Here is a 72,089-nt window from a genome sequence, read left to right on the forward strand (position 1 = left end):
CCCTCCACCATCACATTCCACTTCCTCCACCAAGACAGTGTTAGTGTCTGAAGAAGGGTCCCGACCCGAAACTTCACGTCTTCATGTTCTCCAGAGATGCTGCCTCACTCGCCGAGTTACTCCAGCACTTGGTGTCTTTCCTGGGTGAACCAGCATCTGCAGTTTCTCATTCCAACGCAGCCAATGTTTCAGGATGCCCACAGTTCAGGCATGCTTTCCAAGACACTCATCGGATTAGCTGTTTCTTTTTTTAGTAAATTCTAGCGTTCTCATGTAGGCGGCTGTTTGAGTCACGGAATGCACTGCTGTCTTGTTTTCCAGAAAACGTGACTCACCTTCATACCAATTACTCCACTCGCGGAACGCTTTCTGGAGCTGTGAACAGGTGAGACGCAGCATGCTATGGCATGGAATTCAGGAACAGAGCCACAGAGGGAAATTGTAACCCAGGAGTGAAGGCACGTTGTGGAGTTTTTGGCTGTTAATTTTTCTTAAACCTGTTCGATTTTTTCTCTTTCTGGCACACGACGAAATCTAATATTGCCCATAATTTGTTTCAGAGGAAATTCAAACCAGGAATTTAATTATTTTGGCAATTATTTTTCTGTATCTCATACTGATGCTAAGAGGATTGCTGCCACATAGAGTATTTAGTTTAGTTTAGTTTAATTTGAAACTACAGCATAGAAACTGGGTCTACCGAGTCCGCAGCAACTAGCAACCCCCACACACAAACGCTATCATACACACTAGGGATAATTTACAAACTTTATTGAAGCCTATTAACCTACAAAGCTGTACGTCCTTAGAGTGTGGGAGGAAACCGGAGCACCTGGAGAAAACCCAAACGGTCGCAGGGAGATTGTACAAACACCATACAGTCAGCATCTGTAGTCAGGATTGGACTCGGGTCTCTTGCGGTGAGAGACAGTAACTCTACCTCTGCGCCAACATGCCGCCCTTCATAGAGTCATACAGCATGGAAACAGGCCCTTCGGCCCAACTTGCCCATGCCAACCAACATAGCCCCATCTAAACTAGATAGGCGTTTGACCTATATACATCTAAACCTATCCTATCGATGTACCTGTCCAAATGTATTTGTTAAACAGTGTGATAATATCTGCCTCGGCTACCTCGTTTGACAGCTCATTCCATCTACCCACCACCATTTGTGTAAAAATCTTGCCCCTCAGGTTCTTATTAAATCTTTCTCCCCTCACCATCAACATTTGTCCTCTGGTTCTTGATTCTCCTACTCCGGGTAAAAGACTGTGCATTCACCCTATCTATTCCCTTCATGAGTCATAGTCAAACAGCATGTCACCTATCCACATTCATCACCTATTCATTTGAAACAGTTCCTTTGGCCCACTGAGTCCATGTCAACCATCAGTCAACAATATTTCTCTTAAGCATAGCCACAGCAAATGTCTGCTCTATAAAGGATCTTTGTGTGAGCTTCAGCTTATATTCATAACTAATAATCATCGGTAACCATAATCATCAGTAAACAATAATAAATGCAATTTTTTTCGATGGCGCAGAAGGACAGCAGGGGAGCTGCTGCCTCACACCGCCAGAGACCCGGGATCGATCCTGACCTCGGGTGCTATCTGTGTGGAGTTTGCATGTTCCCCCCTGTGACTGTGTAAGTTTCCTCCGGGTGATCTGGTTTCCTGGCACGTCCAAAAGACGTAGGTTAATTGGGTTTGTAGGTGAATTGGCCATCTGTAAATTGCCCCTAATATGTAGGAGTAATAGCGTGAATGGGTGATCATTGGTCAGCGCGGACCTGGTGGGCCGAAGGGCCTGTTTCTAAGCTGAATCTCTAAAAACCCATTTGGAACAGTTACTTCGATGAGCATCAGAACGTCAGTCTCAAGAAATGACTGTTCAAAGCAAGTGGACATTTACTCTGTCTCCCCTAGTTACTGCGCATAGCGTTGATTCTGTCAAAACGATTAAGGGAATACTTATATAAAATAGGCAACAGTACATATACAGTGAGAGGATGTTAGACATTGTGCAAGATTATTAAATATTTATTAATGGGGATTTCTGATTGGCCAGGCACGGTTTCTATGGCAACAACCATAGAGCCCATTGCAATTGGCTGTCACTATGGAAAATATTGAACTAACGAATGAGAAAACACTGATAACACAAAAATTTTGGATGTAAAATCTGTAGCTACACAATACATTAATACCTTATACAGAAATGCTGCCTCAGGGTTAAGGTTCAGCAGGAGGAATGATTGATTGGATTTAGACCAAAGAATTCCTGTTAGCCTACGTGATATTACTCCCATAGAACGGCGTTTTTCTTAAAATTGTTAAAGTTTCAAATTATTGTTAGTTTGCTTTGGTTTATTTTACCCTTTTCCCTCGCGTACAATCATTTTAAGTTAAGTCCAATGCAGAGCCGTGCGGCCTGATCTTAACTCTGGGTGTAATTGGGGGGCTGATTTTGTGCCAAGCCAGCCAACAAACTATTTTGATCCATGGACTATTAGCCATGAAAGTACGGAACTGCAGCGAGCAGGAGTGCAAACCCGCACATCTTTGGGATGTGGGAGGAAACCGAAGAACCCAAAGGAATCCCACGTGGTCACAGGGAAAACGTGCAAACTCCGCACTCACAGAGCACCCGAGGTCAGGATCGAACCAGGGTCCAGCGGCGCCGTGAGGCAGTGGGTCGACTAGCCGCCCTCACATGAAGTGCCTTTGAAATCTTCACCATTTTGAAGGTGGTGTCTAACTGCAGGTGTCACTTTCATGTCATAGAGTCATACAGTGTGGAAACAGGCATTTCAGCACAACTTAACGATAGCGGAGTCAGGGGATATAGGGAGAGGGCAGGAATGGTGTACTGATTGGGGATGATCAGCCATGATCGCATTGAATGGCGGTGTTGGCTCGAAGGACCAAATGGCCTACTCCTGCACCTATTGTCTATTGTCTATTATCTCTTTAAACCTGTCCTATCCATGTACCTGTCCAAATTGTTCTTAAACATTGTGATAGTACCTGCTGCTCTGGCTGATAGAACTCAGGAGGCTGGAGATTTACTGGAATAGTGTTGTTGGTTTCTTCACTAAACTACAGATGTTAGTTTACACAAAAAAAAAAAAATGCAGGAGCAACTCGGCGGGTCAGGCAACATCCCTGGAGAACATGGCAGGATAATGTTTTGGGTTGGGACTTTTCTCAAGGATTAATTAAGAAACCCTTTTCAAGCAGAACAGGTCTTGGTTATCATTGTGTTTTATTTGTAATAGTCAGGACACAATTTATTAGATCATTTAAAGGGGCTGTCCCACTTGGGCGACCTAATTAGCGAGTTTAGAAGAGTTTGAAAAAATGGCATGTTGAAGACCTCCTTCGACTAAGTTGAAGACCAGCTTCGACTAGCTACGACTAACTTCAGGAAAATTGGACACCGAATAGTGGAGAGTGAAGACGACCTCCTTCGATCTCCTTCGACTATGATGAAGACTATCAACGACTACCTTCGACTACCCTCGATTACCTACGACTAACATGTTGACCTACTTCGACTAAACCTATGAGTAAAAAAAATAACGATTTTTTTCATGGCGACCTTTTTTTACTCACGGGCATTTTGTAACATATTGAAGAAACGTCGCAACCTGGCTGAGGCCTCGAGTACGTGGAGACCACTCTCGAGCATGAAGGAGAGTTACGAAGACCTCCTACGATCTCGTGTCGACCATGCTGCGAATATGAGTCGAGGGCAAACTCACCAGAACTCGCGGATTAGGTCGCCCAAGTGGGACAGGCCCTTAACATTATGGCTGAAGTTCTTGAATTTATGTTAGGCCTTTTTGCTTATTTTTTATCCTCTAAAGGAAGAAAGTAGTTTTGATATAATCACTTTTCAATCATTATGATATGCAGAAAATGCTACGAAGCCCATTAGCTACATATTGAAGTAAAGTCCAGAGATGCTGCCTGACCCGCTGAGTTACTCCATCATTTTGCGTCTATCTTCAGTGAAAACCAACATCTGCAGTTCCTTCCCTCACTATAGAAATCTATGAAAAAATGTAATACCGTGGTCCATAAGTACGCATAAAACTCTCAAGGGGTGGCACGGCAGCACAGTGGTAGAGTTGCTGCCTTACTACGCCAGACACTTGGGTTTGATTCTGACTATGGATGTTGTCTGTATGGAGTTTGTACGATCTCTCTGTGATCGAGTGGGGTTTCGCTGGGTGCTCCGGTTTCCTCCCACACTCTAAATTGGCTTCATTAAAATTGTAACTTGTCCCGTGTGTGGGATAGTGCTAGTGTACGGGGTGATCGCTGGTCAGCGCAGACTCAGTGGGCCGAAGGGCCTGTTGCCACACTGCAGCTCTGAAGTCTAAAGCTGAAACCATCAAATCACACAGCACAGAAGGAGAGTATTCAATCTGTCACCCCGACTCATGTTAAGCAGCAGATAATTGTGAAGGTGACTGGAGCTGGTGAATGGGCAACTGGAGAACTCTCTTGCTTTGCTTCGATTGTTTCCAAGAGCCCTCGTATGTCTTCTGGAGAGGCTAGAGCTCTGATTTAATGTTGTGTGTGGAGGAATTAGATTCTGATGCTCAATATACTTCACCCTCAGTAAAATGCTTGTCTCTCCACGGTGACAATTTAAACCCATGACGAAATGATTCAGAAATGTGAGCATTGCTTCTGAGAAAACCAGCACCTTTTTTTTCATGGATAATATACATTTCTTATGAAAAGACTGCAGTACGGATGGAGAATACCCCAGAATCCTCTTCAAATAAGAGCATTTGGGTAAATCTATGGAACAAAAAAGAGAGAATGTTGCCAGGACTCGCGGGGCTGGGCTACAGGGAGAGGCTGGGCAGATTAGGACTTCATTCCTTGGAGCGCAGGAGGCTGAGGGGTGATCTTATAGAGGCGTATAAAATCATGAGGGGAATTGATAGGGTGAATATGCAGTCTTTTACCCAGGATAGTGGAAACAAGAACCAGAGGACATAGGTTTAAGTTGAGAGGGGCAAGATTTAATAGGACCTGATGGGCAACTTTTTCACTCAGTGGGTGGTGGGTGTACAGAACGAGTTGCCAGAGGAAGTAGTTGAGTAGTTTACAGAGTACTACTGTTGTGCTGTTGCAAGTCAGAATTTAAGTGTTACGTTTCAGAACATATGACAATAAAACACTCTTGACTTTGGAGGCAGGCATGACAACAACATTTTAAAGATACTTGGACAGGTACATGGATAGGAAAGATTCATAGGGATATTGGCCAAATGCAGGCAAATGGGACTAGCTTAGATGGGGCACCTTAGTTGACATGGACAATTTGGGCAATAGGGCTATATGTCTATGAGTGGATCTCTTTGTTGCAGGTATACCACAAGCTTGCTCACAGACAGCAAGTGATAGCGGAACAGATATGTAGACAAAAAGTTAAAAGTTAATGGGATCGAGGTAGGCTGTAAAATTGGATCCAAAATTAGCTTTGTCGTAGGAGGCATGAGTGCTGTTGGAAACCCCCCCCACAAAATGCTGGAGTAACTCAGAGGATCAAGCAGCATCTCTGGAGGCAACACTTCTGGTCAGGACTTTTCTTCAGTGTGAAGAAGGGTCCCGACCCGAAATGTTACCAATCCATGTTGCAGTCTGAAGAACAATCTTGACCCGAAACATCACCCATTCATGTTTCAGTCTGAAGAAGGGTCCCAAACCAAAATGCCACCTTTAGTTTTAGGTGTTTTTTTAGAGATACAGCGAGGAAACAGGCCCTTCAGCCCACCGAGTCCGCACTGTTCTGCGATCCCCGCACATTAACACTATCCTGCACACACTAGGGACAATTTTACATTTAAACCAAGCTAATTAACCTACAAACCTGTACGTCTTTGGAGTGTGGGGGAATCTCGGAGAAAATCCACGCGGTCACGGGGAGAACGTACGAACACCATGCAGACAGCACCCGTGGTCGAGATGGAACCGGGACTCTGGTGCTGCAAGTGTTGTAACGGCAGCACCTCTACCGCTGCGCTACTATGCCGCTCATGTCACCTATCCATGTTTCAGTCTGAAGAAAGGTTCCTGACTTGAAACATCACCTATCCATGTTCTCTAACGATGCTGCCTGACCCCCTGAGTTACTCCCGTACTTTGTGTCTTTTTTTTTGTTGTAAACCAGCATCTGCAATTCTTTGTGTCTCCAGTGAGGTTGGAAGGTTGTGTTTGTGACTAAGCCTGCGTCTAGTAGTTCACCACAGGGATTGGTACAGTGTCTCTTACTGTTTGTGATATATGGTAATATTTGTAATTAAGGTAGAATTGTAGGAAGAATGACTAATAAGTCAGCAGAAGACATGAAAATTGATTCATTGTGATGAGGTCAGTTGTAAGCTCAGAGTTAGACTGATCAATTGTTAACTTTAGCTTTAGACTTTGGAGAAACAGTGGGGAAACAGTCCCTTCTGCCTACCGAGTCTGCACCGACCAGCAAATACCCCTTAGTCTAGCACTATCCTACACATAAGGAACAGTTTACAATTAACAGAAGCCAATGAACCTACAGACCTGTACGTCTTTGGAGTGTGGGAGGAAACCGGAGCACCTGGAGGAAACCCACATGATCACAGGGAGAATGTACAAACTCTGTACAGATAGCACCTGTAGTCAGGATCCAACCGGCCCTTTGGTGCTGCAAGGCAGCAACTCCACTGCTGCACCACTGTGCCACCCATTACAATGGGCACAACAATAGCAAATGGAATTTAAACGTGATATAATAACTGGAAATGGTGCAGAGAAGATTTATGATGGTGCCAGGGGTGGAAGGCCTGAACTATAGGGTGAGGTTGAATAGCCTAGAAATGTATTCCTTGGTGCGCAGGAGGATGTGGGGTGATCTTATAGAAGTGTATAAGATCATGAGAGGGATAGCACAAATGCATATAGTCTTTTACCCAGAGAAGGGGAATCAAAAACCAGAGGACATAGGGTAAAAGTGAGGGGAAAGATTTAATAGGAACATGAGGGACAACTATTTTGCCCAAAGGGACGAGCTGCCAGAGGAGACGGTTGAGGCAGTTACTATTACAATGTTTAAGAAACATTTGGACAAGAGCATGGATAGGAAAGGTTTAGAGGGATGTGGGCCAAACATAGGCAGGTAGGACTAATGTTGTTGGGGCATGATGTTCGATGTGGGCTAGTTGTGCTGAATGGCCTGTTTCTGCACCGAATGACTCTATGACACTAATGCGGGGTGATGTACTTTGGAAGGACTAATATGGATAGGATGTAAAAATGAATGGGAGGACCAAGGGGGGTGTTGGGGAACAGAGGGACCTTGGTGTAAATGTCCAAGGGACCCTTGAAGATGGCAGCACAGGTTAATAAAGCAGTGAAGAAGACATATGACTTGGGAACAGTATGACCAATGAATTCCCCATTTTAGATAACTCGCATACAAACAAACCTCCCACCCGCCTTCCGGCCCCTCCTTTTCTCCCCCCTCTCTTCCTTGTGCCCACCTGGATTTGTGGCCATTTCTCCACCTTCTTCCTCCCTTCCCCCGTCCCCTTCCACCTCGATTCCTTCCTCTGGCTTCACAATTCATGCCTCTTCTATCTGACACTTTTTGTCCTTTCATTCTCTAGCCTTTATCCAACCATCTACCAATCAGCCACCCCCCTCATCTTTATCCACCTATCACTCACCAGACTTTGTTCCACCCCCACCTCTCTTTCTGCTTTCTCCACCCCCCAACCAACCACCAATCAGGCTGAAGAAGGGTCTCGACCTGAAACGTCACCTATCCATGTCCTCCAAAGATGCTGCCTAACCAATTGAGTTACTCCAGCATTTTGTGGCTTTTTAAAGACATATGGGATACTTGCCTCCATTAGCTGGCGGTTATATAAAAGAGCAGGGACATTATCTTATGACTTTACAAAATAGGCTACAAAGGAGATTGTTTAGAATGGAGAAACAAGGAACTGCAGATGCTGGTTTATAAAAAAAGACAGAAAGTGCTGGAGTAACTCAGTGGGCCAGGCAGCATCTCTGGCGATCATGGATAGGTGAGGTTTCAGGTTGGGACCCTTCTTCAGATTCACCAGGATGATGTTGCCTGTGGGGAAATATTTCACATGGGAGGAGATTAGATTGGTTGCTTTTCTTGAAATGGAGGAAACTGAGGGAGATCCAGGTGCACAAAATTACGAGTGGCATAGATAAAAGGAATCTCTTCCCCATGGCAGAGGCTTCGAAACCTGGAGCGGCACAGTAGCACAACGCTAGTTGCTGCCTCACTGCGCCAGAGACCTGGGTTCAATCCTGACCTTGGGTGCTGTCCATACGGAGTTTGTACATTCTCTCTGTGAATGCATGGGTTTCCTCCAGGTGGTTCTATATACCAAAGAAGTGCCATGTACCAAAGGAGAGGCTTTTAGGTTAATTGGTTTCTGTAAATTTCCGCAAGTGTGTAGGATGGAACTAGTGCACGGGTGACCGCTGGTCGATGCGGACTCAGTGGGCCAAAGGTCCTGTTTCCACGCTGTATTTCTAAACAAGACCAAATTAAACTAAACTAGAGGCCTATATTTAAGATAAGGTGCACGCGTCTAGTTTAGTTCAGAGATACAATGCAGAAACAGGCCCTTCAGCCCACCGAGTACATGCCGATCAACGATCTCCCCCGCACACTAGCACCATTCTGCACACTAGAAATAATTTACAATCTTTATCAAACCCAATTAACCTACAAACCTGCATGACTTTGGAGTGTGTGAGGAAACAGAGCATGCAGAGAAACCCCACGCGGTCATGGGGAGAACGTACAAACTCTGTACAGACAGCACCCGTGGTCAGGATTGAACCTGGGTCTCTGACGCTGTGAGGCAGCAACTCTACCAATCCAGACCAATCGAGATAACTTGTCCCCTAACATTTAATTAATATCAAACATTTAAGTATGTGAATCACCAAGGCACAGAGGCTTCAGACTTAATGCTGACAAATTGGATCTGTGTACATGGGTATACTCAATGGGCCAAACTGGCCAATTAATCTAAAGTGTCTTGCAGCACTGTGTCTTAATGGCAGCACCAATGTTCATGTGTTTAGCACCTCTGATTCAGTCAAATGTGCCAAGGTTGCTCACAGAATTGATATTTGACACCAACCTTGATGAGGAACCAGAAAGACGCAAGGGACTACAGATCCTTGTTTACAAATAAAGATACAAAGTGCCAGCGTAACGCAACAGATCAGGCAGCATCTCTGGAAGACATGACATAAGTTGTAAGCGATAGGAGTAGAATTAGGCCTTTCGGCCCATCAAGTCTACTACGCCATTCAATCATAGCTGATCTATCTCTACCTCCCAACCCCATTCTCCTGCTGCCTTCTCCCCATAACCTCTGACACCGGTACTAATCTAAACTCTATCTATCTCTGCCTTAAAAATATCCACTGACTTGGCCTCCACAGCCTTCTGTGGCAAAGAATTCCACAGATTCACCACCCTCTGACTAAAGACATTTCCCCTCATCTCCTTCCTAAAAGAACATCCTTTAATTCTGAGGCTATGACCTCTAGTCCTAGACTCTCCCACTAGTGGAAACATCTTCTCCACACCCACTCTATCCAAGCCTTTCACTATTCTGTATGTTTCAATGAGGTCCCCCCTCATTCTTCTCAACTCCAGCGAATCCAGGACCAGTGCCGACAAACGTTAACCTACTCATTCCTGGGATCATTCTTGTAAACCTCTTCTGGACCCTCTCCAGAGCCACCACATCCTTCCTCAGATATGGTGCCCAAAATTGCTCACAATATTACTCATATTACTCACATGGCTCACATGCGTTGATATTTTTAAAGTGGAGGTCAATAGGCTAGCAGGGGCCTCCAAACCTTTGAGCTTGGGGGGCACATTACATATTTGGCACATCTTGGCGGGCCATAGGATAAAATAAATATGTCATTTTTATAAATTTAATGAAAGATATATATATATATATATATATATATATATAGAGAGAGAGAGGAGGCAGAGAGAGGGCAGCGAGAGAAGGGGCAAAGAGGGCAGAGAGAGAGAGAAGAGAGAGGGCAGAGAGAGAGGGCACAGAGAAAGAGGGCAGAGAGAGAGAGGGCACAGAGAGAGGCAACTTGCTCATGCCAACAAAGATACCCCATCTCCATCTGCCTGCTTTTGGATCTTGCAATACAGTGGCTGTTATGTGTTTATCCAAAAGTCTCTAAAATGCCTCTATCCCACCACACCCACCCCTGGCAGCGCTTTCCCATTCACCTGTGTAAATACATATTCGCACATCTCCTTTAAACTTTGCCCCTCTCACCTTCAAGCTATGCCCTGTAGTATTTGATGTTTCCACCCTGGGGGATAAAAAGGGTTCTGACTGTCAACCCTATGCATGCCTCACGTAATCTTATATACAGCACTTCTACCCGGTCTCCCCCACACTATAGATGGCAAGAATATAGAAGATTGGAAGAGTTGATACAAGGGTGGGATGTTCTCTCGGGAGTGCCTTTGAGTTTTCCCTGTGTGTGGGTGTAGAGAGAGAGAGAGAGAGAGGGGGGGGGGGTGGGGGTGAGTAGGCGTTTGAGGATTTCCCTTATTTGGCGACCCATTTGATGACTGGTTAGGGCAGCCCGCCCACCGAGAAGCTCCTAATTCGGGTGTCTGAGGATTTCGTCAGTTGCGTGCTGACATGACCCAACTGTATCCAGGGTGAAGCAGCCAATTGCTGCAACGCGGCATCCCAATTGTTCAACACGGGCTGATGATGTGTTGGGAGTTTCCAATCAGAGGGGGTCGATAGCAACCTCTCGGAAGGGAACAGACGGAAGAAACTGTGTGTCGTGATATTGGTGGATGGCTAATTATATTTGTACCGAATTTCACGTCTCTGTCAGGTGGGGAGAACTCTAAAGTCTGTTTACACCACGCTTCTCCGCTCAATGCATTTGTACCTGTTGTCAAATTAATTTTAACCCGCAGTGATTTTTTTTTTTTTAATTTATCTGTATGATATTTGTAAATGCTAGCTGCAAAATGCAAGGCAGGACGTTGCATTGTTTTTACATTTCCATTTGATGCCCTTTTATTGCCCCATCTTAAAATAATGCAATTTCAGATCGCAAGGTAAGATTTAAGAATAAGATAAAAATGCAATTTGTACTTGCTCGTCCCTTGCCTGGTTGTTGGCGTTGCGTGTTGCGTCTGTGAACAATCCGAGACCCGCTTTGATAATCGTTCTGCTTCCTTGCGAACGCGCGGTCGACCGGGCTGAGTGGCAGAGCTTGGAGGGACATCCAGAACATTACCGCTAACCACGGCCGCTGCAAATTGAATCATTTACGCGATGCTTTCTTTGCAGGGAATGTATGTTCAATACTGGGCATTCTTCAATGGGAATGGAAATGCACCTTTCTTATCTTGCTTTGCATAAAAAGTAATTCGTTATGTTTTAGAAGCGACCCAAGATTATCAGATGCATAGTGTATGGTTTGTGTTTTTAAAAAAAACATACATATAACGCTGGCCATTGTGGAGTGTTATTAAAGGGAAGGAAGGGGTATTTTAAAATATGCAATCTGTTCCCCGCGTCTATTTTTTTGGCTGACGTGCTTGAAACCCCGCATAAAGATGATGGGAGACACCAGGAACTGCAGATGCTTCATGATAAGGGGGCGACACATGCGGATTTGAGGCGTCGGTTACATAGTGTAAACGGCTGGTGGCAAGAGCCGAGGCAGCGGGCTCACCAGAGAACAAGGGCGGAGATGGTCAAACAAACGCATTGAAGCGCCTGCTCTCATTGTCAACAGAGCAAGGAGAGTGTGGGGAGAGAGAGAGAGAGAGAGATCAGCGTACCACGACTTGCTACGGCTCAGACAGAGCAGGCTGTTGTTGCAAAAAGAAATCCCGTCATTCAGGGTTTATTGCACATTGTCGAGTTTGCTTCCAGAGGCAACTAACTGCAAGACGCCAGCGATGCTTGGCGTTCAAATTCACATTCCGGTCACACACGATCGCCGATTGTCTGACCAGGAATTGGTCGGGTGTTCTCTGTAACCCCTAGTGACTGACCGCTGCTGCCAGATCCCACTGTTTTAATTGTGTATGTGCACAAAATACAATCACTGGCCCAGAGCCGACAAATGTTCGAGCTGTACCTCGATGTACTACAAGCTAACACGGACCAACATGCCCCATCCACACTAATCCCACCTGGCCCCACTTGGCCCATATCCCTCTCACGAAGGGTCTCAACTCAAAACATCACCCATTCCTTCTCTCCAGAGATGCTGCCTGTCTCCCTGAGTTACTCCTTTTGTGTCTATCTTCCATTTCCCTTTAAACCTTTCCTATCCATGTACCTGTCCAATTGTCTCTTAAATGTTATGATAGAACCTGCCTCAAGTACCTCCTCGGGCAGTTCGTTCTATGAACCTACCACCCTATTGTGTAAAAAAAAAAAAAGTTACACCAAAGTTCCTATTAAATCTTATCACCCCTTCACCTTAAACCTATATCCTCTTGTTCTCAATTCCCCTACTCTGGGCAAAAGGCTCCATGCATTTACCCCAATCTACTCCTCCTGTGGCCTTGTACATAGAAACATAGAAATTAGGTGCAGAAGTAGGCCATTCGGCCCTTTGAGCCTGCACCGCCATTCAATATGATCATGGCTGATCATCCAACTCAGTATCCCGTACCTGCCTTCTCTCCATACCCCCTGATCCCCTTAGCCACAAGGGCCACATCTAACTCCCTCTTAAATATAGCCAATGAACTGGCCTCAACTACCCTCTGCGGCAGATAGTTCCAGAGATTCACCACTCTCTGTGTGAAAAAAGATTTTCTCATCTCGGTTTTAAAGGATTTCCCCCTTATCCTTAAGCTGTGACCCCTTGTCCTGGACTTCCCCAACATCGGGAACAATCTTCCTGCATCTAGCCTGTCCAACCCCTTAAGAATTTTGTAAGTTTCTATAAGATCCTCTCTCAATCTCTTAAATTCTAGAGAGTATAAACCAAGTCTATCCAGTCTTTCTTCATAAGACAGTCCTGACATCCCAGGAATCAGTCTGGTGAACCTTCTCTGCACTCCCTCTATGGCAATAATGTCCTTCCTCAGATTTGGAGACCAAAACTGTACACAATACTCCAGGTGTGGTCTCACCAAGACCCTGTACAACTGCAGTAGAACCTCCCTGCTCCTATACTCAAATCCTTTGGCCAGACAAAAGTGAAATGAACCCATTCAAAAGGAGATCAAAGGATGTTTAAGGGTTATTATTATCACAGGCAGTGTTACTCCATGCATGAATGCAATTGTTCCGTTTTGGTACATTTGACAATATGGCTTGGGCTCTGGGCCAGTACTCGCTGGAGTTTAGAAGGATGAGGGAGATCTCTTTGAAAACTACTGAATAATGAAAGGCCTAGATAGGGTGGATGTGGAGAGGATGTTTCCAGTAGTGGGAGAGTCTAGGACCAGAGGACACTCACTGCCTCAGAATAAAAGGATGTGCCTCTAGAATGGAGATGCGGAGGAATTTCTTTAGCCGGAGGGTGGAGAGTCTGTGCAATTCATTGGCACAGACAGTAGTGGAGGCCAAGTCATTGGATATTTTAAAAGTGCAGGTTGAAAAGTTCCTGATTTGCAAAGCCATCAAAGGTTATGGAGAGAAGGCAAGAGAATGGGGTTGAGAGGGAAAAATAGATCAGCTATGATTGAAAGGTGGAGCAGACATCATGGGCTGAATGGCCTAATTCAGCTCCTATGTCTTATGATGTTATGAAAACACTCTTGTCACTCTCTTGACTCTTGTGTCCTGTTACAGTGGAAAGCTTCAGTTCACATGCTAACCAATCAAGTAGATAATACGATACATGAATCCAATGGAGCTAAACAGAAGTATAAAAGGTAGAGCGATGAAAAAGATGCCAGAGTGGTATCTATACTCTAATAGGTTTAGGGGGTTATGGGCAGGTGGGACTAGTGTAGATGGGGCATGTTGGCCGGCATGGGCAAATTGGGCCTGAACGGACTGTTTCCACACTGGATGATTCTATGGCCTCCAATATAATTGTAGCTCTTAGGGATAGCGGAGTAAAGGGATATGGGGAGAAGGCAGGAACAGGGTACTGATTGTGGCTGATCAACCATGAATACATTGAATGGCGGTGCTAGCTCGAAGGGCCGAACGGTTGAATGTTGAGGTGTTGTTTGAAGATAGTTCAGGCAATGGTGGGGTCCTTAAATGGAGTCATAGCCCCATCAGCCTAACTTGCCCATGCCGACCAAGTTTAGTTAATTATTGTCACGTGTACCATGGTACAGTGAAGAGCTTTTTTATTGCATGCTGTCCAGTCAGTAAAAAGACTATACATGATTACAATCAAGCCGTCCACAATGTACGGATACAAGATGAAGGGAATAACGTGTGGCGGAATGCTAGTGTTAGAATATAGATTTAAAAGAGTGGGGCAATTGTAATGAATGATAGCAGAACAACATGGGCACTGAACAAGAATATGCATTAGGACAGAGCTGCTACATAAATAATTACTCAAAAGCTTGAAACCATAACATAAAACAATTATAATTCTTGATCCAATCTCTGAAATTCCATTCTATACTTGAATGTATAATTTCAACAAATATAGTTTTTTAATTATAAGGTTTGGTACACAATGATGATGCTTGGTATTCAATATAATGATGTCGTTATTATTGTATCCAATTAAAAGAGGTGATTTTTTTTTCAGGTTGTGGTGGTGGTTGTTAGTATGAATATATATTTAAATCAGCAGATAGTTAACTCTTAAGACAGATACAAAGTGCTGGAGTAACTGGGCGGATCAGGCATTGTCTCTGGAGTACATGGATCGGTGATGTTTTGGGTCGCGTCCCTTCTTCAGATTTCAGACCCGGATCTTTGGTGCTGTGAGTCCGAAGAAGGATCCCGACCCGAAACGTCACCATCTTTTCTCCCCAGAGACGCTGCCTGACCCGCTGAGTTACTCCAGCAATTTGTGTCTATCTTCGGTACAAACCAGCAGCTGAAGTTCCTTTCTACACATTTTGTTCACGGTTCTTTGTTTCCACTGAAAATTGCATTACTTCTATCTTTAAAATGTGATGTGCATTTTCTTTTTAGTGAATCGGAAGTAAAATATTGGAGCAAATTAAACACCCACTATTTTGGGTTGAACATTGTGACAACTGTACGTAAATGGCTGGTTAGTCAGGCTACTGTTGTGGGCACAGATGTTGTGGACACAGATTGTGTAGCTGCTGGATTGTTGCTGAAGTGGCGTGTACTCGGTGTGTTCAACTTGCCTGCAGTCCCACTTGGATGCTGACAGCCCTCCACTTTCCTGGAAGTGTCTGTTGTAAATGTAATGGGGAGATGAAGGAGATTTTCGAATATTAAAGTTAATGGGTAGACTCAAGATATAATGACCAGGAGAAATCAGGCATTGCACCCAAGCCATATGGTTCATTGGTTCAAGTATTTAGAGATACAGCACGGCACCACACCCTTCGGCTCACCAAGTCCACGCCGACCATCGATCACCCGTTCTGTTCACACTAGTTCTGTTATCCAACTTTCGCATCCCCTCCCAAGTCACGAGGGGGGCAATTTACAGAGGCCGATTAACTACACATTGGAGGAAACCCAAATAGGCAGTGCTACCCAATTCAAGGATATCTCAACAATTATCATGTATTGTCCAGTGTTGTGCCAAATCTACGAAATATTCAGCTAATGTCTCAGCAACCAGCAGATGGAATTCTAGCTGGTACTTTGGGAGATTGATGTCTAGGTACTAACCCCAACATCGAAGGGTTCTAAAGGAGGCTCCCCTCAAAAAGTGCAGCCAGCATCATCAGAGACCCACACCACCCTGGCCAGGGGCTCATTACGCTCCTGCTATCGGGAAGCAGGTACAGGAGTCTGAAAGGTGTTATGTTCAGGAACATCATCTTCCCAACAGCCATCAGGCACTTGAACACGACAAACACTGACTAAACTATGAACTGTGGACTGTGTTTGGTTGCACCTTAGGGCAGCACAGTGGTGCAATGGTAGAGTTGCTGCCTCACAGTGTCAGAGACCCAGGTTTCATCCTGAATATGGGAGCTGTATGGAGTTTATACGTTCTCCCGTGACCGCGTGGGTTTTCTCCTGGTGCTCTGGTCTGCTCCCGCGTTCCAAAGACACGCAGGTTTGTAGGTTAATTGGCTTCCGTAAATTGTCCATAGTGTGTAGGATATAACCAGTGTACCAGCTGATCGCTGGTCGGCAAGGACTTGGTGGACTGAAGGGCATGTTTCCGTGCTGTATCTCTTAAAGAAAAATGGACTTTGGGATTTTTTGTAGTAGTATTGGAGGTTATTAATTGATTTAATTTTGTTTTGTGTATTATATGTTATCTATGAGTATTGTGTTTACAAACCTGGTATGTCATGGAAAGGAGGAACTTCATAGTTCTATTGGCTGTAACAGAATAAGTAATTTCTCATGCTTTAATGGGACATTAAAACTTACTGAATAGTGAAAGGCCTGGGATAGAATGGATATTGAGAGTATGTTTCCACCAGTGGGTGATTCTAGGACCTGAGGCCATAGCCTCAGAATAAAAGGATGTACCATTAGAAAGGAGATGAGTACGAGCTTCTTTGGTCAGAGGGTGGTGAATCTGTGGAATTCATTGCCACAGAGGGCTGTGGAGGCCAAGTCATTGTGTATTTTTAAGGTGGAGATTCTTGATTAGTACCGCTGTCAAGGGTTATGGGGAGAAGGCAGGAGAATGGGGTTGAGAGGGAATGATGGATCAGCCATGATTGAACGGAGTAGTCTTGATGGGCCGAATGGCCTAATTCAGCTCCTAGAACTTATGGACCTATGAACGTTGTTGACTCTTGATGTTTGGTCATCCAGATGTTTTTGTGCCATTATCAAAAGGTCATCATCGCGTAGGGTTTTCTGGGTGAGGAACAGAGAAGTTGAACTTGGGTAGTTCAGGCACATCTTTGCCACAGTTGTGAATCAATCGCTGACGTTTGTTCTCCTTGTGAACTTTCAGGAGGTCTAAAACATGGAACCAGTGGAGAAATGGAACAAAGACTTGCTCGTTCTCAAGCTTCTGAACAACAAGTTGAACTCAAAGGGAAATGGGACCAAAGGTAGGGATGTTTGGCACTATAACCATGAAAAGATTGTGTACTGTCAGGATAATCTTCATTTGAATTTAAAATATCTTAATATACAATATTTTGGATGAATTGTTTCAGGGTTCTATGCCAGAACCTCTGTCATTTGCGATAAGTATATAATTACTTGGATGCAAATGTAGATGGATTGGTTAGTAAGTTTGCAGATGGCACCAAGTTTTCTGCGGTCATGAAATGTGAAGAAGGCTTCAAAGTATACAGCGGGATATAGATCAATGGATGGGGAAGTGGCAGATGGAGTTTAGTCCAAGCAAATGGGAGGTGGGAGATTGAATACAAGGAGAAAATATACAATTAATGGCAAAACCTTTAGCAACATTGATGTACAGAGGGAGGTTGGGGTCCAAGTCGATAACCCCCTGAACCTGGCAGCACTGGTAGATAGAGTGATAACGAAAGCATGCAGTGGGCATTGAGTATAAGAGTCAGGAAGTCACGATGCTAATTTGTAGGGTTTTAATTTGGCTGCTTTTGGTGTATTATGTGCAGTTCTGGTCGCCCCATTACAGGAGGCTGTTGGAGAGGATGAAGAGGAGGTTTACCAGAATGATTCCTGGATTAGGGAATATAAACTACGGGGAGAGGTTAGAGCGACTTGGATCGTTTTCCCTGGAATGACAGAAGCTGAGAGGATACCTAAATGATATATAACATATGAGAGGCATAGTTAGGGTAGACAGTCAAAACCTTTTACCCAAATACTAAAATGAATATAAAATACTACAGGGCATTGCCTTAAGGTGAGAGGGACAAAGTTTAAAGGAGATGTGCAGGGCATGTTTGTTTACACAGAAGGTGGTTGGGGCCCAGAACTTGCTGCTGAAATTGATTGAAAGGTGGTGGTGGTGGAGGCAGATTTAATTGGAGATTTGAGAGCGTTTTGTACAGTTACATGTACAGGTACATGGAGGGATATGGATTATGAGTAGGCAGATACGAATTAGACTTAGTAGCATGTTCGGCATGGACATTGTGGGCCTGTTCCTGTGTTGTACTGAGCTATGATGTCAGACTGAGGAGGGGTCCCGACCCGAAACGTCACCCGTCCTTTTCTTCCAGAGATGCTGCCTGGCCCGCTGAGTTGCTCCAGCACTTTGTCTCTATCTTTGCTGTGCTGCTAATGAGACCAGCATAGCAGTTGTTACGTAACCCCATCAGGCTCCAAAGAATGGGTTACAGACTCAAACTGAGTCGGGTGCAGAGTGAAAGATTGGATTATGGTGCCTTTAGTGTAAAGTTAATGATGCATCTAATATTTTCATTGATTGAAAAATACAGTATAGAAATAGGCCCTTCGGCCCTTTGCATCCGCGCTGACCATTGATCAGGGGGCAGAATGCTAGAAAAGAGGGGGCTGCAGGACAAAGCCTGATGAGTGATAGGTGGATACAGGGGAGGGGAGTTTTGATGGATAGACAGAGGTGAAAGAGAGACAGAAGGGTCAGATAAGGAGAGAAGAGGAGTGAATTGAAATTGATTGAAAGATACAGCATGAAAACAGGCCCTTCAGCCCACCGAGTCCGTGCTGACCAACGATCACCCGTTCTCACCTGCTCTATGTGATCCCGCTTTCACATCCGCTCCCTACACACTAAGGGGAAATGTTACAGGGGGCCGATTAACCTACAAACCCGCACATCTTTGGGACGTGGGAGGAAGCAGAGCACCCGGAGGTAACGCATGCGGTCTCAGGGAGAACGTGCAAACTCCACACACAGACAGCACCCGAGGTCAGGATTGAGCCCGGGTCTCTGGCGCTGTGAGGCAGCAGCGCTACCCGCTGCGTCACTGTACTGCCGCCCGGATAGGCTTTTCCCCAATTTTTCTCTGCCATATTATATTCTAAAGAAAAGGCCAATTTTCCCCAAAACTTCCCCAGCCCCTTTGATGGAGGCCGGTTTGGTGTGGGACCAGCATGGGGGATGCGTGCGGTTAAAATATTGTGTTTCTCACAAAATGGAAGCATAGGGCACTCAATAAAGAACAGTGTTCCTCTTTCTAGCTTGTGAGGTAATAGCTGCATTTCACCTGCAGCACCCGCTGGCTACTAGTCATCATATGAACAAAAGATCCAACTCCAATTATGGTGCTTTCAATATTAAATTATTAGTACCTTTAATACTTCGACCCATCAACTCCATGCCGACCGTCAATCACCCATTCGCACTAGTTCTGTGTTATGCCACTTTCCCATCCACTCCCTACACCTCGGGGCAATTTACGCAATTGAATCTACAAACCGATGTGTCGTTAGTATATGGGAGAATTCCTAGCTCCCATCTCTTTTCCAGCTTTCTCCCCCCTTCTGCAATCAGTCTAAAGAAGGATCCAAAATGTCCCCTATCCATGTCCTCCAGAGACACTGCCTGCCCCACTGAGTTACTCCTGCACTTTTGCATTTTTTCCCCTTGTAAACCAGCATCTGCTGTGAGGTTCAAGTTTATTATTGTCATGTGTACCAAGCTACAGTGAAAAGCTTTGCTTTGCTTGTCCTTCAATCAAATAATACTATGCCTGAATACAATTAAGTCACACTCGCATACAATTGGTAGAGCACAGTGGAGAAACAGTGCAGAATATAGTTCTCAGCATTGCAGCGCATCAGTTCCAGAGACCGAGTCCAATGTCCTCAATGGGGTCGAGCTGAATGGGACAGTACCCTGGCTTATGGAAGAACTGTTCAGAAGGCTGATCACAGAGGGGAAGAAACAGTTCCTGACTCTGATGATGCGCACTTTCAAGCTTTTGTACCTCCTGCCAAATGTTAGCGGGGAGAAGAAGGAATAACCGGGTGGGCCAAGTCTTTGATTGTGTTGGCTGCTTTTCTGAGGCAACGTGAAGTGTAATGGGAATCAATGGTGGGAAGTCTGGTTTGTGTGATCAACTGGGCTACATCCACAACTCTCTGCAATTACTTATGGTCTTGGGCAGAGCTGTTCCCAAACCGAGCTTGATGCAACCCGGCAGTATAATGTCTATGGTGGGTACACAAAAATGCTGGAGAAACTCAGCGGGTGCAGCAGCATCTATAGAGCGAAGGAAATAGTCAACGTTTCGGGCCAAAACCCTTCTTCAGACTGCTCCAGACCTAAATAATTTCTATGGTGTATTTGTAGAAGTTTATGAATTATTGGAGACAGTCCAAATTTCCTCGGTCACCCAAAGCTAGTAGAGGGTTCCTTCTTGGCTGTTGGTTTGATGTGTCTGGTCCACGATAGTTCATTGGCAATATTAACACCAAGGAACTGGAAATCTCAACTATTTCTTCCTGGTTTCTCCATGTAGGAATGCGAAATGGGTGATGTTTTTGACCCCCATTGTGAAATGTATGAAGGTTTTGAGCCACAATTGGCTCCTTTTTAACCCAAATAATTGCAACTACAAACTGGACATCCCACAGATAGTAATGATGTCCCGAAGTATGTAATTTTGAGGGTCAGATTTTATACAGTTGGTTCAGGAGCAAAAAAGGGCTCACAGTTGCGTTTCATCATGTTGCCCCTTTCAGGACATCGCAAGCGCTTACTGTCAATTAGATACCTATGCAGCATAGTTACTGTTGATTTGTAGGAAAAGCCACACCATCTTAGCGAGACCCGGGTTCGATCCCGACAACGGCTGCTGTCTGTAGGGATTTTGTACGTTCTCCCCGTGACCACGTGTGTTTTCTCCGAGATCTTCGGTTTCCTCCCACACTCTAAAGACGTACAGGTAATATAGGTTAATTGGCTTGGTGTATGTGTAAATTGTCACTCGTGTGTGCAGGATAGTGTTAATGTGCGGGGATCGCTGGTCGGTGTTGACTCGGTGGGTCGAAGGACCTGTTTCCGCACTGTATCTATAAACTAAACTAAATCTTCACATGGCAAACTCACAGAGGAGTATGTTGATGATTAGAAATAACAGTTTTTAGAATATTGAGCAATGCTTTGACAGACATTAATGTAAATAGTGCTGGGAATTGCTGTTATCTTTGAATGATGGATGGCAATTTCATAATAATTGATCCATGCAGTGTAACGATACAGCAGCCATTCATTGACTGCTCACATTGTAATGATTACCCTTGTGTAGACTGCTCTTGCAGGAGGTATCTTTTATTTGTCTTCATCTCTGGCAGGTTGACAAAGTATCTTAGCATTATGTATATTAAAATAAAAACCTACCAGATTTCCACAATAAAAACAGAAAATGTTGAAAACATTGAGAAGATCGGACAGCATTTGTGGACACTGTTTACTTCATCTACACTTCACACTGCCTCAGAAAAGCAGCCAACATAATCAAAGGCTTGTCCCACCCCGGTCATTCCTTCGTCTCCCCACTCCTCTTGGGCAAAAGCTACACAACCCTTTATCTTACTGTACGTACAGAAAGCGAGCACCGCCAGCTTCCTCCCCTCTGTTATTGAGTTTGTACATTGTCCCTGTGAACGTGTACGTTTTCCCCGGGTGCTCCGATTTCCTCCCACACTCCAAAGACAGGCAGGTTTGTAGGTTAATTGGCTTCTGCAAAGATTGTAAATTGCCGCTGGTATGTAGGGTAGCACTAGTGTACGGGGATCGCCAGTCGGCGCCGTCTCGGTGAACCAAAGGGCCTGTTTCCGCACTGTATCTCTAAACGAAACTAAATGTACCTAGGTACAGTGAAATTCTTTGTGTGGGCATTCGATGCACAAAGTACGCAAAGAGTCGCCACAAGTCCACTGCCGTCGAAGTTACAAACTTATTCATTCCAGTTCGGATAGTCCCTCATTGCGTCTTGTGGTCTTGGCATCATGTTCAGCACGGACATTGTGGGCCAAAGGGCCTGTTCCTGTTCTCTACCATTCTACTTACTATGACTGAATTTAAAGTGAGAAATATAAATGATCACAAACTTGGTTAGACACAAAATGCTCGAGTAACTCAGCGGGAGAGACAGCATCTCTGGAGAGAAGGAATGGGTGACGTTTTGTGTCTATCTTTGGTTTAAACCAGCATCTGCAGTTCCTTTTTACACATCACAAACTTATTGACTTTTGTGCTTTTTTTCTACAGGAATGATAGCTAAGAACCTCCTACAAATATTGAAGATCCGTGACTGTTTACCGCTCTCCACTCCTCATTCAGATTGTGGTGCAGGTTTGTACTCTCTCCCGCATTGCTTTGGGAATCATTTGTTTTGGAGGGTGTCAGCTGTACCGAGATTATCGGGCAGATCTGTGTTACTTAACGCAAGATTGGCTGGAGTGTAGATATGGATGTACAGTATGTTACCCCAATCACAATGCTCCTGCTTTCATACAGGCCCTAGGTTTCACCTTCACTCTGCAGATGCTCCAAGGATGACCATCTATTGCCCAAAATACATCATGATCTTAACTTAATGTGACCCTTGTTATGTTGTCAAGAGTAACAGTCATATAGCGCAGCGAAGCAGGCCCTTCAGCCCAACTCATCCATGCCGACCAAAATGCCCCATCTACCCAAGTCCCACCTGCTTGTGTTTGACCTATATCCCTTTAAACCTTTATTCTATCCCTGCCTCTGTCTTTTTCTGTGTCCGTGTCTGTGTGTGTCTCTCTGTCTCTCTTTCTCCATCTGTATATGTGTGCGTGTGTCTATTACTCTCTGTCTGTCCATGTGTGTCTGTCCATGTGTGTCTGTCCATGTGTGTCTGTCCATGTGTGTCTGTCCATGTGTGTCTGTCCATGTGTGTCTGTCCATGTGTGTCTGTCCATGTGTGTCTGTCCATGTGTGTCTGTCCATGTGTGTCTGTGTGTCTGTCCATGTGTGTCTGTCCATGTGTGTCTGTCCATGTGTGTCTGTCTCTCTGTCTCTCTGTCTCTCTGTCTCTCTGTCTCTCTGTCTCTCTGTCTCTCTGTCTCTCTGTCTCTCTGTCTCTCTGTCTCTCTGTCTCTCTGTCTCTCTGTCTCTCTCTCTCTGTCTCTCTCTGTCTCTGTCTCTCTCTCTCTCTCTCTGTCTCTCTCTCTCTCTCTCTCTCTGTCTCTCTCTCTCTCTCTCTCTCTCTCTCTCTCCCTCTCTCTCTCTCTCTCTCTCTCTCTCTCTCTCTCTCTCTCTCTCTCTCTCTCTCTCTCTCTCTCTCTCTCTCTCTCTCTCTCTCTCTCTCTCTCTCTCTCTCTCTCTCTCTCTCTCTCTCTCTCTCTCTCTCTCTCTCTCTCTCTCTCTCTCTCTCTCTCTCTCTCTCTCTCTCTCTCTCTCTCTCTCTCTCTCTCTCTCTCTCTCTCTCTCTCTCTCTCTCTCTCTCTCTCTCTCTCTCTCTCTCTCTCTCTCTCTCTCTCTCTCTCTCTCTCTCTCTCTCTCTCTCTCTCTCTCTCTCTCTCTCTGTCTCTCTCTCTCTCTCTCTCTGTCTCTCTCTCTGTCTCTCTCTCTCTCTCTCTCTCTCTCTCTCTCTCTCCTCCATCTCTCTCTCTCTCTCCATCTCCCCCTCCCATGTTTCTCCCTATCACTGACTGCTTCCCATTCCTCTTCCATTGACATCTGCAATTCCCTGGCATGTCTCTCCCTCCTCCTCCCACCCATTCATCCCACATTTTGCCACGGAGAGTGCGTGCTTCACTCCCTCCCACTCAGCTTGCACCCTCTGTGAATCTCTTCAACGCCTGGCTTTGCTTGCAATAACAAACGCTTTTAATTGCAAAAAGCAAATGGGAACCTGAGCAATATGTTTGCTAGATTCGGAGGTTCGGCCAATCTAGTGTCGGGCTGGAGAAGGCCACTGTTTACCCTGGTGACGGACATAAAAAGACAAGATCACCAGAGTAAGCGGCCACATTTCAGGCTGATCACTTTGGTGCTTTTGTCTCGAGACACACACGCACACACACACACGCACTACTCTTTGTGTTAATGTTTAGCCAGTAACTTTGTTATCGTGCTAAGCACGTGGTACATGCTTTGTAAAGTAAAAGGAACTACCCCGAGTCACCGTTCTCATAGGGTTTGTAGCAGTGGGTTTGAATTGACCATAGTTTTATTACCAAGAATGAAGATATGTATATTATTCACAAGACCTGGGGTTGGACAAAAGATTCCACAAGCAAAAACGACAGTGGCTGTTGCCATAGGAAGCCAGTTGATTACTATCCGTTGGTAAGAACAAGATTTTTTGTATATTTTGTGGAGAATCCCCCTCCCTACCTTCACACCTAAGACTCTAAAAAAGATGGCTCACTGTCTGATTGACAACCTTCCCTAGAATCTCTTGAATTTTATTTCTACATCAGCCTGAAGTCTTTCTTGCAACAGTGGCGCAGCGGGTAGAACTGCTGTCTAACCGCGCAGGAGACTCGGGTCCGATCCTGACCTCGGGCGGTATCTGTGTGTGGAGTTTGCACGTTCTCCCTGCGACCACGTGGGTTTCCTCCGGGTGCTCCAGGTTTCCTCCCACATCTCAAAGATGTGCGGGTTTGTTGGTTAACTAGCCTCTGAAAATTACCCATAGTGTGTAGGAACTGGGTGAGAAAGTGAGATAACATAGAACGATGGTCAGTGGTGATCAATGGTCGATGGGCCGAAGGGCCTGTTTCCATGCTGTATCTTTCAATTAATTTTAATTCACCCATCTCTATATCTGACATCCTTAGGTCTCTTTTTCATCTCTAGCCTTTGTCTACCCATCTGCCTTTCAAAACCCCTCTGCCCTATATCCACCTATCACTTATCAGTCTTGGTCCTGCCCCCACCTCTCTTTTCCAGCTTCCCCACTCCTGCCCCCACCCCCGGACTGAACAAGGGTCCCGATGTGAAACGTTGCCTGTCCACTCCCTCCACAGATGCTGCCTGACCCGCCGAGTTCCAGCAGCACTTTGTGTTTTAACACAGAGATTTACAGATTCCTGATTAGTAAGCGTGTGGGGGGTTGTGGGGAGAAGGCAGGAGATTGGGGTTGAGAGGAAAAGAGCGATCAGCCACCATTGAATTGCGGAGTAGACTTGATGGGTCGAATGGTCGAATTCTGCTCCGAGAACTTATGAACTTACTCAAGATTCCAGCTTCTGCATTTCCATCTGTCTACAACGCCTCCTTTCCTTCTGAAATGTAAATGCATTTGAGCATATTTTGCTCGTAGTGTGCTTTCTAAATATTGTGGCAGAAATATCAGGTTTGCTTCTCTGAAGTGGCTCGTATGATTGAGGCTGGGAATAGACACACTGCAGCAGCCTGCCCTCTCCTGGAAAGTGGGCACAAGAGGCATTAGCCTGGAGCACTTGGTGAAAATTAAATTTCTGCACGGATGTTGACCTGGTGACTAGTTCGTGCTCAACTCCATTATTGATTCTTCAATAAAGAACAAAAGCCCACAGACACGGTGCGGTTATTTTTATCAGTCAAGGCTCGGGTCCTAATCTGAAATGAGATTGCAATGGGACGCCTCCAGGTGTGACAGGCAAAGATAGAAGGAGAAGTACAGGACATGGGGAGTGTTGGGGGCCTGGAGCCTCAGGAAGTGAACTGCTGATACTGGTTCACTAAAATATTCCTGCATTCCATCCGCTCCCTTCCTCTCTCTCTCCCCCTCCCCCATCCTAGTTATCCTATGAGTTCCACTGTTCGTATCTTTGTATCCCTCTTGCTATCACAACAATGGGCCATTCTAGGTCATCTGTTGTCAGACCTGATTTGTCCTGGCCTTTTGTTCCCCCCCCCCCCCCCCCCCCCCCCCCCCCCCCCCCCCCCCTTCAGTCTGAAGAAGGGTTCCAACCCGAAACATTACCTACTCCTTTCCTCCAGAGATGCCGCCTGACCTGCTGAGTCGCTCCAGTGTCTATCTTGGATATGATAGTGAGTTTAAGAGGCTTTTTGGCGGGAGGGGAATGGAAGGATATGATTCACGTGGAGACAGAGGAGATTAGTTTAATTTGGCTTCATGTTTGGCACAATGACTTTAGTTTAGTTTAGAGATGCTGTGTGGAAACAGGCCCTTCGGCTCACAGAGTCCGCGCCAACCAGCGATCACCCCGTACACGAGTTCTATCCTACAAAATAGGGCCAATTTACAGAAGCCAATTAACTTAAACCCGCATGTCTTCTGAACGTGGGAGGAACTAGAGCACCTGGAAAAAACCCACATGGTCGGGAGGAGAACGTACAAACTCCATAAAGACAGCACCTGTGGTCATGATCTAACCCGGGTCTCTAGCGCTGTAAGGCAGCAACTCTACCGCTGTGTCACCGTGCCATAATTTCCCACACGAGCCACTTGATCTCTGCTTGCCTTCAGTCGTTATGAGCTACACATTTATGGGACGTAAATGTTATTCCCATTAACGTTTATCTGTGCACTGTGGACGGTTTGATTGTATTCATGTATATATAGACTGGATAGCACGCAAACAAAAACTTTTCACTGTACCTCGGTACATGTGACAATAAGAAAAACTAGAACTAAACTATCTACTTTGTTAGAGGATGGACACAAAATGCTGGAGTCGGGGCCTGTCCCACGTGGGTGTCATTTGTGCGTCACGCAGGTGACGCGCGAAGATTTTGTGAATCCCAAAATCCCGTGGCGGTGCGCGGAACCGTGCGTCACTGCCTACATCACCACGCACCATGCGCACGTAATGCACGCCATGCACGCATCACATGCGCGTCACAACACGTAAATGATGTCGCGTAAATGACGCGCAAATTACGCCCACGTGGGACTGGCCCTTAACTCTGCGGGACAGGCTGCATCTCTGGAGAGAAGGAATGGGTGACGTTTCGGGTTGAGAGGAGTATTGTGTGCAATTTGCGTTGCCCTATTATAGGAAGGGTATTGAGGTTTTGGGGACCCGAATCGTCATCCATTCCTTCTCTCCAGACATGATACCTGCACCCGCTGAGTTTCTCCAGCTTTTTTTGTGTACCTATGATACATGTCCCGCTGAGCTACTGTAGCATGTTGCAGGATTTTGTGTCTTATCATCGGTGAAAACCAGCTTCTGCAGTTGCTTCCGACATGTTTCGCAATTTTCTCTTTTATTCCACAGGTTCATGCCCAGATTTGGGAATGAGTAGAAGCGAGAGACCAGGTTACAAACACATAACCATGACCTCCACCCCCAAGCTCCCGGTCCGGTCACACCGACCCCTCTGTCTATCGGTCTCCTCGGACGGAAACGGGCGATACGCAGCTTTGGAATCTCAGGATTTTAAAAGCAGCCTGAAATCCCAGGTAAACGCAGTGATGTTGTGCATGGGATATTGGTATCATTATGGGATATGTTATGCATGGAATATCGTTCACTCCGGGTACAGCCGGGTATTCATTGTAAAGAAACATGGCCACGTGTGGTTGGGTTGAGGAGTTGGCTAAGAAATGCAGTGGAAACTCTGAAGAGGATTAGATACTGTATTTGACCACATAGATCGGGGATCAAGACAATAACCGCTTGTAAATAAAGTTCTACAGAAATCCGTGGCCTGGAATGAAGAGGAAGAAGGAATTAAGATGCTCCAGCACTTTGTCTTTTTTTTTGAAAGCCAGCAGCTGCAATTTCTGTGTCTCCAAACAATTGAAAGAACCTGAAGAAGGGTCCCAGGGTCTCTCTCTTGGGTATCGAAGTGAATCGGACAGTACCCTAGCTTAAAAGGGAGGGAGAGAGAAAACGGGGAATTACAGACCAGTTAGTCTAACATCGATAGTGGGGAAACTGCTCGAATCAGTTATTAAAGATGGGATAGCAGCACATTTGGAAAGTGGTGAAATCATTGGACAAAGTCAGCATGGATTTATGAAAGGTAAATCATGTCTGACGAATCTTATAGAATTTTTCGAGGATGTAACTAGTAGAGTGGATAAGGGAGAACCAGTAGATGTGTTATATCTGGACTTCCAGAAGGCTTTCGACAAGGTCCCACATAAGAGATTACTATACAAACTTAAAGCACATGGTATTGGGGGTTCAGTAATGATGTGGATAGAGAACTGGCTGGCAGACAGGAAGCAAAGAGTAGGAGTAAACGGGTCCTTTTCACAATGGCAGGCAGTGACTAGTGGGGTACCGCAAGGCTCAGTACTGGGACCCCAGCTATTTACGATATATATTAATGTTTTGGACGAGGGAATTGAATGCAACATCTCCAAGTTTGCGGATGACACGAAGCTGGGGGGCAGTGTTAGCTGTGAGGAAGATGCTAGGAGGCTGCAAGGTGACTTGGATAGGCTGGGTGAGTGGGCAAATGCATGGCAGATGCAGTATAATGTGGATAAATGTGAGGTTATCCACTTTGGTGGCAAAAACAGGAAAGTAGATTATTATCTGAATGGTGGCCGATTAGGAAAGGGGAAGATGCAACGAGACCTGGGTGTCATGGTACATCAGTCATCAAAAGTAGGCATGCAGGTGCAGCAGGCAGTGAATAAGGCGAATGGTATGTTAGCATTCATAGCAAAAGGATTTGAGTATAGGAGCAGGGAGGTTCTACTGCAGTTGTACAGGGTCTTGGTGAGACCACACCTGGAGTATTGCGTACTGTTTTGGTCTCCTAATCTGAGGAAAGACATTCTTGCCATAGAGGGAGTACAGAGAAGGTTCACCAGACTGATTCCTGGGATGTCAGGACTTTCATATGAAGAAAGACTGGATAGAGTCGGTTTGTATTCGCTAGAATTTAGAAGATTGAGGGGGGATCTTATATAAACTTACAAAATTCTTAAGCGGTTGGACAGGCTAGATGCAGGAAGATTGTTCCCGATGTTGGGGAAGTCCAGAACAAGGGGTCACAGTTTAAGGATAAGGGGGAAATCTTTTAGGACCGAGATGAGGAAAACCTTTTTCACACAGAGAGTGGTGAATCTCTGGAATTCTCTCCTGCAGAAGGTAGTTGAGGCCAGTTCATTGGCTATATTTAAAAGGGAGTTAGATGTGGCCCTTGTGGCTAAAGGGATCAGGGGGTATGGAGAGAAGGCAGGTACAGGATACTGAGTTGGATGGTCAGCCATGATCATATTGAATGGCGGTGCAGGCTCAAAGGGCCGAATGGCCTACTCCTGCACCTATTTTCTATGTTTCTATGTTAAGGAAGGACTGTTCAGAAGCCTGATAACAGAGGGAAGAAACTGTTCCTGAGCATGGTGGTGCTCGCTTTCAAGCTTCTGTATCTTCTGACCAATGGGAGTGGGGAGAAGAAGGAATGGCCGGGGTGGGACAAGTCCTTGATTTAGTTGGCTGCTTTTCCCAGGCAGCGTGAAATGTAGATGGATTCGATGGTGGTGAATCTGGTCTGTGTGATGGACTGGGCTACATCTACAAGTCTCTGCAATTTCTTGTGGCCTTGGGCAGAGCTTTTCCCAAACCAAACTGCGATGCTTACCATGGTTTAGTTCAGAGATACAGCATGGAAACAGGCCCTTCGGCCCATTGGGTCCACTATGTTACCCCTCTTTTACATCCACTCCCTACGCTCCAGGGGCAATCTTACAGAGGCCAATTAACTTACAAACCTGCACATCTGTGGAATGTGGGAGGAATCCAGAGCACCCGGAGAAAACCCACGTGGTCAAAGGGAGAACATGCAAACTTCACACATACACAGCACCCACGGTCAAGATTGAACCCAGGTGTCTGGCGCTGAGAGGCAACGATTCTACCTGATACGTCACTGTGCCACCCTTAAAGTATCAGAACTCGGTTTACAAAAACTATCCAATTCTTAAATAACTTACTTCCAATGCATTATTTTATTTTAGTGTAATTATATTTTCTCATGATATTTTCCCTTACACTTTTGCCATCCTTTTTTTGTTTCAGATGGACAAGGCTACTGGAGCCTCTAGCAGCACGGGATCTTTGGAGAGAGCTTCGCTCTTTTGTGCTTCTGGGTCAACCTCAACGACATCAAATTTAACGGGTTCCAACGAAGCCCTGGCCAAGACCAAGTCTTCCAGCAGATTCTCTCGGTTCTCAGCGCCTTGGAACAGCAGCTCGGAGTCTGACTCCAACCCGCCCTCGAGGACCGGCTCCAAGAGACTCAAGAACCACAGCCGCAAGACGGCGAACAAAACGGACAGTCCAAAGGACAGCAAGCGCGGCATCCCCGAGCAGCTACAGTACTCTGAGCCCGTCATCGCCAAGGTGACGGAGTACATTTACGTGGGGAATGTGAACGCCGCCTACAGTGGACGCGTCCTGTGCAGAAACAACATCGATAGCATCATCGACATGAGCAACCTACCCGAGGAGTCCAACATGTCCCTCATCCCATGCACCTGCACAAAGAACGTAAAGCACAGCTGGTCTCGACTCAAGGTCAACATCAGAGACTTCTCCAACGATGACGTGTTCCCTCTGAAGGAACATTGCTTCGAGGACATTAACGGCTGCATCAGCGCATCAGCAGAGAAACAGAAGCGAGTCCTGGTTCACTGCCGGGATGGGTACTCCTTGGCGCCGACTTGTATCATACAGTTCCTCATGTTGAAACAAAACATGCATCTCTTGACAGCGTACGAATTTGTGAGATCCAAGTATCCTCTCAACATCAAGGAACACCATCAGAATCTCTTGGTGACGCTGGAAAAGTCTCTCAGACCAGGCAAAACGGACCCCGAGTGTTTTAAACAAGCTCTGTCTCGAAAGATAGCTTGGACTTAATCCCAAATGCTTGTATCTTCACAGCCTGGTCCAAATAAATGCCTTAAAGTTTCCCCTCACAGAGTCAATTAATCAAAAGTTAGAAACTGGAAACAATTGCCTGCAACTTTGCTTGGCTTGAATATTTTGTTTCGGGTACAAAACTTGGACATATGTGTCCCTTCCTGGGGCATTTACATACACTTTTATAAATTGTCCCTTCGTTTCTTTCTGCATTGAATTGTTCCCTTAATTTATTTGTTTAATTTTCCAAATGGAATAAATAAAAGAGTGATGAATTATTGGATTGAACACATTTTGATGCAATGAATGATTATTCCGAGCCCCACTGACAAGTTTGTCTATCATAAAAACAATGACGATAGTTTAGTTTAGTTTATTGTTGTCACGTGCACCGAGATACAGTGAAAAGATTTTTTTGCTGGGTGCTATTCAGTCAGCAGAAAGACTACATTATTACAATCAAGCTGTCCAAAGTATACAGATACAGCGTGGAAATAGGCCCTTTGGCCCACCGTGTCCGCGATGACCAGCGATCCCCGTACATTACACACACTAGTGTGAAAAAATAACATTTGTACCAAGCCAATTAACCTACAAACCTGTACGTCTTTGGAGTGTGGAGGAAACCAAAGAACTCGGAGAAAACCCACGCAGATCATGGGGAGAACGTACAAACTTCGTACACGCAACACCCGTAGTCAGGATTGAACCCGAGTCTCTGGTTACGTAAGGCAGCAACTCGACCGCTGCGCCAATGTGTTAGATAAAGTTCAGTAAAGTCCAATTCAAGATAGTCTGAGGGTCTCCAATGAGGTAGATTGTAGCTCAGGACCACTCTCTGGTTAGTGATAGGATGGTTCAGTTGCCTGATAATAGCTGGGAAGAAACTCTGTGAATCTGGTGGTTTGTGTTTTGTGACCAGGTGTGGCCTCGAGGATTGGTGCTGGTCCCATTACTGTTTGTGGTTTATATCACCAATTTGGATGAGAATGTAGATGGCATGATTAGTGAGTTTGCGGATGACATGGAAGTGGATGGTATCGCAGATAGCGAATATGGTTACCAAAAATTACAGCAGGATCTTGATCAGTTGGGGAGAAGGCAGGCACGGGTTATTGATTGGGGACGATCAGCCATGATCACAATGAATAGCGGTGCAGGCTCGAAGGGCCGAATGGTCTCCTCCTGCACCTATTTTCTATGTTTCTAGTTACGCAAATGGAATGAGCTACCACGGGTGGTGGTGGAGACAGCTACAATAGTGGTGTTGAAGACGATTTGGGATAGGCACATGGTTATGCAGGGAATGGATGGATATTGAACAAGTACAGGCAGGTAAGAGTTGATCTTGGCATCATGTTCATCGCAGACATTGTGGATCGAAGGACCTGATCCTGTCTATGCCAAACATGATGCCAAGATAATCTCATCTGTTTATGCGTGATCCACATCCCTCCATTCCATGTGTCTATCTACAATCTTCTTAAACGCCATTACTATCTATCTGCCTCCACCTCCACCTCCATCCCTGATGTCGTCTGGCCCAATGGAGGAAGTATATTTTGCTCATATAGCTCAGAGGAGCATAAGTGGAAAGGGCTGTCATTACTGGTGAACCTAACAATACTATTGGCACAGCGCCAGAGATCCAGGGTTGATCCTGACTACAGGTGCTGTCTGTATAGAGTTTGTATGTTCTCCCTGTAACCGTGTGTGTATTCACTGGTTTTCTCCCACAACTCCAAAGAGGTACAGGTGTGTAGGCTTAAGGGCTTCTGTAAATTGTTTATATTGTGTAGGACTGAACTAGTGTAGGAGGAGATTGCAGGTCAGCGTGGACTTGGTGTGCTGAAGGGTCTGTTTCCACGTTCTATCTCTAAAAACAAAAGTCACAACTCACCAATTTTAGTGCAGTTCTGGTCATCCTAAATCAGGAAGGATAAGGAGACTATGGAGAGGGTTGGGAGGAGGTTTACCAGAATGATGCCTGGATTAGAAGGTACTAGCTACAGGGGAAAAGCTGGTCTGACTTGGATTGAAGATCAGACTTCTGATAGCATATAAAATTATGAGAAACATAGATATTCAACACCAAATGGCATAGCTTTAATGTGAGAGGAGCAAAGTTTAGAGGAGATGTGCGCGGCAAGTTTATTACACAGTGTAGTAGGTGCCTGGAATGAGCTGCCAGAGGTGGTGGTGGAGGCAAGTACAATACAGTAGAGGTGTTTAGGAGGCGTTTAGATAGGTGTGGATATTCAGGGAATGGAGGGATATGGATCATGTGCAGACAGCTATGAGTCGGGCATCAGGATTGGCATGGACATTGTAGGCCGCAGGACCTCTTCCTGTGCTCTATTGTTCGATGTGTAGGAAGGAACTGCAGATGCTGGTTTACACTGAGGATAGATACAAAATGCTGGAGTAACTCAGCGGGACTGGCAGCATCTCTGGAGAGACAGAATGGGTGACGTTTCGGGTTGAGACCCTTGTTCAGACTGTTGTTCTAAGTTCTAATTTTGTTGTTGTTTCTCCTGGGTAGTGGGCGCTGCTCAATGGCAGCCTCTAGTGGTGATTACTGGTTACAACGGTCCACGTATTTTTCTTTGTTCCAATCCAGGAACAGGAGAAGCTTGTAGGCTTTCTTGAGTGTTTCGGTGAGTATATCGGCTCCTCTTGGCCCCACTGAATGAAACGCCCCATGGAGCAATAACTTCCAACAACCAGGAGGCACGGTGGCACAGTGGTAGAGCTAATGCTTTGCAGTGCCAAAGACCTGGGTTCGATCCTGACTATGGGTACTTGCGTATAGGGACTTTATACGTTCCACCTTTGATCTGCATGAATTTTCTCGGAGATCTTCGGTTTCCTCCCCCACTCCACAGATGTACAGGTTTGTAGGTTAATTGGCTTGGTATAAATATATAAATTGTCCCTACTGTGTGTAGAGTAGTGTTAAAGTGCGGGGATCGCTGGGCGGTGCGGATTCGCTGGTCTGAAGGGCCTGTTTCCTCGCTGTATCTCTGAACTAAACTTTTCACCACCAGATTCCCATCCCCTGGTATTCTTAATTAGCCCAAATATCTAATCCTCTAAGGACCAGAAGCACAGGGAACCGCAGATGTTGGAGTCAAGCAAAACACAAAGTGCTGGAGGAACTCAGCGGGTCAGGCAGCATCTGCCGAATGAATGGATAAACAATGTTTAAGGTTGGACGTCTGAAGGCTGACGAGTTTCACCCTGGTCACTCCCTCTCCCCTCTCCCACCAGGCAAGAGGTACAGAAGTGTGAAAACGCACACCTCCAGATTCAGAGACAGTTTCTTCCCAGCTGTTATCAGGCAACTGAACCATCCTCTCACCAACTAGAGAGCAGTCCTGACCTACTATCTACCACATTGGAAGCCCTCGGGCTATCTTTAATCGGACCTAATTGGACTTTATCTTGCACTAAACATTATTCTTTTTATCCTGTATCTACACTGTGGACGGCTCAATTGTAATCATGTATAGTCTTTCCGCTAACTGGTTAGCATGCAACAAAAAGCTTTTCACTGTACCTTGGTACACATGACAATAAACGATATTAAACTAAGAAGGGTCCATACTGAAATGTTGCCTATCCAACACGCTCCCCAGATGCTGCCTGACCGTGGAATTCCCCAGTTGGCCAGTGTGGGCCGATTAAAATCAAGAGCTATTATGCTTGCTGGTTTCTACAGCTCTTGCCTCTTTTGTAAGCTCCCAACCCCACTCCAGACCCCTTCACACTTGGTGTAAATGTTCTTGCAACAAGAACTAGGACATGCAAATGCTGATTTGCTGAGAAAAGACACAAAGTGCTGGAGTAACTCAGCAGGCCAGGCAGAACCTCCGGAGAACATGGATAGGTGGCATTTCAAATCGGGACCCTTCACTGATTCAATTAGAAGAAGGTCCCGACATGAAAAGTCACCTACCCATGTTCTCCAGAGGTGCTGCCTGACCCGCTGAAGAACCAGGATGGCAGATGTGTTGGATTTACCAGAATGATGCGTGGATTTTCTCTGGAACGTAGAGGTTGAGGGGAAACTTGAAAGGAATATATAACATTATGAAAGGCACACCTTCTTAGATAAAGGGGGTAAATAAATGCTTTTCCCATGGTGGAAATATCAATGACTAGGGGGCATAACATTGTGACTGGGCCAAAGTTTAAAGGAGATGTGCAGGCCATGTGTTTTTACACAGAGTGGTGAGTACCTGGAATGGGAGGCTGGGGCGGGGGTCGGGATGGTGGAGGCAGATGCAACAGGCTCATGGATTCGCAGGGAATGGAGGGATATAGATCATTTGCAGACAGATGACAGTCGTTTAACTTGGCATCATGTTCAGCATGGACTTTGTGGGCCGAAGGGTCTGTTCCTATGCTATATGGGCTGTGCTGTCCTCTCTTTCTGCTTCCATGAAACATCAACTGTGAAAGATATGATTAGATTCCAACACACAGCTAACGTGGCCTGCTTCCGCTATCATCGTAACTTTTTTGCATATCTTTCATGCATTGTTCTTTATCTCTTTAGTCACAGTCTATACCTCTCGTTTCCCTTATCCCTAACTAGTCTGAAGAAGAGTCTTGACCCGGAACGTCACCCATTCCTTCTCTCCAGAGATGCTGCCCTGCCCGCTGAGTTGCTCCAGCATTTTGTGTATATCTTTGCTTAGACTTTTAGTCTACCTTGGGTGATTTATCCCATTCTTATCATTTTCAGAATAGTTTTATTCTTGGTTTTACAGTGAAAATCCCGTTTTCATAAAATGTAGAACTTTTCATGAAATGTTAAACCAATTCAGGAAATGAATCTGCTCAGAACACGTTTGGAGTATTGTGGGCAGTTCACATTGTTCTATTATGGGAAGGGTGTTGAGGTTTTGGAGCAGATGCAGAAGAGATTTACCAGAATGCTACCTGGATTAGATACAGGGAGAGGTTGGACAGATTTGCATTGTTTTCTCTGGAATGCCAAAGGCCTGGTAGAATATGTTCAGAGATCCTTTCTTTGCGTTTGATTTGATTTGGGATTTTAACGGGTTACTTGCTTTTATTAGTTTTATCATTCCTGATGCCATGGAAATATCAAATGGTTTCATTCAGATGAAGAGAAATGTATGAGTTATATGTCAAGTAGATCTTTCATTCACAAGTCAAATCCAGTCCTCTCGAAAGGATTTCCTGACATTATTCTGATGAATTTGACATTACCCACTGTAATAAAGCAGTGCAAAGGTGTGTGTCGTTTTCAGAATGCATGGGCAGAAGATAATAAACATGTAATAGTGCCGATTCTCCTGGATCTTTTCAAGAGAGCAATATACTCACAGTCTGAAGAAGTGTCTCGACCTGAAATGTCACCTATTCCTTTTCTCCTTTGGGGCTGCCTGTCCCGCTGAGTTACTCCAGAGCTTTGTGTCTATATTCCGTGTAAACCAGCATCTGCAATTCCTTCCTACACAAGCAGTATACCGAAACAGGAAGTCAAGATGCAGCTTTATAAAGCCTTTGGTCAGACCACATTGGGAATAATGTACACAGTTCTGGTCACCCCATTATAGGACGGATGTGGAGGCTTTGGAAAGGGTGCAGAAGATGTTTACCAGAATGCTGCCTGGATTAGAGGGTCTTCGACAGACTAATGGACCATTATAGTCTGAAGATGGGTCTCAATCCAAAACATCACCTATCCATGTTCTCCAGAGATGCTGCCTGACCCACTGATTTACTCCCTCACTTTATGTCCTTTTTTGCATTAACCACAGTCTGTAGTTCCTTGCTTCTACAGACCAGTTTAGTTTCATTTTTAGTTTTTAGAAATACAGCGCGGAAACAGGCCCTTCAGCCCACCGGGTTTGTGCTGACCAGCGATCCCCGCATTTTAACACTGTCCTACACACATGAGAGACAATATTTACTTTTACCAAGCCAATTTACCTACATACCTGTACATCTTTGGAGTGTGGGAGGGCACCGAAGATCTCTGAGAAAGCCCACGCGGTCACGGGGAGAACGTACAGACACCGTACAAACAGCACCCGTCAGGATTGAGCTCGGGTCTCCGACGCTGCAAGGCAGCAACTCTTGCGCCATTGTGCCGCCACTGTGTGGTTGACGTGGTCTATGGTCCGTTGACCCTTAATTCTTGTAGATTTGCAGTATGTAGGTGGCACCTCATCACCAACACTCCAATCATGCTGGTGCTCGTGTTGCTATGGCAACCAGAGCCCACTGACTCTGGGCCTTGCAGTAGTTGAAGCATTCAATATAAATCAGATGTTCAGAAATGCACACAGAAAACATGCCGTTGGACATCATTCAACATGTCGTTGAGTTATATTTATGATCAATGAGGTCCCAGTGAGTGGATTTGTTACATTATATTTTTTACATGAATCCAGTTTATCATGTAATCATGTATAATCTTTCTGCTGTCTGAATAGCACGCAACAATAAGTTTTTCACTGTACCTTGGTACACGTGACAATAAACTAAACTAAACTAAAAGGAGATGATTCTGTGTGATAAGCTATATATGCATATGGACAGATGGCTCAATTAGATGGCTCAATCAGATGGCTGTATCATTGAACTAAACTAATGTAAAGATGAGAAAGGATGAAATCTGGGTAAAAGGATAAACAAGGTACATGATTACAATCAAGCCGTCCACAGTGTACAGATACAGGATAAAGGGCATGACGTATCATGCAAGATAAAGTCCAGAAAAGATGATCTGAGGGTCTCCAATGAGATAGATGGTAGCTCAGGACCGCACTCTAGTTGGTGATAGGTTGGTTCAGTTGCCTGACAATAGCTGGGAAGAAACTGTCCTTGAATGTAGAGGTGTGCGTTTTCACAGTTCAGTACCTCTTGCCTGATGGGAGAGGGGAGACGAGGGAGTGACCTGGGTGAGACTGGTCCTCGATTATGCTGGTGGTGTTGCCGAGACAGCATGAAGTGTAGGGAGTCAATGGAAGAGAGGCTGGTTGGTGTGATGGGCTGGGCTGCGTCCACTACTATGTAATTTCTTGGAGTCTTGGATGGAGTTGGATGGCGCTTGGATGGAGCCTTTTATCCTATGATTCTGGGTGCATATACTCCTAAAGCAGTTATTTATTTCAATTCTTCTGCCAATGCATATCCTCATTTGGAAATGTATATCTTAATAAAAAATAAATGGATGGTTGTAGTGCCCTCTTGTGGTGAGGTTTATATCTGCAAGAGTTCACATCACATCTGACAACCTCATCACCTTCATTGGTCAAGTCAAGTCAAGTCAATTTTATTTCTATAGCACATTTAAAAACAACTCTCTTTGACCAAAGTGCTTTACATCAGTGCAGGTGCTAACGTGCTACAAACAGTGGTACATAGATCTAACAATACATACATAAATACATACATACAGCGCTCCCTCAGAGGACCTTGTGGTTTGTTTTGTTGTAAACTTACAAAATTCTTAAGGGGTTGGACAGGCTAGATGCAGGAAGATTGTTCCCGATGTTAGGGAAGTCCAGGACAAGGGGGTCACAGCTTAAGGATAAGGGGGAAATCCTTTAAAACCGAGATGAGAAGAACTTTTTTCACACAGAGAGTGGTGAATCTCTGGAACTCTCTGCCACAGAGGGTAGTTGAGGCCAGTTCATTGGCTATATTTAAGAGGGAGTTAGATGTGGCCCTTGTGGCTAAGGGGATCAGGGGGTATGGAGAGAAGGCAGGTACGGGATACTGAGTTGGATGATCAGCCATGATCATATTGAATGGCGGTGCAGGCTCGAAGGGCCGAATGGCCTACTCCTGCACCTAGTTTCTATGTTTCTATGACCTCAGGAAAGGCTTGTGAGTAGTGGTCAATGATTATTGTAGCTTCTCCGTCTCTCCTCTCACCTCCTTACTTACCCCGAATGAGGGAAGTTTAACTACGTTAATGTCTATCCTGGATTTTTACATATTCTTAAAGTAAGGTTTCTACACAATTCTGGGAATTCTCGCTGAGCCACCCATTCCCAAAAGTCCCTTTTAGTCTTTTTGATGAACATTTTTACCATGTATTTATTATATAATCTGTATTTACAATCCTGTTGTGCCAGCAGTCTGACAGCAGGGAAGAAGACGTTGGTGAGAATGCATGTAGAGTATTGTGTTCAGTTCTGGGCACCATGTTATAGAAACATAGAAACATAGAAATTAGGTGCAGGAGTAGGCCATTCGGCCCTTCGAGCCTGCACCGCCATTCAATATGATCATGGCTGATCATCCAACTCAGTATCCCGTACCTGCCTTCTCTCCATACCCCCTGATCCCCTTAGCCACAAGGGCCACATCTAACTCCCTCTTAAATATAGCCAATGAAGTGGCCTCAACTACCCTCTGTGGCAGAGAGTTCCAGAGATTCACCACTCTCTGCGTGAAAAAAGTTCTTCTCATCTCGGTTTTAAAGGATTTCCCCTTTATCCTAAAGCTGTGACCCCTTGTCCTGGACTTCCCTAACATCGGGAACAATCTTCCTGCATCTAGCCTGTCCAACCCCTTAAGAATTTTGTAAGTTTCTATAAGATCCCCTCTCAATCTTCTAAATTCTAGAGAGTATAAACCAAGTCTATCCAGTCTTTCTTCATAAGACAGTCCTGACATCCCAGGAATCAGTCTGGTGAACCGTCTCTGCACTCCCTCTATGGGCAGGCAATAATGTCCTTCCTCAGATTTGGAGACCAAAACTGTACGCAATACTCCAGGTGTGGTCTCACCAAGACCCTGTACAACTGCAGTAGAACCTCTCTGCTCCTATACTCAAATCCTTTTGCAATGAAAGCTAACATACCATTCGCTTTCTTTACTGCCTGCTGCACCTGCATGCCTACCTTCAATGACTGGTGTACCATGACACCCAGGTCTCGCTACATCTCCCCCTTTCCCAATCGGCCACCATTTAGATAATAGTCTGCTTTCCTGTTTTTGCCACCAAAATGGATAACCTCACATTTATCCACATTATACTGCATCTGCCAAACATTTGCCCACTCACCCAGCCTATCCAAGTCACCCTGCAGTCTCCTAGCATCCTCCTCACAGCTAACACTGCCCCCCAGCTTAGTGTCATCCGCAAACTTGGAGATATTGCCTTCAATTCCCTCATCCAGATCATTAATATATATTGTAAATAGCTGGGGTCCCAGTACTTAGCCTTGGGGTACCCCACTAGTCACTGCCTGCCATTGTGAAAAGGACCCGTTTACTCCTACTCTTTGCTTCCTGTTTGCCAGCCAGTTCTCTATCCACATCAATACTGAACCCCCAATGCCTTGTGCTTATAGGAAAGATATTGTCAAGCTTGAAAGGGTTCAGAGAAGATTTACAAGGATGTCACCAGGACTAGAGGGTCTGAGCTATATAGAGAGGTTGAGGAGGCTGGGTCTCTATTCCTTGGAGCGCAGGAGGATGAGGGGTGATCTTATAGAGGTGCATAAAATCATAAGAGGAATAGATCGGGTAGATGCACAGAATCTCTTGCCCAGAGTAGGGGAATCGAGGACCAGAGGACATAGGTACAAGGTGAAGGGGAAAAGATTTAATAGGAATCTAAGGGGTAACTTTTTCACACAAAGGGTGGTGGGTGTGTGGAACAAGCTGCCAGAGGAGGTATTTGAGGACGGCACTATCCCAACGTTTAAGAAACAGTTAGATAGGTACACGGATAGGACAGGTTAGGAGGGATATGGACCAAGTGCAGGCAGGTGGGTCTAGTGTAGCTGGGACATGTTGCCAGTGTGGGTAAGTCGGGCCAAAGGGCTTGTTTCCTCACTGTATCACTCTATGACTCTAAGCTGTTCCTGGGTCTGGTGGTACAGGCTTTTAAACTTTTCTACCAAGACTTAATATTGTTTAACTGTTTAATTGTTGATTAGATTCCCCACTATTTAGGTCTGTACAACTATCAGACTTTCAATGTTCTATTATTCTATCTGTCATCTTGTGCATCTCCTTTAATCTTTGCCCGTCTCACCTTATAGCTGTGCCCTTGGCTCTTTGACATTTCTACCCTGGCAAAAGGGTTCTGACTGTCTACCCTATCTATACCTCTCTTACTTTTACATATTTCTACCAGGTCTCTCCTCAACTTGTGATGCTCCAGAGAAAACCACACAACACAACAGAACAATTCCAGAAATGGATACACAGAGGTTTAGAAGGTTGTGTGAGGTTTTTAAGGAACTTCGGTGCACTCATAATTTTTTCATATTCATAAGTAATAGGAGCAGAATCAGGCCATTTGGCCCATCAAGTGTACTTCGCCATTCAATCATGGCTAATCTATCTTTCCCTCGCAACCCCAATTTGCTCAGTGTTGCCGGCCTCTTTTAAATTTACGTTCATGGCCTGGGATCTTGGCTGTGGCGGAATGATTACGCCTCCATGATCTTGGAGAACTCATCGCCCGGTTTATTTTAGTTTAGTTTGGAGATATAGCGTGGAACCAGGCCCTTTGGCCCGCCGAGTCCATGCTGACCAACAATCACCCAAATGCTAGTTCTATCTTACACATTAGAGACAATTTACGGAGGCCAATTAACCGGCACATCTTTGGAATGTTAGGTGGGCCGAACGGCCTGTTTCCACACTGCACCTCTAAAGTAAAGAAATGATTAACTCTGATATTAGGATGCCAATATGTCCTTTACAATCCTGACTTCAACAAGAACCATTAAGCAAGTGAAAGTTTCACCGTTTTTGTTTAAAGAGATTTCTTCAGCTCAACAGCTCCTTGAAGTGGCTTTGCAGCCGATTTATTTATACTCTAGACGCTCAGCTTGGGTATTTCTGGAGTCCGGAGTCGATTGGTCTAAGGAGAACTCATTGCCATAAAGAGAAAGCTGCTTTTTGCTGACCCATCACACAAAGCACTTTATACTGCTTGCTTTTGAAACCTGCCTGTGGCTCCCCAGTCTTCTCTTCACCCTCTCCATACTCCCGTCTGTCTTCTGCCTTCTTTATTCCAGGTGAGCTCTAAGTTTGACTTTACAAATCTCTCTCTTGATGTCCTCTTTCGCAAAAATCTTTCTCACTGTGCATTATTAATTTCAACTTGGAATCTTTATTTTTATAATTGCCAAATCATTTGTCATATTCATCTATCTGGTAAAATGTTGTCTTCTAACTGTTGCCATACTTATTTCAACTTGGAATCTTTAATTTTCCAATTTCCATTTAATTTGTCTTATTAATCTATTTGGTAAAATGTAGTCTTCTAACTGCGTGTCTATCAAACAAAATAAAACCTTTTCTAAGGCCACCATTTAATATTATAGAAATAAATATTTAATTGGCTAATCACTTTTATAAATCTGTTCATCGGTCTCAATATGTCAATTTCTGTACCTCATTATTGTTTTAAAATCATTATATAATGTTGGATTTTAAATGATGACGGATATTCCGAGAATGTTAGTTTCTTCCCAGCTGTTATCAGGCAACTGAACCATCTCATCAACAACTAGAGAGCGTTCCTGAGTTACAATCTACCTCATTGTAAACCCTCGGATTATCTACAATTGGACTTTACTGGACTTTATCGTGCACTAAACGTTATTCCTTTTATCCTGTGTCTGTACACTGTGGACGGCTTGATTGTAATCATGTATAGTCTTTCCGCTGACTGGTTAGCACGCAACAAAAGGCTTTTCACTGTACCTCGGTACACATGACAATAAACTAAACTGATACTAAACTAAACTAAGCTAAAACAAAGCTAAAACTAAACGAAAGCTAAACTAAACAAAAACTACATTTAAACTACATTGTAGGCAAAGACATGGATTTTTTTCCATAAATTACTTCCTTTGGCAGCAACTTTGATCAGTGGTTGAGATGGGTGGAGAAGTTCTTCAGTTTTACGGGAGGGAGGATGTCCCTCAGACAGTTGCGTGTCTACCACCTGCCACTGGTCTTAGACTGTGGGGCTCTGAGGAATGATTGACATTAAGAAATGCTTCCACCAAGCATCTGCTACCCTTCGCGTTCAAACCAAATTTAGAAGCACTTTCTCAAATTAATTTCCAAAATGCCAACCATTCTAAAGGATTCGGTTTCTACACGGCTAATCTTTCCCTCTAGGGTCTGGTTTTGAAAACCATTACAAGTCATCAGGACTCAGCTATTGAGAATTCCTTCTCCCCATCTCCATATTGTTTAAATGGAATGTAAGCATTGTGACCAAAATCCACCAACATTATAATTATTATTTTCAACCTGCAATCTTGATTTTTACAATTGCCATTTCACTTGTCTAATTAATTTATTTGGCAAATTCTGGTCTTCTAACTGTGCCTATTGAACAAAAGAAATCATTTTCTAAGGCCCTCAATTAAAATAATTAAGACTATTTGCAATGAACATAAGTCATAAAATAAACAATAATGCCTTACAACGCTAAGAACAATATCTTGCACTTTGCGCTATCCATTGTACTAAAGTTTGATTATATTTATGTATAGTATTCACTGATCTGTATGGATAACATACAACACAAAGCTTTCCACTGTACCCCAGTAAACTTGACAATAATATACCTAAACATTTGAGGTTAAATCATTAAGTTAGTAACTTAATTGTTCTTTATCCACAGGGTCATAAAACACAACCGTCACAATGGGAGAGTAAGTATTACCTGAAGCTTTACATAATTTAATTTGTAATGTCTGATTTAATGGGCTTGCAATTGGCAAATTTCAATACAGTTAAGTGCATAAGAAGACCAGGCGTTATATGGAAACAAGGAACTGCAAATGCTAATTTACAAATAAATAGTTGCAAAGAGTTGATGTAATTCAGCGGGTCAGGCAGCATCTCTGGAGTACATGGATAGGTGGAGGTTTAGGCCGGGACACTTCTTCAGACTGATAACTGGAGGATGGGGGGAAGGGTGAGAAAGCTCTGGAGAGAGAAGAGGCAAGAGGATGTGTGCCAGGTAACGGGTGGATAAAGGCATACTTAAAAAATCATTACTTGGCTAGCAAAAATCTGAATAGGATAAGGGGGCAAAGAAAGAGGATCTAAAGATATAGAACCACCATAAAAATTGGCAGCGTTGGTAAATAAGGCCTTAGAAAAATACGACATTCATCTTTAGAAGGCCAAATCAGGAAGGCAGGAAATATGTGTTAAATTTATATTCAACCACATATTGGGCCCCATATCTGAGGAAGGATGCGCTGGTGTTGTCGAGGGTCCAGAGGAGGTTTACGAGAATGATCGCAGGGATGATTGGGTGAACGTGTGATGAACACTGGGCCTGGACTTGCTGGAGTTTAGGATGAGGGGTGACCTCATTGAAACTTACCAAATAGTGAAAGGGTTGAAAAGACGTACAGATATGTGGGTTAATTGGCTTCAGTGAAATTATACACATTGTAGGACAGTGCTGGTGTACAGGGTGATCGCTGGTCGGCAGGGACTAATTGGGCCAAATTGCCTGTTTCCGCGCTGTATGTCTAAAGTCTAATAAACAATGACATCTGGAATTAGCTTGGAATCTAATGGCTTGTTCTTTCTCTTCACAGCGACGAGGTATTGTCTTGGATGTCTGACCTGCGACAAATTGTTTGACTGCATGATAATATTAAGGCTGGTGTAAATGCAATTTAACTCATGGTTCAAAGATCTCACTCACTGTGTTACCTAAAGCTTGCTACAATCACACTCTGCATTCCAACATCACGTTAACAAAGTTTTCACTAGGATGTTTAGTCAGCATGGTTTTGTATGCTGGAGGTCGTGTCTCACAAATCTGAATGATTTTTTATGAAGATGTGACCAGGTTCCGCATTGTAGGCTGCTCTGGAAGATTAGATTGCATGGGACCCAAGGAAAGATAGCTGAATGGAAAGCAAATTGGCTCCATTGAAGGAAGCAGAGGGTAATGGTGAAAGGTTGCTTCTCAGACTGGATGCCTTGTGACTAGTGGTGTGCTACAGGGTTCGGTGCTGGGCCCGTTACTGTTTGTCATTTACATCAATGATTTGGATGAGAACATACAGGGCACGATTAGCAAGTTTGCTGATGATACAAAAGTTAGTGGTTTTGCAGACAGTGAAGATAGTTGTGAACGATTGCAGCAGGATCTGGATCGATTGTCCAGGTGGGCAGTGATGGAATTTAATACAGAGAAGTGTGAGGTGTTGCATTTGGGAGTTGAACAAGGGCAGGACCTATACAGTAAATGGTAGGCCTCTGGGTAGTGTTGTAGAGCAGAGGGATCTAGGAGTACAGGTGCATGGTTCCGTGAAGGTTGAGTCGCAGGTAGATAAGTTGGTCAAAAAGGCTTTTGGCACTTTGGATATCAGTCAGGATATTGAGCTTAGAAGTTGGGAGGTCATGTTGCAGTTGTATAAGACGTTGATGAGACCGCATTTAGAATATTGTGTTCAGTTCTGGGCACATGTTATATGAAAGATATTATCAAGCTTGAAAGGGTTCAGAAATGATTTACGAGGATGTTGCCAGGACTAGAGGATGTGAGCTATAGGGAGAGGTTGACTGGGCTGAGTCTCTATTCCATGGAGCGCAGGAGGATGAGGGGAGATCTTGTAGAAGTATACAAAATCATGAGAGGAATAGATCAGGTAGATGCACAGAGTCTTTTGCCCAGAGTAGGGGAATCGAGAATATAGGTTCAAGGTGAAGGGGAAAAGATTTACTATGAATCTGAGGGGTAACTTTTTCACACAGAGGGTGGTGGGTGAATGCAACAAGCTGCCAGACGAGGTAGTTGAGGCTGGGACTATCCCATCATTTAAGAAACAGTTACACAGGTACATGGATAGGACAGGTTTGGATGGATATGGACTATGGACCAAGCGCAGGCAAGTGGGACTAGTGTAGCTGGGACATTATTGGCTGGTGTGGGCGAGTTGGGCCGTAGGGCCTGATTCCACACTATATCACTCTTTGTCTCCATGACTATGACTAACCCTATATTAGGTGTGTGAAATATTCCTGTATATCCCCTGGCATGACTAATTTGTCCCAGAGTTATGTGAGTGGTGATCATAGTAACTCTCTGTGCCTTTGGCAAATGATCCACAGGTAGTTTATAGGCAACATCCTACTGGGTGTAGGCTGCATCTGTAATTACAAATGATGAGGGTAAAGACATACATTTTCCACTGCAGACAGTATTATCACATGTGTAATAATAATATTACAACAGCAATAAGCCTAAAAACATTGTACATAGAACAGGACAGCACAGGAACAGGCCCTGCAGCCCACAATGTTCATGTCAAACATGATGCCACATTGAATTGATCTCCTCTGCCCGCATGTGGTCCATATCCCTCCATTCCTTGCATACCCACGTGGCTCTCTTAAACGCCACTATTGTAAAAGTGTTTATGATAGGGCTATGTAGACAAAAAAAACAAAGTGCTGGAGTAACTCAGCAGGTCAGGCAGCATCTCTGAAGAACATGGATAGGTACAACTCCTTTGGTTTAGTTTAGTTTAGAGACACAGCATGGGAACAGGCCCTTCGGCCCACCGAGTCCACGCTGACCATCGATCACCCGTTCACACTAGTTCTATGTTATCCCACTTTCTCATCCACCCCCTCCCTACAGACTAGGAGCAATTTACAGCAGCCAAACTGCAGGTCTTTGGGATGTGGGGGGGGGAGGGGAGGGGGGGGCCAGAGCACCCGGAGGAAACCCACGCGGTCACAGGCAGAACGTGCAAACTCCATACAGACAGCCCCCGTAGTGAGGATTGAACCCGGGGCTCTGGCACTTTGAGTCACCGTGTAATAGAACATTCAGGGAACACTTTATACTTCATGCAGAACACACAATTGTAAGGAGTGAGTGAAACAAATAGCACAGATAAAGAAAAGGACACAAAGTGCTGTAGTAACTCAGCAGGTCAGGCAGCATCTCTAGAGAATATGATTTTCAGTCTGAAGAAGGGTCCCGACCCGAAACGTCACCTATCCATGTCCCATGCGGTCACAGGGAGAACGTGCAAACTCCACACACAGCATCCGAGGTTAGGATCGAACCAAGGACTCAGGCGCTATGAAGCAGCAGCTCTACCAGCTGTACCATTATGCCACCTGAAAGATACAGCATTGAAGCAGGCCCTTTGGCCCGCCCAGTCCTTACTGACCATCGATTACCTGTTCACACTAGTTTTATGTTACCCGACTTTCTCTTACATTCCCTACACACCAGGGGAAATTTGCAGAGGGCCAATTGACCAACGGATCTGCACGTCTTTGGGATGTGGGAGGAAACCAGAGGAACCAACTCTGGATTTTAAAATACTATGGGATTTAGGGCCCAGCTTTGCTCTAGCTGCTGATTTGGAATTTACTGCACAATAACAGCATGTCCCTCTGCTCATGCAGTGATTTACACTAATCTGGCTTCAACTTGCCTTCCGATCCATTCTCATGTTCTCTGTTTATTTATTACAGCAGAAAAAATCCAAGATGACCTCATCTCGTAGAATGCACCTGAAGGTAACCTTTCCAATCGATTGCACACTTTCCCCTTGTCCGTTGTGATTATTTCCCCTGTAACTGAAGGCTTTATCACACTTGTCTTGCAGAGCTTACTGCTTTCACTTGCCAAAAGTGCAATCGAGAAGGAGGAAGCAGATCGGATAACGGAGAAGGAGAGGTACATGGGAGAACATTGCGCACCATTGCAGATTTCCGGGGCTTCCATGGCAGACTTACAGGTTACTTCAACCTAATTTTCTTTAAACAAAATCTAGCTTTGGTGGCTCCTATGAGTCCACAGATGTTATACAAGTATAACATTATCAGGTCAGAAATTACAGTGAATTTGATGTAGCCCAGTCTAGTTTAGCTTAATTTAGAGACACAGCGTGGAAACAGGCCCTTTGGCCCACCGAGTCCACGCCAACAAGCGATCACCACACATTAACACTATCCTACACACACACTGGGAACAATTTACAATTTTGCCAAGCCAATTAACCTAAAAAATCTGCACGTCTTTGGAGTGTGGGAGGAAACCGGAGCTCCCAGAGAAAACCCACGCAGGTCACGGGGAGAATGTATAAATGCCGTGTGGACAGCACCCGTAGTCAGGATCGAACTTGGGTCTTTGAAATTGTAAGGCAGCATCTCTACTGTGCCATCCCCAGTCCATCACACTGACCAGACTCCCCACCATTGACACTTCATGCTGCCTCGAAAAAGCAGCCAACCTAAGTTCACAAGTCATAGGAGCAGAACAAGTCTACTCTGCCATTCTATCATGGCTGTTCCAACTTTTTCTCTTTCATCCCCATTCTTCTGCCTTCTCCCCATAACATTTGACACCCTTATTAATCAAGACCCTTTAAAAATGCACAAAGTCTTGGCTTCCACAGTCGTCTGTGGTAATGAATTCCGCAGATTAATCAAAAAGGCTTGTCCCAGCCCCGGTCGTCTTTCTTCTCCCTGCTCCCGTCAGGCAGAAGCTAGAGAAGATTGAAAGTGCGCATCACCACACTCAGGAACAGCTTCTTCTCTTCTGTATCATTCACCCATTTACACTAATTCCACACTATCCCCATTTCATTCTCCCCATATTCTCATTGTCTCCCTCAACAGATTTTACCACTCATTTTCACACTAGTGATAACTTACAGTGATGTACTAACTCAACAACCATATGCATAGGCTAGGGCACTGTCCGATTCACCTCCACCTCATTGCAGACATTGGACTTTGTCTCTAGAACAGATGTACTACAATGCTGAGAACTATATTCTGCACTCTGTATCTTCCTCTTTGCCGACCTATTGTATTTGTGTTTGGCTTGATCATATGTATGTATAGTATGATCTGATTTTACTGGATAGTACACTACACAAAACCTTGGTACACCTGACAATAATAAACCAAAACATTGGTTGATTTGATTTGATTGGATAGCATGCAAATAAATTATTTTTCACTGTACTGCATGTGGCAATAATAACCTAAATGGCGGCACGGTGGCGCAGCGGTAGAGTTGCTGCCTTACAGCACTTTCAGCGCCAGAGACCCGGGTTCGATCCCGACTACGGGTGCTGTCTGTACGGAGTTTGTACGCTCTCCCCGTGACCACGTGGGTTTTCTCCGAGATCTTCGGTTTCCTCCCTGCACTCCAAAGACGTACAGATTTGTAGGTTAATTGGCTTGGTATAAATGTACATTGCCCCTAGTGTGTGTAGGAGTGTGTTAGTGTGGGGATTACTGGTCGGTGCGGACTCAGTGGACCGAAGGGCCTGTTTCCGCGCTGTATCTCTAAACTAAACTAAACTAAAAAATAAACATTATTGAGTTGATTAAATAGCATACAAATAAAAGATTTTCCCATGTGACAATAATAAACTGAAACCTAAGTGAAAGATTTTAGTTTGGTTGCAAAGATCAATGTGGAAGGAGATTATAGTTTTGAAAAGAATCTTTGTTATCAATGAAAATATTGCTTCATTTATCAATGGTGTTTCTGGAATTTAGTATAAAATGTTCACTTAAAGATCCATGTTCACTTAAAGATCCCTTTCTTCTCAGGATATTACCTTACTTGTAAAATGTAGTTGATAATTAATCATGAGTCACTTACTCCCACATAAAATGTCCATTGGAGATTTTGACTTTGATACTTCACCTGTTCTGAACTCAATTCATTGCAACAACTTACCCCACACACCAACTTAGTCCATAAACATTGTAGTGTCGTGATGGGAGTATCTTCATTATATTCTCGCCGCTCAATGGATCCCCTGTTCAGAAACACTTCCCCCATCTCAAGAAATTGCAGCCATTTTGCAGAAATTGTTATTTTATGCTCCTCTTTTAGTGGGACGTTGGTTAACTGGAGATATAGTGTGAATACGTTTTCAGGTCCTCCTCTGTTGGACATGGTTTTGATTGAAAGAAACAGCATGGAAACTGGCCCTTCGACCCACCAAGCCTATGCCAAACATCGATCATCCGTTCACACTAGTTCCATGTTATCCCACTTTCTTAACCACTCCCCACACACTGGGGACAATTAACAGAGGGCCAATTAACCGCACGTCTTTGGGATGTGGGAAGAAATTGGAGCACCATTGAGAAATAAAAATAGATACAGGAAAATGCAGATTCTGGTTAACTACAAAAAAAGACACAAAGTAGTAACTCACTGGAGTAACTCAGTGGGCCGGGCAGCATCTCTGGAGAACATTTTGGTTTGGGACCTTTCTTCAAACTGAGGAAGGGTCATGTCTTTTTTTTGTCAAACAGCATCTGCTATTCCTTGTTTCTACCGACGAGAAATGTTGTATGACAATTCTTCTTCCACATTTTAATTTCTAGTACTCATTCGCCCATGCCAATATGGAGTGGAAGAATTCACGAAAGCCTTCCCAGTCAAGCGGCTATTTCTCCCCATTTTAGACATTTCTGGTCTTGATCCTATAGCTCCCAACTTGTCCACTAGTTTCAGTAAAAATGAGCGTGTACTTTAAACTGCACTCCAGTTTCAGAATGAAGAACAAGACATTGAGTTAGCACAATGCTAAATATTCTTACTATCTGTCTCAACAGGAGATATGCAAAAAGCTTCATGGCACTATCGATGTGGTTGATGAGGAGAGATATGACATGGAAATCAAAGTTACTAAGACAGCCAAAGAGGTATGATTATCTTTCCTGAATATGTTCAACTTATCTTTCTTCCTTTATGGAGTGGCATTTTGAATGCCAAGGATAGTTCATGGATATGATAGAATATGAGTTGGGACGTTATGTTGCAAATGTACAGGACATTGGTGAGGCCACATTTGAAGTATTGTGTTTAGTCTTGGTCACCCTGTTATAGGAAGGATGTTGTTAAGCTGGAAAGGGTGCGGAGAGGATTTACGAGGATGTTACCAGGACTCGAGGGCCTGAGCCATAAGGAGAGGTTGAGCAGGCTAGGACTTATAGAGGTGTACAAGATCTTAAGAGGATTAGTTTGGGTAAATGCAGTCTTTCATTCAGAGTCGGGGAATCAAGATCTACGGGTTTAAGGTGAGGGGGGTAAAGATACAATAGGCACCTAAGGGGTAACTTTTTTACACAAACGGTGGAATGATAGTTGAGGCAGGTACTACTATCATACCATTTCTGAAACATTTGGACAGGTACATGGATAAGAAAGGTTTGGAGGGATATGGGGCAAATGCAGGTAGGTGGGACTAATGTGGATGGGGCAAGTTGGTCGGCGTTTTGATAGTACCTGCCTCAACTACATCCTATGGCAGTTTGTTCCATACACCCACCATCCTCTGTGTAAAAATGTTGGTTGTAACGTTTGCAGCCGAGATTTTCCTTTGGATTCTATTTAGGTGTAGATGTGCCAACCCTTGAATCTGTCAATGTTGCAGATTGATGACCTGAATCTGAAAGTCTTTGACCTGAAGGGCAAGTTTAAGAGGCCACCCCTCAAGAGAGTGCGCATGTCAGCCGACGCCATGTTGCGTGCACTGCTGGGCTCCAAACACAAGGTGTCCATGGATCTGAGAGCCAACCTGAAGCAGGTGAAGAAAGAGGACACTGAGAAGGAGAAGGTAAGTCATCGCCAACAGAATGCATGGCTGGTCCTTATGGTGCTTGCTCTCATGACACCATCTGTTAACAGGCAACCAAATCATCCTCCCACTAGCTAGTTCATGGTCACAGGTTCTAGAAGCAGAATAAAGCCATTCAGCCCATCAGGTCTACTCCACCATTCAATGTATGAATGAATGAATAAGTTTATTGGCCAAGTATATTCACATACAAGGAATTTGCCTTGGTGCTACACCCGCAAGTAACAACATGACATACGGTTTAAGAAGGAACTGCAGATGCTGCAAGATCAAAGGAAGACAAAAATGCTGGAGAAACTTAGCGGGTGAGGCAGCATCTATGGAGCGCAGGAAATAGGTGAAGCTTTGGGTGGAGACCCTTCTTCAGACTGATGTGGAGGTTGGGAGGGCGGGAACTAGAAAGGAAGAGGCAGAGACAGTGGGCTGTGGGAGAGCTGGGAAGGGGAGAGGAAAGAGGGAGAAAGCAGGAACTACCTGAAATTGGAGGTCAATGTTCATACAGCTGGGGTGTAACTACCCAAGCGAAATACGAGGTGCTGCTCCTCCAATTTACGGTGGGCCTCACTCTGGCCATGTAGGAGGCCCAGGACATAAAGGTCGGATTCGGAATGGGAAGGGGAGTTAAAGTGCTGAGCCACCGGGAGATCAGGTTGGTCATTGTGAACCAAGCGGAGGTGTTGGGCGAAGCGATCGCCAAGCCTACGCTTGGTCTCGCCGATGTAGAGCAGCTGACACCTAGAGCAGCGGATGCAATAGATGAGGTTGGAGGAGGTGCAGGTGAACCTCTGCCGCACCTGGAAAGACTGGTTGGGTCCTTGGATGGAGTCAAGGGGGGAGGTAAGGTGACAAGTGTAGCACTTCCTGTGGTTGCAAGGGAAAGTGCCAGGAGAGGGGGTAGTTTTGGTGGGAAGGGACGAATTGACCAGGGAGTTACGGAGGGAGCGGTCTCTGCGGAAAGCCGAAAGGTGAGGAGACTGGAAGATGTGGGGATCCTGTTGGAGGTGGCGAAAATGTCGGAGGATTACCTGTTGTGAACTGCAGCTGCTGGAAAACCATGACACACAGTGACATTTAGGAATGACACATAAAACATTAATAATAAAACATGATCAATTAAATATGTGAATTAAATAAAAATACCAGAGCAAAAGGAGGCTACAGATTTTTGGTTATTGAGTAGAGCTACTACTCATGGGGAAAAAAGCTGTTTTTATGTCTGGTTTATAATCATGGCTTATCTATCTTTCCATCTCAATCCCATCCTCCTGCCTTCTCCCCATAACCGCTGACACCCGAACTAATCAAGAATCTATCATCTCTGCCCTAAAAATATTCATTGACTTGGCTTCCACAGCCGTCTGCAGCAATGAATTCTACAGATTCACTGCCCTCTGACGGAAGAAGTTCCTCCTCACCTCATCCAGTAGCCCTGAATACCAACTGTTGCCATACATTACAGCACTCGACACAACAGTGGCCAAGTTAGCACACCAATTCCTCCACCTCCTCAGAGGGCTTAGGAAGTTCGGCATGTCCCCAACAATACACACCAACTTCTACAGATGTGCCATAGAAAACATCTTATTGTGATGCATCACAGCTTGGTTTGAGAACAAATCCATCCAAGACCATGTGAAATTGCAGAGAGTTGTGGACATAGCACAGACCATCACTCAAACCAACCTTCCTTCCATCGACTCCATTTATACTTCACACTGTCTCGCCAAGGCCACCAGCATAATCAAGGACCAGTCTTACCCCAGTCACTCCCTCTCCCACCAGGCAAGAGGTACAGGAGCTTGAAAATGTATACAGCGTAAAAAGCGTACCTCACTACAAGTGACCATAAATTAAACTAACTAAACTAACTAACTCCAGATTCAGGGTCAGTTCTTTCCCCCAGCTACTTATCAGGCAAATTAACCATCCTATTACCAACTAGGTAGCGGTCCTCACCTCCCATCTACCTCATAGGAGAGCTTTAAAATATATTTAAATGGACTTTATCTTGCACTAAACCTCATACCCATTATTATGTCTCAATATATTTTAGCCTGCTTGATTGTAATATTGTATGGTCTTTTCGCTGATTTGATAGCACACAACAAAAAACTTTTCACTGTTCCTCTGTACATATGACAATAATAAACTAAACTAAACTAAACATTCACCTCTGACCATATTGAGTTGCAGCAACAATATGGACAGGATAGATTCAGAGGGATATTGGCCAAACAGTGGACATGATGATCCGTGTGGGCAAGGTGGGCCGAAGGGCCTGCTCTATGACCATGACTATATGACTCTGGCTCTGTGACTCTACTGGAATGCACAGTAGCACAGCGGTAAAGCTGCTGCCTTACAGCGCCAGAGACCCGGGTTCGATCCTGACTACGGGTGATGTCTTATGAGGCTCATTTTCCTCCATCGCTCAGTCTTTCAGATTCCAACCATCTTATGGGTAAAAAAAACTTCCTCCTCAGATCCCCTTTCAAACCTCTTACCACTTCATCTCTACCTCAGAAAACAAAGAATTCCACTGCACATCTGTACAAGTGACAATAAAGAACCATTGACTGTTATTGGACTGTGAACCATCCTCACAACAAATAGAGAGCAGTCCTTAGCTACTACATACGTCCTTGGAGACCCTCGGACTATCTTTGATCGGACTTATTGGACTTTATCTTGCACGAACCATTATTCATGTTATTCACTTTATCATATGTATGTACACTGTGGGTGGCTCAATGGTAATCATGTATTGTCTTTCCACTGACTGGTTAGCAGGTAACTAAAGCTTTTCACTGTACCTCGGTGCACGTGACAATAAACAAAACTAAACTAAACTATTGACTTCCCTCTCTAGGTTAGGTTAAAACACAACTTCTGCACCTATCTTGCATATCTCCACAATGATACATCTGATTCAATGATGCTCCTTGTTGTGTGTCCAAAGTCACATCATGGGTGGGATAATTGGTCTTAACACCACAGACAAATAAAGGCTGTTTTACTGGACGGTTCCATCCTATAACAGTTGTTGCTGGAGGAAGAGGTACAGTAACATAATGGTTGATTCATGGATTAAAGACAGAGCTCTGTACCACTAATTCAGAGACACAAGTTCAAATCCCACAACACCTGGAGAATTTCAATTGGAGTCACTAAATGAAATCTGAAACTACTATCTTTATGCCATTGATCACCCCATACACTAGCCCTATCCTACACACTAGGGACAATTTACAATTTCACCAAACCAATTAACCTACAAACCCGCACGTCTTTGGAGTGTGTGAGGAAACTGGAGCACCCAGAGAAAACCCACGTGGTCACAGGGAGAATGTACAAACTCCATACAGACAGCAGCCGTATTCAGGATCGAATCCGAGTCTCTGGCGCTATGAGGCAGCAACTCTACTGCTGCGCCACTGCGCCGCCCCATCTAGGGAAGTACTGGATTCTTGTAAGATCCCATCAAATCCACCTATATCCTTGAGTGAACAGATTTGACACTCTTAAACTGTCTCAGCTTTATGTGAGGACTCTTACCTCCACCAACATGGCTGACTCCCACTGTTCAGGGGCATTTAGGGATGGACACTAGATACTGGCATTGCTCATGACACAAATAAGCGCATATAACATCGACCCAGCTGAGTTAGGTAGAGCTGAGTCAGTGTGAAGTGTGGATGGAATCTTCTACTGATGGAAGCATGTGGTATCAAAGGTCATGTCATCACTTTATGGCATTTCGTTCTATAATGTTTACAAATCGCTCTTTCCTCAGGACCTGCGGGACGTCGGAGACTGGCGTAAGAATATTGAGGAGAAGGCTGGAATGGAAGGCAGGAAGAAGATGTTTGAGGGTGCTGAATAAAAGATCACTCCATAAAACCTCATGCTGTATTGCAGTTCGTGTTTGTAATAAATTATATGTAGGTCAGCTTTGTGCTCAGCTGCATTGGAAATAATCTGTGCTGATTTAGTTAGTTCTGGTTAGGCTAGATGAATAGTATGCCTGTTGGATCCAAATGAGCTTCATCCATTATTTTACTGCCAGGCTTCAAGCCATAGCCCGCTGACGCAGGCCAATAAACATAATCTTCCATTGATTATTGACTTGCCTTTGCCCATTTAATACCAGGAAGCACAAAATGCTGAGGGAATTAGATGGTATTAAACGGAGACAGGGCAACCAGAACATTGGTGAGCAGGTACAATAACCGGCCTTGTCCTTACTGAACAGACTGCAGGAATGTGGAATTAACAAAGCAAAGACCGAGAGAGTTTTGTTAGTTTGTGTACGTGAATCCGTGGTCAAATTATATGAAGGAAGGAAAATAAAGAGAAGGGGAAAAAAATCAGGTTAAAAGAGAGATATAAAGTGGACAAAGAGAAAGCTGAAGCTTCATAAAAGAAAATGCAGTGAATAAGATGGTTATGACTTTCTCTAATGAGTTTAGTTTGTAACAGCCCTGAAAACTGAGTATCCTTATACTGTTCATTGAATTTGTTATGCTGATCAAGGCAATGATTTGCTCTTTCTATTTGGATTGCTACCATCAGCCAAGAATCTGCTCTCAGCTAAGTTAGTGCATCATTTCCATTTAATTCATGGTGAACACTGTAAGCTCAATGTTATTTTGGCAGTAAACTATGGCCCATTATGTATCACCATGCAGCCCCATACATGTCAAGTGTCCTTTACTTTGGAATAACATGAAGGTTATTAACAACTTTGTAGAATTACCAGCAAGAACATTTATTTTATGACCTATGTACTCCAGATCTAAAGCTAAAGTGTAAATAAATTCTTGAAAGCAGGATTGATTTTTTGTTAGTTGTAATTAGTCTGAGGCTTCATTTGGTCACTTTTGCTGCAATTTAGTTTTAGAGATCCAGCACAGAAACACGCCCTTCGGACCACCGTGTCCCCACCGAACATCGCACTCGTTCCATGCTATCCCACTTTTGCATTAATTCCCGACACACCGAGGGCAATCAACCTCCAAACCCGAACGTCTTTGGGATGTGGGAGGAAACTGGAGCACCCAGGGATAACCCATGAGGTCCCAGGGAGAACATGCAAACTCCACTTAGACAGCACCCAAGGTCAGGATTGAACCCGTGTCTCTGGCATTGTGAGGCAGCAGCTCTACCAGCTGCACCACAGTGCCGCCACTGAGGACCTCTTACACTGGCGGTCAATATCTTGACCAACATCCTTGTGCAGTGTTCTCACTACTGCCCCTAGTGTCCATAATCTAGGGGTGATTGGGGTGGGAGTGCCGCTGGGTGCATGTGAGTTGGATAAATGCCTCACTTCACCTCAGCAAGTAGAACAATGAAACTATCAGAACTTCACCTTCCATGCTCTAACCAGCAACCCACTAACAAAATCGGGATTATTTTCCATCCACAAAACATACGACTTCAGGAATGGGTGAAGATTGACAGATTGAACAAAGACCTAGAATCAAACAGTCATACGGCACGGAAACAGGCCCTTCGGCCCAACTTGCCCATGCCGATCAAGATGTCCCATATTTCCCAGTCCTACTTGCCTGCTTTTAGCCCAATATCCCTCCAAACCTTTCCTATCCATGTACCTGTCCAAATTTCTTTTAAATGTCGCAATAGTACCTGCCTCAGCTACCTCTTCTGACAGCTCGTTCCATATACCCACCCTCTGAGTGAAAACGTCACCCATCAGGTTCCTATTAAATCTTGTTCTCTCATCTTAAACATATGTCCTCTGGTGCATGATTCCCCTACTCTGCGTAAGAGACTCTGTGCATTCACCCTATCTATTCTCCTCATTATTTTATACATTGCCTGTAGATTGTGGAGGTAAAACAAAATACCGTGAACATCAGAGTAACAATAATAAAATCTATCAAGGTTTTGCCTGAAAATATTTTCAAATAATTTTTAGAACAAATAAAATAGGTTCTTTGATACAATTAATATGGTCATCCTGCAATGGAGAGCACATTAAACACTTCCATTATCCATGTTTTTATAGCTCCTTTCCCCACCCCTCTTTCTGCCCGCTACCTCCACTCTACTCCAGCAGTAACCCAAGCCAAAACTTAATTCTTAATTGTTATAATTTCTCATGTAAGTTATAATAGTTACTTCAAAGCCAGGAACAACAGAATAAAAGGACATACCTTTAGAAAGATGAGGAGGAATTTCTTCAGTCAAGAAGGTGGTGAGCCTGGGGCTTTCATTGCCACAGACAGTGGTGGAGGCCAAGACATTGAGTGTTTTTAAAATGGCGATTGACAGGTTCTTAATTATTAAGGGCATCAAAGATTATGGGGAGAAGGCAGGAGAATGGGGTTGAGAGAGAAAGATTGATCAGCCATGAATGAATGGCGGAGTAGACTCGATGGGCTGAATGGCCTAATTCTGCTTCTCTGTCTTATGAATTAATGGACTGGATTCTTTCAGAATGGGGTCAACCAATAAACTGCAATGTAACCAGAAGGATGGAAGAAATTTAACGAGGGAAAATAATCTCAGCAGCAACTGATGCGATTTCTAGCATTTAAGCAAATAAATGTCAGGTGCCTATTGAGGATGAGTCGTTTCATCTTGTCACATCAAGACTAGTGTGACCGTGTTATCAATGGTCAGTGTGGATTCAGTGGGCCGAAGGGCCTGGTTCCATGCTATAGATAGGGACAGCCAGAATCTTTCAGGAAAGTACAGCGGCACAGCTGGCAGAGACCCAGCGCCAGCCTAACAATGCCAGAGGCCCAGGTTCGATCCTGATCTCGGGTACTGTCTGTGTGGAGTTTGCACATTCTCCCGATGACAGCATGGGTTTCACCCTGGTGCTCCAGTTTTCTCCCACACTTCCCCTAAGGACGTGCAGGTTTGTAGGTTAATAGGCCCTTTGTAAGTATGTAGGGAGTGGGTGAGAAAGTGGGATAACATTGAACTAGTGTGAACGGCTGGTCGGCTTGGACTCGTTGGGCCAAAGGGCCAGTCTCCATGTTGTATCACTTAAACGTAAGGTAAATCTCCACTCTAGCATCTTCTTTGCTTGCAGCCCTCAATAGCATTGGCTCCCAGTAATTTATGTATCTCAACTTTAAAATGAACAATCAGTAAAACTCCAGTTACTGTTTATAGGGAATCAAAATTTCAATAATTATTTGTAGAAATCTTTGAGTGGCACAGTTGCACAGCGGTGGAGTTGCTGCCTTACAATGCCAGAGGCCCAGGTTCGATCCTGACTACGGGTGCTGTCGGCACAGAGTTTGTATGTTCTCCCCATGACTGCGGGGGTTTTCTCCGGGTGCTCCAGATACGTGCCACCTTTCAAAGATGTACAGATTTGTAGGTTAATTTACCATGGTAAAATTATAAATTGTCCCAAGTGTGTATAATAGTGTAAGTGTACGGAGTGATCGCTGGTCAGCGCAGACTCGGTGGGCCAGAAGGGCCTGTTTACGTGCCATATATCTAAAGTCTAAAGTATGGAGCAGTATATCCGCACTACAATGCCCCAACTTGCTTACCAAGACCCTCGACCATAGAAAATAATTTTAACTTACGTAAGTTTCACTTAATAACTTCCTGTGGAATGTTCAGTCAAATCACCAATATCCATTTCAAATAGAATGGATGCAACCTTAAGATTGAAACCTTTTCTGGTAACTCAATATTGGCTCAAGGACTTAATCTGATATATCTGAGCAATACAAGTTCATCTGATCCTTCCAACGGAGTGGTGCCCAGGATAGTTTTGCGTGTGGTCTAATTGGGGCTATCTATAATGGTAGCGCATTTAATTTCTTGAACTCCAGGCCTTTCAATGTAAGACCAAGAACTTGGGGGCGGCACAGTGGTGCAGCGGTAGAGTTGCTGCTTCACAGCGCTGGAGACCCGAGTTCGATCCTGACAATTGGTGCTGACTGTACAGTATTTGTACGTTCTCCCTGTGACTGCATAGATTTTCTCCGGCTACTCCAGATTCCTCCCACATTCCAAAGACATGTAGTTGAATTGGCCTCTGTAAATTGTCCCTAGTGTGCAGGATAGAACTAGTGTACGGGTAGTCATTGGTCGGCGTGGACTCAGTGGGCAGAAGGGACTGTTTCCACGCTGTATTTCTAAACTAAAATAAATTTCATTAGCTTTAAGGTTTTTAATTATTATTGATTTAGTTTTTTTTTTTAAAGTTTCCTTTATTATCATTCAGATCTTTCGGTCTGAACAAAATTTCGTGCCTTGCAGTCATACATATAATAAAAATAACAAAAACACCCAATAAACACAAATTTAACATCACTGTGATCTCACTGTGATGGAAGGCAAAAGTCTTAAAGTCCTTGTCTCTTCCCTCCTTGTACTCCCTCTGCGCTGAGGCGATCCAGGCTTCCGATGTTGTGACCCCTCCGGGTGATGGTAAGTAAGTCAGTCCCGCGGCTGAATCCAAGCTCCACGAATGGGCCGGTTCAAACTCCGCGGCCCGGGGTGGTCGAAGCTGTCGAAGTTGCCGCCCTCCAGTCCAGCGAACGAAGCTGTTGTTGCGGGAGCTCCGGAAAAACAGGTCACCAACCTGTGACCTGCGAGCTCCCGACGATGTCGTCCACTGGGCCCGCGGCCGAGCCTCCGAAGTCGGGTCCGCTGCCGGAACGCCGGAATGCCGCCACAGCCCCGAGGCCGCCATCTCCGCCATTAGGCCTCAGCGCAGACGGAGATGGAGACGGGGGATACGACAAGAAAAAGTCGCATCCCCGAAGGAAGAGACCTAAAACATGTTTCTTCCACCCCCCCACGCATACACAACCCAATAAACTAAGATTAACTAAAACAGGACAAAAAAAAAAGAAAAACCAGACAAACTGCAGGTGAGCTGCAGCTGCTAAGGCAGTGCCGTCACTTCCACTCTGTGTTTAAATTAATTTAGTTTAGAGATACAGCACGGAAGCAGGCCCTTTGGCACACCGAGCCCACACCGACTAGCGATCCCCGCACATTAATACTACCCTACACACACGGGTCAATTTACACATACAACAAGCCAATTAACTTACATACCTGCATGTCTTTGGAGTGTAGGAACCGCGGATCTCAGAGAAAACCCCCGCAATCACGGGGAGAATATACAAGCGCCGTACAGACAGCACCCATAGTCGGGTCTCCAGCATTGCAAGCGCTGTAAGGCAGCAACTCTACCACAGTGCCACCGAGCCGCCCATTGTTAGAGATACAGCATTTTGCACTGAGTCCACACCAACCATCACCCATTCACAGTAGTTCTATGTTATCCCATTTTCTCAACCACAAGTCCAATGTCTACAATGAGGTAGATTGAAAAATCAGGACAGTACCCTGGCTTTTGGAAGGACCATTAAGAGGTGGACTTTATCTTGCACTAAACTGTGGATAATTTGATTGTAATCATGTATTGTCTATCCACTGACTGGTTAGCACGAAACAAAAGCTTTTCAATGTACCTTGGTACATGTGGCAATATACTAAACCAAACAAATGTTTGAACACAGAGGGGAAGAAGCTGTTCCTAAGTCTGGTGGTGTGTGCTTTCAAGCTTCTGTACCTTCTGCCCGAAGGGAGCAGGGAGCAGGGTGAGGAAGGAATGACCAGGCCCAGCTTTCCACCTCCGGAACCGGGATGCGAAACGTCAACTGCATGTGCGATGGAATGATGTCCTGTTGGAACACTGCAAAGCCCAAAAGTATCTATGTGTGGTCCTCGATCGCACGTTATCATATCGCCAACATGTTGAGAAAACCAAGGCAAAGGTCAACACCTGGAACAATGTCATCGAAAAATTGGGAAACAGTTCATCTGGAAGTGACCCAACAACAATCCTCACTGCGGCCCTGGTGCTCTGTTTCTTAGTGGCAGAATATGCAAGTCCCGCCTGGAGCCGCTCTAAACATGCACACAAGGTGGACTCTGCACTTAATACTGCCTGCAGGAAAACCAAAGGATGCCTGATGCTGACAAAGGTTGAACATCTGTACGAGCTGGCTGGCCTCGACGAACCATCTCGAAGACGTGATCGGGCAGCTGCATGCAGCAAAAGGCTTCAATGTGGACACGGACCCCCGTCATCCCTTGCACAATCACCAACATGGCAAGAAACCCTTGAAGTCGGAACAGCTTCATGAAACTAGAGCCAACCGTGTCAGGCACCAAAACTAAACAACAGATGGCACCAGGACACCACCTGCCTTATACTACCTGGAAAGCCCTAAACTGCCTCCGCACTGGAGTGGGACATTGCGGACTCGACCTGAAGAAGTGGGGCCTCTCGGATTCTGACAGGTGCAACTGTGGAGAGGTACAGACAATAGCCCACCTACTGATTTGCGGTGAGAGGCATGCACTGCGGACGATCTCTGCAGAGGCACAGATGTGGCACTGGCTGTGGCAAAGCGATGGCAGAACCGTGTCTAACACACCAGCGAACGAACTTGAGGTTGGCTTGTATTTATAAGGTATTATCTGATTTGATTGGATAGCATGCAAAACAAAGCTTTTCACTGTGCCTCAGTACACTTGACAGTAATCAATCTAAACTTAAGATAAATAACTCCTCAAGTACAGCTTCATAGTTAGATCAGAATAATCTATTGATCACTGTGGAATAAACTGGTTACAACGTTAAAAAAAAACAGATTGTACAAACAAAGAACTGCAGATGCTGGTTTACCAAGGAAAGACACATATTGCTGGAGTAACTCAGCAGGTCAGGAAACAAAAGCCATTCACTGTACATCAGTATACGTTACAATAATAAACCTGGTGCTATCATAACGTTTAAGAGACATTTTGACAGGTACATGGATAGAAAAGGTTTAGAGGAATATGGACCAAGCGCAGCAGGTGAGATTAGTGTAGATGGGGCATGTTGGTCGGCTTGGGCAAGTTGGGCCAAAGGGCCTGTTTGCACACTCGATGACTAAACTAAAGTTAAAGAGCATAATGGAGAACATGGATCGGTGACGTTTCGGATCGGGACCTTTCTTTAAAATAAGCAGCTTGCTCTCTTGTTTTCCAGTGTGAATAGCAATGGAAGTTTTTATCCAGGAATATGAAACTACCAGAGCACTCAAAGAGTTAAGGATTTGCTGACAATTCGTCTTTCAATGTTTGGAGAGAGAACTCATCTCAGAGACGTCAGAATTTGTTTCACTTTGGGCAAGAGAGTAGAGGTGAGGGGATCTGAATGCCCCTGTCTGAAGGCCTCTTCTTTGGCACAGCTGGATCGAGAGAAAGGCATTTTTTCAGCCCGATTTCCCCGCGACCGGTTTCCTGTTTGGTGGGATTTTACTTTCTAATATTACAGGAAGAATTTTTTTTTACACGCCACCAACTAAGGCTCGGCTGAACACTCAGCAGGCGACAAACAAGGGGTATTTTTTCTTTTTGATTTGCGAGCGAAAGGGGAGACAAAGGATGGATGACTTTGAGCGCAGGCGTGAAATGCGGAGACAGAAACGTGAAGAGCTTTGGCGTCAAGCAGAGAGGTACGGTGTGTTCTTGTTTTGATTGCAGCCCTCTCTCTGCTTCTGCAATTTGCAGAAAGCCGCAGTGTAATGGCGTTAAAGCATTAATAACCTCCAGCAACTGCAGACACAGTTTTGTTACCATTGGGTTTGCTATACAGTCAAGTCCGCAGTTACCCGTTAATTCAATGGATTGTTTTAACTGAACTGAAACATTTAAGTCTTAAACACTTACTAGCCACTGGTACCTTCAACCCTGAACTGCTGAATATTGCAACCCAATGAAGGGATCATAAAATCCAAATATTTGTATGCACAGTGGTAGATTTAGTAGAAATTGTTCGGATTTTTGCTCTCTTTTATGATGTTGTAGGTTATTTTCCTGAACTTGTAAATACCTCTCATGACTGACGATGATTCATGGTATGTTGTGGGTACTGCTTTAACCAGCTGTGCATAGCTCTTACTTTAGAAACGAGAACATAACATTTGTTGCGTGTTTAATCCTTTTTGGCACATTCTGTTAAAGTGGAGAAACCTAGGAAAAGCATGATATCCTTCTGTGGGCTCGTGAAGACCCGTTGCAGAGTTTTCACCAACATCTCACTCAAATCCCTTCTCACCTCAGAGTGTGGATTTCCTCTTTGCAATAACGGGTGGCACAGTAGCGCAGCGGTTGGGTTGTTGCCTTACAATCCAGAGACCCGGGTTCGATCCTGAGTACGGGTGCTGTCTGTACAGAGTTTGTATGTTCTCTCTGTGACCGTGTGGGTTTTCTCTGTGCTCCGTTTTTTTTCCGCACACTGTGGAGGTTTGGAGGTTAATCGGCTTCTGTAAATTGTCCCGAGCATGTAGGATAGAACAAGTGTACAAGTGATCTTTGGTCGGTACAGATTCGGTGGGCCGAAGGGCCTGTTTCCACACTTAGTCTCTAAACTAAACTAATTACAGAGCTTTTATCTACATCCTAACCTCCTTCTCACCTCAGAGTGTGGATTTTCCCTTTACAACAAAGGCTTCCATGCTGCTGTATCTTTCTATCAATCAATCATTACAGTTTCCGTATCCAAGCTAAAAACCCAAATGGATTTACAGGATTCATGGAGTCAGAGGAGCAAGCATCACACGGAGGCAAAACAGAAATGTTATTGTGGAGTGCAGCTAGATAGGGCTCTTAAAGATAGCGGTCAGGGGATATGGGGAGAAGGCAGGACCGGGGTACTACTGATTGGGATGATTAGCCATGATTACATTGAATGACAGTGCTGGCTCGAAGGGCCGAATGGTCTACTCCTGCACCTATTGTCTATTGTCTATAAGCAGTATATCATGGGGTTTGATCAGAATCCATTGCAACATGCATTAGATACTTTACGCATGTAATTTATGTTACATAGATGTCAATTGTACAATTTGTTAACATGCACACACAGTCTATGATTTGAAGTGAGTCCCGACTGCGGAAAGAGGTCTAGAGGCTAAATATCTGTCCCTACATTGCTTAAAAAGGTCAATCTCTCAGTCGTGAAGAATTCTCAATGAGAATTTGTTCCTCCTTGAGATAACATTGCTGAATTCTCTAAATGTCCTCAGTAAATGGCTCATCCACGCCTTCCAACCACTGCCACTGTAGGACACCCCTCTTCCCCCTGCCCCCTTGACCCCCTGCCTACATAATTCAGTTTAGTCTGGTCCTGACCCAAAATGTTGCTTGTCCATTCCCTCCACAGATATAGCCTGAGCTGCTGAGTTCCTCCAGCACTTTCTGTTTTTTCTCAAGAATCCAGCATCTTCAGTTCCTCAAGCCTCCATAAAGCTGAATAATAATAATAATAATAATAATAATAATAATAATAATAAACTTTATTACGGACTCAAGGTCCAGACACGGGGCAACATTACATAAAAAATGCATTGCATATTAAAAAATATCACAAAGTACATATAAAATCTTAGTATATCACTTATAAAAGCATCATAAATTATATTTAAAAAAACGCACAATACACGAGTTAAAAATCCAGATTAAAAGAATGATCAATGTCCTACAAGGAAACAATGATACCAGTGTCTCCACAGCTGGGATTTGTAGCGTGTAGTGCTAACCCTTATGTTTGACAAGGCCACAATAATTACATTTTTAGAGTCATTTATCCTGCAAATGAATTTATACATGTGATGTCTTAGAATAGTTTCTAATATACTGACTCCTGCAGCCACAAACATATTACTAGCACTACGTCATCTAGGTTTCCTTAGCAGTTGTCTCATGGCATCGTTATATGCCACCTTTAGTCTCTGCAAACTTGTCTTTCCATAGTTCGACCACAGGTGCGCAGTGTAGAGGGGTGTGCAGTATGCTCTAAACAGCGACATCTTCACCACATCTGCACACGCACCAAATTTATGCAAGAGAATATTTGCCTGTGCATACAGCATGCGTCGTTGCCTATAAATATCCTCATTATATGTCATGTGTTCTGTAATAAAATGCCCTAGATATTTTTCCTTATACTACAGGGCTGCCAGCCCTTCCCACGATCCCCAATATTTGATATGCCAACATCTTTTTAATCATAGTCCCTCTCTTCCCCACAATCTCCCTTCAATACCTGTGATCTTTTGCCTCAGCATCTCTTCACTCCCAATTGCCGCCCTTTAGCACAAAATCCACTTCACTCCCTAACTGGTATTAGCTCTCCCCAATCTCATTCCTAACCACTCTAGCAAGTTGCAGAGGGATGTAGATGCAGCCTAGTCCATCACACAAACCAGGCCTCCCACCATTGACCTCATCTGCACTTCTCACTGCCTTGGCAAACAGCCAACATAATTAAAGACTTGTCCGACCCCGGTCATTCCTTCTTCTCCCTGATACCGTCCATATCTCTGGTTTCCCTCTCCCCTGACTCTGAGTATGAAGAAAGGTCTCGACCCGAAACGCCACCTATTCCTTTTCTCCAGAGATGCTGCCTGACCCGCTGAGTTACTGCAGCTGTGTGTCTACCCATTTCTTTTCATTCCTTCATGACAGAATAAACAGAATCTCCAGCCCATATTCGAATACATGACATTAAATGGACTGTTTAATCTTCCAGAGAGGTAGCCCTGCGTGCCAAAGGCTTGCAAAGTGAATGACTTTGTGCAGGAACTGTCAGCTGCAGTGAAGTGTTCCGCAGAAAGACGGTTCACTGAAACTTGAAAGAGTAATTCTGCGTGCTGGTCAGGACGCAAGAGTCAGGACGCAGCTGAAACTGATTAGTCTGTCAGGACAAAGTCTTGTGGACCACTGTTTATTGAGACTAATCCTAGGAGGCAGATCGTGAGAAGAATTTGCAGCAACTTGGCAAACGTTCGTGGAAAAAATATCGGCATGTTTGTACCCTCCATCAGAACTCACTTGGTTCTGAAGTAAGTGTTGCGCGTTTTTGTTAAGAAAGCTGTGAATAATTTAGATGCTTGGGTTTGTGATGAGGAATAGGATGAAGGAGTGGGTGAGAGAGGTACGCACTGCCCCCATTAGCAGGTTCTTCCACCCTTACAGTCAGCCCGCCTCCTTCCCCTCCTTCACACACTCAGCTCCCATCCCCAAGTCCCTCCATTCCCTTTCCTCCTATCCCTTCCACTTATATCCCTCCTTCTGGCTTTACATCTCTTCTCTCCTTCTCACACCCTTTTATCTCCTTTTTTCACCAGCAGCCTTTGTCATTTACTCCACCCATCAAAACCCATCTTCACCTGTATCCACCTATCACTTGCCAGGTTTTGTCCCACCCCCCGCCTCTCTTTTCCAGCCTTCTCCCTACCACAATCACTCTGAGGAAGGGTCCCGCCTGACCCGACTCATCTGCCCATTCCCTTCCACAGATGCTGCCTGACCCATTGAGCTCCTCTAGCATTTGAATAGGATTTTGTGTTGTTATTCTTGAGACTTGGGTCCATTGGACTTTGAATCAAAATATATTGGATGCCACAGAAATCTAAACAAAAACTGATTCCAATATTGCTGATCTCCTCCTAATTCAGTTGTACTTAGAATCATAGACTCACAGAATCATAGAGCACGGAAACAGGCCCTTTGGCCCAACCTCCCATGCTGACCAAGATGCCTCATCTACACTAGCACCATCTGCCCATATCGGACCCGTATTCCTCCAGCAATTTGTGCTTTGCTCAAGATTCCAGCGCCCTCAGTCTTATTCTAGATCTCTAATATCTTTATTACTTCACGGCACGGTGGCGCAGCGGTAGAGTTGCTGCCTTTCAGTGCCAGGGAACCCGGTTTGATCGTGACTACGAGTGCTGTCTGTACTGAGTTTGTTTGTTGACCACGTGGGTTTCCTCTGGGTGCTCTGGTTTCCTCCCACATTCCAAAGACATGCGGGTTTGTAGGTTAATTGGCTTCTGTAAATTGTCTCTAGTGTGTAGGATAGATGCAGTGTGTACGGGTGATTGATGGTCGTTGCGGACTCGGTGGGCTTGTTTCCACGCTGTACCTCTAAAACTAAGGCTAAAACTAAAACTGAGCATCAATAGTTACTGCAGCAGTTTGTGTGTTATGACAGCGTGGCTTCACTTGTCCTGTGTGCGCTCAATGCACTGTGGAGCTGGCTGTGAATTCTGTCTGTCATCAGTCTCTGATGAATGGTGCTGCAGACAGCAGACAGGCACTCCGACTTTGATCTGGTCGCCAAATTCAATAAAGGACATAATCTAATATAACTTCCAGATTGTACATTCTGTGCAGTTGCCATAGATACTGAGCCTTTATTTAGTTTAACCACAAGTTGAAAACTGTGTGCGACTCTGATGAAAGGCTTTGAGATAACAGATGGTACTGGGTTAAGGTATGAGGAGTGTTTTGGGCCTGTATTCACTGGTGTTTAGAAGCATGAGGAGGATCCCATTGAAATGTACCAAATAACAGAAGGCCAAGAGTGGATGTGCAGAGGCTGTTTCCGCTAGTGGGAGAGTCTAGGACCAGAGGGCACAGCCTCAGAATAAAAGGACGTACCTTTAGAATGGAGATGAGGAGGAATTTCTTTAGCCAGAGGGTGGTGAAGGAATGGCTGACATTTTGGGTCGAGACCCTTCTTCAGACCTTCCCTTCTCTCCAGAGATGCTGTGTGTTCCGCTGAGTTACTTCAGCATTTTGTGTCTATCTTCAGCCAAGATGAGAGTGACAGGTGGAGCATGCTTGAGATGCTGTGGGCCTACTCTTGTGTTGATAGAGATGGCACGGTGGCGCAGCGGTGGAGTTACTGCCTTACAGCCCCAGAAACCCGGGTTCAATCCTGACCGCGGATGCTGCCAGTACGGAGTTTGCATGTTCACCCTGTGACTGCATGAGTTTTCTCCCACATTCCAAAGACGTGCAAGTTTAGAGGTCAAGTGGCTTCTGTAAAATTGTCCTTAGTACGCAGGATAAAACTAGTACACGAGTGATTGCTGGTCAGCAATGTGTTGGTGGGCTGTAGGGCCTGTTTCCACACTGTATCTCTAAACTAAACAAAACTAAACTAAGACAGGGAGGGCAGCAGATGCAGATTTGCTGGATGCAACAGTGGTCTGGGCTTCCACTCGGTAAGGCCTGACCTCTGCTGGCCTGCCAGGGGAACATTCTAAGATGATGCAACCTCTGCCCTCACCAACACTCCACACACCAACTCCACCCCAACCTCCACAGGATATGAGCAATGAGTCAGCGTATGGTTTCTCACAAACCTTATAATGCAAATCAAAATGTAGAGAGGTCGTGGGGGGGGGGGGAGACACAGAGATAAGAAAGGGTAAGGTGTGAAAACAAGACATCAAAAGAGATGGAGATGGAAAATGGAAGATGAAGATGGAAATTGTAGAATAGATCATTCTATACATTGTACATCTATTCAATAATGTAGAATAGATAGAACATTTACATTTTCCTTTAACTTCAATTCTTTTGATGTCTCGTTTTCACACCTTACCCTTCCTTATCTCTGTGCCTCCCTCTCAGTCTGAAGAAGGGTCTAGACCCAAAACAACAACCATTCCTTCAGAATTACAAAGATGCTGCCTCTCTGCATGGTCTATGTGCTCAGTGACCACCCAGCCTTGCTGTGATGTAGTCAATGTTTCATGGCTGTGGGTGAGCAAGGTACTGGGCACAACCTCCCAGCACCTGAATGGACAGCTTCACTAATTTAGACTAGAATAGAAGAATACTTCATTGTCACATGTGACTAGGCACAGTGAAAATCTTGCAAACCCTCACAGCGGTCCCCCTACACCAGGTCCCCATTGTAATTTACACCAGGAATGCACCAGTGAATGTTCAGACTCCATGCCCAAGAGCATGATAATGAGCCAGTGGGTGGACAGTACTGGTAGAGCTGCTGCCTTACAGCGTCAGAGACCTGGGTTCGATCCTGACCACGGGTGCTGTCTGTACGGAGTTTGCATGTTCACCCCGTGACCATATGGGTTTCCACCGGGTGCTGTGGCCAGGGTGAGAGGGGTCCGAGATGATCTTGCCTGCTCGCTTCCTGGCCCTTGCAGTGTACAGTTCATCAGTGGGGGGAAGGTTGCAGCATGACCGTGGTGTTGTTGATGGTGAGTGGGGAGAGCTCTCCTAAAGTCTACCATCAATTCCACCGTCTTAAGAGCATTGAGCTCCAGGTTGTTGCGATGGCATCAGGCCAACTGTGCCACTTCCTGTCTGTAGGCAGATTCCTCCCCATCCTGGATCAGTCCAATCAGTGTTGTGTTGTCCGCAAACTTGAGAAGCTTGACAGAGGTGTCTGTGGAGGTGCAGTCATTGGAGTAGAGAGAGTAAAGGAGAGGGGAGAGTACGCAGTCTTGTGGTGCACTAATGCTGAGGGTCAGAGGGTCCAAGATGTACTTTCTCAACCTCACATGCTGCTTCATGTCTGTCAGGAAGAAACTCCATACAGACAGCACTGTAGACTGGATTGAACCCGGGTCTCTGGCGCTGTGAGGCAGTAACTCTACTGCTGTACCAAAGTGCCTCCGATCTCTGAAAAACATGGATAGGTGATATTTTGGGTCGGGAGATTCTGAAGGGTCTCGTGCTAAAAGGAGACTAGCGAAGGGTCTTGACCCAAAATATCATCTATCACTGTTCTCCACAGATGCTGCCTGAAAAACCATCACTTTGTGTCTTTTTTTCATCTTAAATAAACTTGAGAAGCAAAGATATGCAATTTGCAGGCACCCTCTCTCCTATTACATTAACTCCCCCCCCCAATGGTAATATGCCTTAACATGACATAGACACCTGTTAAGGCTATCAATTACCAAATATTCAGCAGCTTGGTTGAAATGCGACTCTTTCTGACCCGCTGATTAATAGCTGCCATTTAGCATTCAAATCGTAAATGGTGCCAAGAGTGTCAATGTACATGAAATGTGGAAAAATCTACATTGATGCTGCTGACAGGGTTCATGGATAAGATTGTATTTGGCTGGCCTATACCAATGAAGGCAGTAACGATATGTTAGATCATACAAGTAAATTATATCAATCTGAAGCTACTAAATTATTCAAGGGGAAAAGAGGTAGTAAAGCTTGATTAATGAATGTAATCAGAAACATGAGTAAGTCATCTAATCTCCCGGATCCACCATGCCATTAAATTCGATCTGATTTAAGTGGCATCTCAGCTCTATTTTCCTCCCTTGGCTTCAGGTCCCTTGATACCATTTCCTAACAAAAATCCATTGAGCTCACGTCGTGGGTGATCCGAATGGAGGTGACGGCTGCAATGGGCCTTAGTGGCCAGCTGCAGTTGGGGACTGTAAATGGCACCAAAACCTGGCCACTTGCATATGGACAGTGGGCTGAACATTCTATACTTAACATGGAATTGTATTTATGTATGGCAATAATCTTACTGAACTGTTTGCAAAAAATGGAGTCTCACTCTATCTTGCTACATGCAATCATTAAGAATGGTTCAGGCAACTGAGCCACTCCACCAACAACTAGAGAGCAGTCCTGAGCTATCATATACCTCATTGGAGAACTTCAGACTATCTTTGATTGGACTTTACTGGACTTTATCTTCCACTTAACATTATTTGCGTTATTCTCTGTATCATGTATTTGTGCACAGTGAATGGCTCGATTCTAAGCATGTATTGTCTTTCCGCTGACTGGTTAGCACGCAACAAAAGCTTTTCACTGTACATGTGACAATAAGCTCAACTCAAACTCAACTCAACCGTTGCACCATTGGTCCTTAAGAAGTTTAATAGTGCCGTTATCTCCATCCTTTGCAGTAGAGTCTTGCAGGTTTCCCTCAGGTTATGTACAAAGATGCACATCCTGATCCCCTACCTAAATGGCAGACGTCTTGTTCCCAAATTTAGCTCCAACTCGTCCATGCCAACCAAGATGCCGATTTGCATTAAAAAAAAAAAAAAAATTTGTTGGAATTTGGCCCAAATCCCTCTAAATCTTTCCTAGATAAAAATGGGCACCTGATTGGAAGAAGTGTCCTGTTGAACTTATTGAGTTAACCTTGACAGGACAGAAAAGGAGTCGTTGGGGTAGTGAAAATCTTTGTTGCGGAACCAGATGCTCTTGAACATGGAAATCCCTCTAAATTCCTTCTCAGTCCAAGTGTCCTGTACCATATTCCCAGGTGGGAGGAGTGTTGGGGTAGAAAGCTTTGTTGGGAAGAAGATGCTCTTGAACATGGAGGTCATTGTTCTCAGGCTCCTGTACCATATTCCCAGTTGGAGCAGTGATATGAGAGCATGGCCAGGGTGGTGCGGTTCTTTGACGATATTAGTTGCGTTTATGCGGCAGGGCCTTCTGTAGATCCCTTCGATGGTCGGGTTAGATCTACAAAAGCCTGAGAGGGGTATTGAACCAGCTCCAGGATAATGACTGCAAGAGATGATTTTCAGTGCAGTGCATTTTATTCAACCAATCTGTTATATCCATTTGCACCTGCACACAAGAGAATTTCTAACCCCCTTCTGTTGATCTATGTCCAGTCGTTCCTGTTTAACTTTCCTTTGGGTATCTTTAGCATTTAATTATCCCACATGGCTGGCTGTCCT

The 72,089-nt window shown here is 44.7% G+C and overlaps 2 protein-coding genes across 4 annotated transcripts; both read left to right on the plus strand.

Moving 5' to 3' along the window:
* The first annotated feature begins 10,675 nt into the window (after window positions 1-10,675).
* On the plus strand, window positions 10,676-34,737 carry LOC129705747 (dual specificity protein phosphatase 7). 3 transcript variants are annotated; one of them, XM_055649521.1, is made up of 5 exons: window positions 10,676-10,955; window positions 17,145-17,244; window positions 22,332-22,415; window positions 27,272-27,456; window positions 30,035-34,735. In XM_055649521.1, the coding sequence occupies exons 2-5, from the start codon at window positions 17,157-17,159 to the stop codon at window positions 30,875-30,877; spliced, it is 1,200 nt and encodes a 399-aa protein (XP_055505496.1). In that variant the 5' UTR covers window positions 10,676-10,955; window positions 17,145-17,156; the 3' UTR covers window positions 30,878-34,735. The 3 variants fall into 3 exon arrangements, with proteins under 3 accessions (XP_055505496.1, XP_055505497.1, XP_055505498.1); XM_055649522.1 differs by lacking the exon at window positions 10,676-10,955 and adding an exon at window positions 10,975-11,184 and having other exon boundaries at window positions 30,035-34,736; XM_055649523.1 differs by lacking the exons at window positions 10,676-10,955; window positions 17,145-17,244; window positions 22,332-22,415 and adding an exon at window positions 24,033-24,386 and having other exon boundaries at window positions 30,035-34,737.
* Window positions 34,738-47,322: 12,585 nt separating this feature from the next.
* LOC129705748 (troponin I, fast skeletal muscle-like) lies at window positions 47,323-55,424 on the plus strand. The gene is made up of 5 exons (XM_055649525.1): window positions 47,323-47,422; window positions 47,512-47,643; window positions 50,495-50,584; window positions 51,316-51,498; window positions 55,313-55,424. Exons 1-5 carry the CDS (start codon window positions 47,354-47,356, stop codon window positions 55,400-55,402), a joined length of 564 nt encoding a protein of 187 aa, XP_055505500.1. The 5' UTR covers window positions 47,323-47,353; the 3' UTR covers window positions 55,403-55,424.
* The last annotated feature ends 16,665 nt before the right edge of the window (window positions 55,425-72,089 follow it).

The sequence above is a fragment of the Leucoraja erinacea genome, chromosome 18, assembly GCF_028641065.1.
Source record: "Leucoraja erinacea ecotype New England chromosome 18, Leri_hhj_1, whole genome shotgun sequence".
Taxonomy (NCBI): domain Eukaryota; kingdom Metazoa; phylum Chordata; class Chondrichthyes; order Rajiformes; family Rajidae; genus Leucoraja; species Leucoraja erinaceus.

Excerpts from the sequence above, each read along its gene's own strand:
- LOC129705747 (XM_055649521.1), top strand. The coding sequence starts at position 17,157 with ATGGAACCAGTGGAGAAATGGAACAAAGACTTGCTCGTTCTCAAGCTT. Across the intron at positions 17,245-22,331 it reads AAAGGGAAATGGGACCAAAG|GAATGATAGCTAAGAACCTC; the intron begins GTAGGGATGTTT and ends TTTTTTCTACAG. Across the intron at positions 27,457-30,034 it reads AAAGCAGCCTGAAATCCCAG|ATGGACAAGGCTACTGGAGC; the intron begins GTAAACGCAGTG and ends TTTTTGTTTCAG.
- LOC129705748 (XM_055649525.1), top strand. The coding sequence starts at position 47,354 with ATGTTCTCTGTTTATTTATTACAGCAGAAAAAATCCAAGATGACCTCA. Across the intron at positions 47,423-47,511 it reads CTCGTAGAATGCACCTGAAG|AGCTTACTGCTTTCACTTGC; the intron begins GTAACCTTTCCA and ends CTTGTCTTGCAG. Across the intron at positions 51,499-55,312 it reads AGGACACTGAGAAGGAGAAG|GACCTGCGGGACGTCGGAGA; the intron begins GTAAGTCATCGC and ends CTCTTTCCTCAG.